Consider the following 72089-nt stretch of genomic DNA (forward strand, 5'->3'; position numbering starts at 1 on the left):
AAGGCAATGCCAAAGAATGCTCAAATTACTGCACAATTGCACTCATCTCACACGCTAGTAAAGTAACGCTCAAAATTGTCCAAGCCAGGCTTCAGCAATACGTGAACTGTGAACTTTCAGATGTTCAAGCTGGTTTTAGAAAAGGCAGAGGAACCACAGATCAAATTGCCAACATCCACTGGATTATGGAAACAGCAAGAGAGTTCCAGAAAAACATCTATTTCTGCTTTATTGACTATGCCAAAGCCTTTGACTGTGTGTGGATCACAATAACCTGTGGAAAATTCTAAAAAAGATGGAAATACCAGACCACCTAACCTGCCTCTTGAGAAACCTATATTCAGGTCAAGAAGCAACAGCTAGAACTGGACATGGAACAACAGACTGGTTCCAAATAGGAAAAGGAGTTCGTTAAGGCTGTATATTGTCACCCTGTTTGTTTAACTTATATGCAGAGTACATCATGAGAAACGCTGGACTGGAAGAAGCACAAGCTGGAATCAAGATTGCCAGGAGAAATATCAATAACCTCAGATATGCAGATGACACCACCCTTAGATATGCAGAAAGTGAAGAGGAACTAAAAAGCCTCTTGATGAAAGTGAGAGAGGAGAGTGAAAAAATTGGCTTAAAGCTCAACATCCAGAAAATGAAGATCATGGCATCTGGTCCCATCACTTCATGGGAAATAGATGGGGAAACGGTGGAAATAGTGTCAGATTTTATTTTCTTGGGCTCCAAGATCACTGCAAATGGTGATTGCTGCCATGAAATTAAAAGACGCTTACTCCTTGGAAGAAAAGTTATGACCAACCTGGGTAGCATATTGAAAAGCAGAGATGTTACTTTGCCAACAAAGGTCTGTGTAGTCAAGGCTATGGTTTTTCCAGTGGTCATGTATGGATGTGAGAGTTAGACTGTGAAGAAAGCTGAGCGCCAAAGAATTGATGCTTTTGAACTGTGGTGTTGGAGAAGACCCTTGAGAGTCCCTTGGACTTCAAGGAGATCCAACCAGTCCATTCTAAAGGAGATCAGTCGTGGGTGTTCATTGGAAGGACTGATGCTAAAGCTGAAACTCCAATACTTTGGCCACCTCATGCAAAGAGTTGACTCATTGGAAAAGACTCTGATGCTGGGAGGGATTGGGGGCAGGAGGAGAAGGGGACGACAGAGGATGAGATGCTGCATGGCATTACCGACTCTATGGACATGAGTTTGAGTGAACTCCGGAAGTTGGTGATGGACAGGGAGGCCTGGTGTGCTGTGATTCATGGGGTCGCAAAGAGTTGTACATGACTGAGTGACTGAACTGAACTGAACTGAACTGAATATTTAAATTGGTAGACTAGGGACTCCCTGGTGGTCCAGTGGTTAAGAATCTGCCTTGCAACGCAGGGAACACAGGTTTGATGTCTGGTTGAGGGACTGGGATCCTACCTGCTGTGGAGCAATTAAGCCTGGACACCGTAACTACTGAGCCTTCACTCTCTGGAACCTGTGGGCCACAACTAGAGAGCAAAAGATCCCACATGATGCAATAAAGATCCCGTGTGCAGCAACTAACACCGATGCAGCTAAATAACTAAATAAATATTTAAAAGAAATAAAGTGGTAGACTAAGTAAAACAAGTCACCCTCCCTATGTGGGTGGGCCTCATCCAACTGGTTGAACAAAAAGCCTGGATCTCACCCAAATAAGAGAAGGCCTTCAAACTGGGACACTGTTTTTTTCCTGTCTTTGGACTTGAACTGAAATATTGGCTCTTCCTGGGTCATGAGCCTGCAAGACTTTATACAGTAACCACACTATTGGCTCTCCCGGGTCTCTGGTATTGGATCTGGCTGAGAGTGTACCAGGAGTATTTGGTAAGTCTCAGAGCTGGTGATCAAGGCATGGCAGGAAGAGGCCTGGACTTGGACTCAGAGGAACCGTGTTCAAAGCTCTGCAGAGGCACTTGCTGCCTGGATAGACTCGGGTCATGCTACGCAGTCTCTCTGAGATGAGCCTCTGCCTTCTCATCTGTAAAATGAGCATAGCAACACCATTTTCAGGTTCATCCCAGGGATGCTGGGAGCATTAAACTAAATCACATTTCCTTAAGAGTGTTCTACTAAAAGCTGGTCTTGTAGAATGGGACTAGGTTAAAAAAAAAAATCTACTACCCTTTCAATCTGGGAAATACTGGGTTACACAATGTTAAACAATTCTTTTTTTCTGAATCTTCTAGAATCTATAGTGAGATCCTTAGCATTCTGTGCCTGCAAAATGAAGATACCAGGCAGTGCTAACCAAATGTATTTGAACACAGCACTCGTTTTCCAAAAGAATTACATGGGATTTGTGTTAAATAATGAATTAGATAGTTCAAGTACAAATCCCTGCCCATAGATCCTGGCAGACCACCCACATGTAATCAGTACACGTAGACTCTGAATCAGATCATTACACACCAGTCATGGCAGCAAGCCACAATGGGACAGGCCAGGACTGAAATCACAGATGGCCAGCATTTGGGTAACAGAGTAAGTCTTCTGCTGCTAAATGTGCCTGTCCTGTGGATAAATGAGGGGCCTATCACGTAATGCTATGATAGACTATATTATGAGGCCATTAGGCCAGACCACACTCCAGTAGGAAGGGAAGGAGGGTCACTCTTGAGAAGAGAGGCTAGTCTCATACCTTTCACCCAGTAAGAGCCAGGGAAATGGCATCCTGAAGGCAGTCCTTAGCCAAAAAAGGAGAGAATTGCTAGTCTTTTTTGGATCCCTCTGAAGCTCAACCTCATGGTCTCAACCATGAGCAAGTCAAGGAGGCATCCCCTGCAAGATATCCCAACCTAAAGGAACATGTTCCTTTTTTCTTGATATTCCTCTTTTTCTTGATATTTTTGTTTAAAAGAAATCTAGCCTTGGGGGATGGCAGTGAAGGAGCCTCCAGCTGTGCTGCAGGGACCTGAGATGAGTGCTCAGCTCCTGGATCAGGAGAGGCAGAGAACCATGTGAGGCCAGTGTGATCGCATCTAGTATGACACTGGGGTGAGTCCCTGGTTCACATCCCTGGTCCTTTTGATGCCAAAGGCTCAGCTTCTCAGTACACTGGTGACTGCTGAACCAAACCCTGGGGACAGAGTTTTGGGTGAAGCAGATAAGGATATCTTTATTGCTTTGCCAGGGAAAGGAGGTAGCAGCTGGCTAATGCCCTCAAAAATATGTGTCCCTGCTTGGGGAAGATAGTGAGAAGTTTTATAGTAATTGCTCAAAGAGGGCATGATCAGCTCATGGACATTCTTCTGATGGGTTAGTATTGAGACAAGTGGGAGTCAACATTATCAACCTTCAGATCCAACTGATCTGGAGTCTACATGCTTGTGGGCAGCACACCATAACTGTCTCACCTGGAGGGGCTTTCAGTATCTGTAAAATAGGTCAAAGATACTGTTGTGTATATTCATTGCTGGGTAAACAGAATCTTGTCCCAAGTCTGCTCTTGGCTGTTTGTTTACTTCTCCCTGGTCTCATATCCCCTCCTTTCCCTAATGAACAACTGCTTCAATCTGCCCATTGGAACTCAGGGAAAGTCATGGAGGATGAATGAAGGCTGTTTCCTATAATCAAGTGAATGGAGGACATAGCAAGGCTTTCTGCCCAGGAACCCCACAGGGCCCTGCATAGTATCACTTTCCTGGGGACTGACCTTGATTCCTAGAGGTAGACCCCAGTAGCCAAGTCTTTACTTGGAAACATGAACCAGAGCTAATTTTTTCAGAGGTGAATGCCTAAATGAAGCTAAGCTAATCAGATTGCTTCTCCAGGGAATATGGAGTTTTGAGTTAGGAGAAATAGACAGTGAGGGAGCCACAGAGTGTCCTAAATTGCAGGTCCAGGAACTCCTGAAGTTGAGATCTTCCTTACTTCTCACCCTCCTGGTGCTTTATTTTTAAACTTAGAACTTCCCAGTAAAATTTTCTTTTTACTTAAACTAGATAAAGTCCATTTCTTTCTCTTTCACCAAATAAGTCTTCATTAATACATGATGGCAGTAGTCATCCTTTGTGAAAGTGCCCCAAGGGCAAGGCAAAAGGTAGAGAATAAGAATGACAGCTGGTAAACTTGATAACCCTCCCATCTGTAGGTTTACCATACAATGCTGAGCTGGGAGGCTCACCTAACTGAAAAGGGGGCCTGCTTATCACTTGTGAGATTGGGTTATATCTCACAGCTCAGAGTCTTGGGAGATGGGATGAGGCAGGAGCCTTGATGGACAAGCAGATGAGCACCAAGCAAAACACAAGCCTCACACTGTGATCTCCCAGTCTTCCTCTCCACAGTGTCACACCCCTGGGGCCTCTGCTCAACTCCTGAGCTGCCAAGAAGAAAGGGCAGCAGTGAAATACGAAGTAGGTCAGGGGCCCACAGCCCTCATCCTGCACGTAGCAGCATGTGGGGGTGGAGGAAAGGGTGTTTGTTTGTCTGTTTCTTCATGGCAACTCACAAACCTACTCCAATACAGATAAAAATGAAATGCACGAAATCTTTCCTAACTTTCTGACTCAGAAATGTTACTAAATGTGTATATCAGATGGAGACAGAATCCCCAAATCCTACTTGTGTGTTAGTCGCTTAGTCATGTCCAACTCTTTGTGACCCCATAGACTGTAGCCCACCAGGCTCCTCTGTCCATGGGATTCTCCAGGCAAGAATACTGAAGTGGGTTGCCATTTCCTTCTCCAGGGGATCTTCCCGCCCCAGGGATTGAACCCAGGGCCTCCTGCATCCTACTTACCAGCCCCTAAACACTGTTTCCTACCTGTTGGACTAGGCTTCCAGGCAGAAAGATCTCCCACAGGTCACCGAAATGGGCTTTCCCTATTGCTCAGTATTTATTTTCTTTCTTTCTTTTTTAAAAAAGTTATTTATTTTGGCTGCACTGGGTCTTCACTGTTGCACTCAGTCTTCAGTTACAGCTCTTGGGTTTCTCTAGTTGTTGCATGAGGACTCTAGGGCATGCAGGCTCAGTAGTGGAGATACACTGACTTAGTTGTGGCATGTGGGATCTTAGCTCCCCATGGACCACTGGACCACCGAGGAAGTCCCAGTCTTTTCTAAAATAAGCTAACTGAAAATCCAGTGCATACTCACCTTTCCCATATCTCCTCAGCTTAAAGGAACCAAGCACACCTGGAGATGCTTGGTCAAAATTTATGATAGATTATTGATTAACTAACCCACTCCTATCCTCTCTCTAGTACCCTCTCCCATCCCTCTCCTCAGTTACCCCTGTGACAGGACATGACTGGGTGTCCCAGGATCAAAGACAAAGCTACAATTCCTATGGGGTGCCTACTTCTGATGGGCTGAGACCATGATTCAGAAAGAAGGGCATGGATAGATTGGCCTATCAATCGGGAATAAGAGAGAATTGGTCATGCATTCCGAAGTAGATCTATTGTCTGGTCCCAGTAAACACTGTCTGATTATACTGGTTTACTTAGCAGTTGGGGCTTCCCAGGTGGCACAGTGGTAAAGAATCCACCTGCCAATGAGGGAGATGTAGATTCAATCCCTGGGTCAGGAAGAGTTCCTGGAGTAGGAAATGGCAACCCACTTCAGTATCCTTGCCTGGAAAATTCCCTGAACAGAGGAGACTGGCAGGTGATAGTCCATGGGGTCACAAAGAGTCAGACATGATGGAGTACACACACACACACACACACAAACACACACACACACACAAAGGGGAAGGTAATTCTTAATGAACATTTCTAGGAGGGCCCCAGGTTTAGGTTTACCCGTATGTTTATCCCCTGACTTTAGCTGTGCTTAAAAACTGGTTGGAAGTGTGGGGGGTGTGAAGGTAGAGGGAATGAAGGCAAGTGTAGAACAGAGAGAATTCAGAGGTACAGTGTAAGGGTCAAAAGAATTTGTCACCAAACTTTGCAAAAGAAATAAAAATGTCTCCTTTCTTTGCTTTTTAATCCACCTTAACTGAGTGTGGGCTTCATATAAATTTATTTTCTTAACCTGTATTTGGAAAAATCATAGGTTGCTAGAAGAAGAAGGAAAACAAGTAAAAATAAATCATCCCCACCTCTTCATTCCCTGCCTATTGCATTTTCACGCTGAGGGGAAGATGGGGACAAAGCTATTAAATTATTCCAACTCCTACTTCAAAGCTCCTGTATCAGGACATGTCTTAGTCAATTTGGACTGCTACAACAAAATATCATAGACTGGGTGGTTTCAATACAAATATTTATTTCTTGTGGTTCTGGAGTCTACTACCAGGGTGCCAGTACGGGTGGGTTCTGGTGAAGACTTGCTTCCTCGTTTGTAGATGGCTGTCTTCTTGCAGAGAGTAGAGAGAGGAAGCAAACTCTGTAATGTCTCTTAGAAGGGCACTAATCCTACTCATGAGGGCTCCGCCCTCATGACCTAATACTCTCCCAAAGGCCCCACCTCCTAATACCATCATGTTAGACATGATGTTAGATTTCAGCATATGAATTTGGGAGGATACAAACATTCAGTTCATAGCAAAAGATGTCTGTGGCCTTGGCCTCAGGCTTCTTCATGTAAAGTCCTTGGAGTACTGCTTGACTGGCACATAACAAGTACTGTAGACTCATTTGAGTCTTGTAGTAGTATTTGCAGGGCTTCCCGGGGGGTAGAGAATCCACCTGCCAATACAGGAGATGCAAGAGATGTGGGTTCGATCCCTGGGTCAGGAAGATCCCTTGGAGTAGGAAATGGCAACCTACTCCAGTGTTCTTGCCTGGGAAATCCCATGAACAGAGGAGCATGGTGAGCTATAGCCTATGGGGTCACAAGAGTCGAACATGACTGAACACTCTTGCACAGTAGTATTTGCATTAGTGCTTATATCTTCAATGTAGAATTTTTGGTCCATAAACCAGTTAACCATAACCATAACCATAAACCACCTTCTCTCATGTCCTTGCCCTCAATATCATCCAGGGGCTTATGGCCTATAGATATTTATTCAGGATGTTTTGATTAAAATCATTGCTTCCAAAGAAGAGTTGGAAAGATTCACTTTTTAATGTAACTCTTGGAGAAGGAATTTAATCAAATTACTCTCAACTCTTTTTGTGTGTGGTTATTTACCTAAAGGATTTTTAAATTTTTATTTATTTTTAATTGAAGGATAATTACAATATTGTGTTGGTTTCTACCATGGATCAGCCATAGGTATATATATTTCCTCTACACTCAAATCTTAATGACGAGAGAAAGAAAAATGTGCAGGCAGTCGTCACTCCTGTCCTTTCTAACATTTCATCCATTTTCTGGCCTGATGGAGCTGACAAACCCCTATATTTCACTTTTCACTTCATCGATGCACTCACTCAACAGTCTTCCTGCTGATTCATTGATTTCAAAGTGAACTTGTCAACATTGTGCCTTACTGATTCAGGAACATTGGGTGGAAAAAGAAGGTAAGTGGTGGCCACACCGTGATGGGAGAAGAAAAAAAATGATTCATTTCTTGCTGTTCTCCTTTCAATGACATTTCCAGGACTGCAATGTGGCTAAAAGCTGAGGCAGCCTACATGTGGTCAAAGACATGTTTGTGTGCTTCGTTATTGCAGAGGATCACAGACCTCGACAGGAGAGGCCCTGTCCCATTTAGGACGAGCAGTTCGCAACAATCAGGGAGTAAATGCAAAACAATGGAAAAGGCAGCTGTTAATGAAGCAAATACAAAGCAAAGTTCAAGAGGGTTCTGCAATAGATTTCAAGCCTGAACTATCAAACTTTATTCACTCCCCATAAGTCTGGATTTCTTCAACCTGAAAATATAAATTAGGTCACTTTTCTATAATTTATAATGACTTCAAGCCTCCCTTTCCAGGGAACCCTCAAAGGTGTTGGTATTTTATGTGCTTTCCTAAATCAGTTGCTCTCTGCCTCCTCAGGCTCAGGTCATCAATCTCCTCTCTGCCCACAGGCCCCTTAGCCCACATGCCAGTTATCTTTCATCCTTCCAGGTGCCCTGCCCCGTGGTGAATGCTGCTTCATTGAGCCCTCAGGGCTGGGTTGGGGAGGGACAGGAAGAAAGGAACTTGTTTCATCCTAGCCCCCTGTTGTCAAGTGTTCAAGGCTGTTTCCTTTGCACAGGTGAGACCAAAGCTGTGATTTCTGACAAGACTTAGTTTAGGGAAGGGAATTATAACCTTGCTGGTCTATAAGCAATCCATGCACCAGAAGTCACAGCATCACCTGGGAATGTGCCAGCAATTCTGTATCTCAGGTCCAACCTCTGCCCTCTTAAAACACAATCTGCATCTTAACAAGCTCCTCGGGCAGTCCATTTGCATATCAAAGTTAGAGAAGTATGAATTTCAACATAGGAACTTTCATCTGCATGCCAGATATCTACCATTCACCTCTCCACCCTTTTCTCTTCCGAGATGCTGAACTCTACAGACCTCAACCACAGGGCTCCAGTGCTGTCTGGCTGCTGGTTCACTTTGGCTAATGAAAAGCCCCTAGCAGGAGATCAGAGGAAGGGGGACAAGGCCTGTTTCAGGCTGGCTGTCACCCTCTCCATTGCTAACTTGCCTTGAGGCTCAGACAAAGAAGTCTGGTTTGTTCTATCCAAGATCTTCTGTTGAGAATTCAATTTCCTTCCCCAGGAACTGCCTGCTTTCATGTACTATTAGTAGTGTGAATATCCACTCTTCTCAACCACTATTACGCTTTCTCCTTTAGTCCCAATGGGGTAATAATGCTAAAACATAGTGGTCCAACATTTGCACATTTTCCAGCATCCAGACGGTCTTCCCTGGTGGCTCAGCGGTAAAGAACCCCCCTGCAATGCAGGAGACTTGGGTTTGATCCCTGGGTAGAGAAGATCCCCTGGAGTAGGAAATGGAAACCCACTCCAGTATTCTTGCCTGGAAAATTCCATGGACAGAGGAGCCTGGCAGGCTATAGTCCACGGGGTCACAAAAGACTTGGACACGACTGAGCGACTAAGTGACGACAATAACAGCAGCATCCAGACATCTGCAGTCCTGTCCCAACTGATCAGTAAAAACTGTAGATCCTGCCCTTTGAGCAGTGTGTCCTCTAGCATGAGGGCTGGGTCTGCACGTCCTTCTAGTCAACGTATCCATCTTAACCCTCAATCTCCTGCAAAATTACTCAAATAAGAATAGATACTTTTCCTATTTTCCTAAAACACCACTATTTTTGAGAGCTGTAGAAGGGCCTCTGCTCTTGCCTATTTAAGATCCACTCTCCAAATCAGGAGCCAGAAGGCTCTTCCTAAACCATCCATCAGACCTCATTATCTTTCTGCATAAAAGCTTTACATGGATTTCGTTTGGACTGAAAACACAAACTATGGTGTGGCAGGTGAGTTTCCCCAGAAAGTAAACCCTGAGATGGAGGATGATGTACAGAATTATTTGGGTAGTACTCTCAGGATCAGCTCCGGTGAAGGATGTGAAGGAAGGAAGATTGGACAGAGAGAAACTAGGCTGCAATGAAACCACAACAGAAGCCTCAGTTGAGCAAGAGCCAGGAGGATGGTGCAGAGTGGCCTTTATTGAAGCAAACGGGGTTGAGCCTTTGTATTTCAGTGCCTACTCTTAGGAAGATAGCACAACCTTGGAGTTCCAGGCTCTCTTCAGCCAAGGGCAGCTGCTGAAACCCACACGCCCTAGAGCCCATTCTCTGTAACAAGAGAAGCCCGTGCATCGCAACTAGAAAAAACCCCACACAGTGAAGACTCAGCACGGCCAAAAATAAATAAATAAATTTAAAATGTCTACTAAAGATAAAGACTTTGTTGTTCTTCTTTATCCCTTTTCCCTAGAGCCTAGCATAGTGATGTAAACACAGTAGGTGCGTGAATGAGTGAATAAGCAGTGTATTCTAAATTTGAGTACTTTTTATACTTTTCTGCCTCTGGAGATATAGCTTTCTCTGACAGGAGTGCATTCACTGTTTTTCCTCCTAACAAATTTCTACATGGCTCAAATGTCAACCTTTCTGTAAAACATTGCACATCTACCCCTGTGACACTGCCCTCGTCCTTATCCTGTCACTCTAAGCTCTCTGTGTCCAGTTCTACACTAAGCAACGAGGAGGCCACAAGAATAGCACAAACTTTTATTGAACGGCTACTATGAGCCCAGTATTGTTCTATGTGAATGAAACAGACAAGATCTTTGCTTTTGTGAATTTATATTCTAGTTGGGGGAAATGGTCATAAACAAAATAAGTCAGTTATATACTATAGCACGAATGATAGAGGACACTACATATTATTACAAAAATTAAAGAGAGTCATTAGAAGAGAAGACCTTATTGAGACCTGGAAAGGTATAGCAAAGAGTTCTGTGGATATTTGAGTACAAGCTATTCTAAGCAAAGACCAAAAACAATGACCTTGTGGTCAGAGTTCACTTGGCTTCTCTAAGCAGCAGCAAGGAAGCCAGTGAATTAAGAACAATGTGAGTGAGTGGAAGTAGTAGAAGACATTTAAGAGGTAATAGGAGTCAGATTGATGGTGGGGTCGGGCAGGGAGTGGCTTGTAGGTCAAAATCAGGGAGATGGGAGCCATCAAAGGTCCTGACATGAGTTTTGGGAACAGGTTGTAGGGAGAGAGCAAGAGTGAAAGCTGGGGAACCTTTGGGGGCCACAGAAGTGACCCAGGTGAGAGATGATGGCAGCTTGGACATAAAGGCATCAGTGGAGGTGGTGAGAAATGGTCAGGCTCTGGATATATTTTGAAGACAGAGCTATCAAGGTCTGTTCTTGGACTGCACATGAGGTGAGCATGAGTCGACAATGATTCTTGGGTTTCTCATCTAAGTATGGTATGACCATTCCCTGAGATGGGTAAGATGGCAGGAAGGTTGATGAAGAGGAGAGGAGAAATCAGGACTGTGGTGAGTTTGAGATATCTAATAGGCATCCAAATAGAGATTTGAAGTTACCCACAAACTAGGAGGAAAACTTAGGGTTCAAATAAAGGAAACATTTTATTAAAAATGAGTTACTGTAGCAAATGATATGATAGATCAATAAAAGGCTTTACAATAAGTGATAAAAGCAGGAAGAATTCAGCTACAGTACCAAAACATGGATTTCATGGATATGTTCTTGGAAAATACTCAAATTCTAGACAACACATGGATTTTTCTTATGTTACATGATAGCTACAGTTGGAGATAACTCTGTGTAGGAAAAATAAAAGATCAGGCTTAATGATCTTTAGATTCTTTTTTTTTCTCCTTCTCTTTCTTTTTCCTCTTTCCTCTCTCTTTTTCTCCCTCTTCCTTTCCTCTTTCAATTCTCTGTCTCCTGTCAATTCCTTAAGCTTGTCAATGGCCACTCCATACATTCTCACTACTCATCAACTAACTTATGTTGAACTCTAGTCATATGACCTAATTAAAACAAAATATATGTATTTTAAACAATTTTTTCTCCTCCAAAATCAGATTTTCCCCTATCAGTGTGTGCTTGATGGGCTAATATCTTCTGCTTCTGTTAGGACCATACCTAACAGAAGCAGAAGATATTAAGAAGAGGTGGCATGAATACACAGAAGAACTGTACAAAAAAGATCTTCATGACCCAGATAATCATGATGGTGTGATCACTCACCTAGAGCCAGACATCCTGGAATGTGAAGTCAAGTGAGCCTTAGGAAGCATCACCACGAACAAAGCTAGTGGAGGTGATGGAATTCCAGTTGAGCTATTTCAAATCCTAAAAGATGATGCTGTGAAAGTGTTGCACTCAATATGCCAGCAAATTTGGAAAACTCATCAGTGGCCACGGGACTGGAAAAGGTCAGTTTTCATTCCAATCCCAAAGAAAGGAAATGGCAAAGAATGCTCAAACTACCACACAATTGCACTCATCTCACACGCTAGTAAAGTAATGCTCAAAATTCTCCAAGCCAGGCTTCAACAATACATGAACCATGAACTTCCAAATGTTCAAGCTGGTTTTAGAAAAGACAGAGGAACCAGAGATCAAATTGCCAACATCTGCTGGATCATGGAAAAAGCAAGAGAGTTCCATAAAAACATTTATTTCTGCTTTATTGACTATGCCAAAGCCTTTGACTGTGTGGATCACAATAAACTATAGAAAATTCTGAAAGAGATGGGAATACCAGACCACCTGACCTGCCTCTTGAGAAACCTGTATGCAGGTCAGCAAGCAACAGTTAGAACTGGACATGGAATAACAGACTGGTTCCAAATAGGAAAAGGAATACGTCAAGGTTGTATATTGTCACCCTGCTTATTTAACTTCTATGCAGAGTACATCATGAGAAACGCTGGGCTGGAGAAAGCACAAGCTGGAACCAAGATTGCTGGGAGAAATCTCAATAACCTCAGATATGCAAATGACACCACCCTTATGGCAGAAAGTGAAGAACTAAAGAGCCTCTTGATGAAAGTGAAAGAGGAGAGTGAAAAAGTTGGCTTAAAGCTCAATATTCAGAAAATGAGGATCATGGCATCCGGTCCCATCACTTCATGGCAAATAGATGGAGAAACAGTGGAAACAGTGGCTGACTTCATTTTTTGGGGCTCCAAAATTACTGCAGATGGTGACTGCAGCCATGAAATTAAAAGATGCTTACTCCTTGGAAGAAAAGTTATGACCAACCTAGGCAGCATTTTAAAAAGCAAAAACATTACTTTGCCAACAAAGATCTGTCTAGTCAAGGCTATGATTTTTCCAGTAGTCATGTATGGATGTAAGAGTTGGACTATAAAGAAAACTGAGTGCCAAAGAATTGATGCTTTTGAACTGTGATGTTGGAAAAGACTCTTGAGAGTCCCTTGGACTGCAAGGAGATCCAACCAGTCCATCCTAAAAGAAATCAGTCCTGAATATTCATTGGAAGGAGTGATGTTGAAGCTGAAACTCCAATGCTTTGGCCACCTGATGTGAAGAGCTGACTCATTGGAAAAGACCCTGATGCTGGGAAGGATTGAGGGCAGGAGGAGAAGGGGATGACAGAGGATGAGATGGTTGGATGGCATCACTGACTCAATGGGCATGAGTTTGAGTAAACTCCAGGAGTTGGTGATGGACAGGGAGGTCTGGCGTGCTGCATCCATAAGGTCTCAAAGAGTCAGATAGTAGCCTATCCCTTCTGCAGGGGATCTTCCTGACCCAGGAATTGAACAGGGGTCTCCTGCACTGCAGGTGGATTCTTTACCAGCCGAGCCACCAGAGAACCCCTGCTATCAGAGTTCTGTGAAAATAATTGGAAGAAATTAGTTAGTGCCACTTCACATTTTGAGGGGGAGGACCGGGAAGCAGAAGAGAGCATCTCACAATATACAGTTAATTAATAAAACTATTCGGAGTCTTAGAAAGACCACAGGCTGGTGTTTCCATCATGAAATAGGAAAATGGATATATTTGAAAGGACAACTGTATTATTCTTGCATATATTCACTGAGAGTTTTAAAAAAATGGTTTATAACTTTTCTAAAAGTTTTGGCAGTAAAAAAATCATTTCACATATTCTTTCATTGGTAGTAAATATACAACCAAGTTTATGTGGGCTTCCATTTTTAAATTACTGCTTATTAGAACCCACATTTGGTTCCAATCTCTTCCATTTAGAAAGATACAGTGTTTGGTTTGGCTCTTTTTTTTTTTTTTAAAGGAGTAGGCTTTATTAATCTAGCTCTCTAACACTAGAGGCTAAAATTCAACTGGATTATAACTAACTATATAAAGAGTGCTGCCGGCAAGCCACAAGGGGTTGGGGCCTGGCCACAGACATCCACCAAGATCAGCCTCCAAACACATAATTGGCAGGACTTTTGTCCTTTCATAGTGTTACAGAAGATAACAATGTGTTGTACAATTGATGTTATATTAAATTTGCTGAGTTACAGTACCATAAGCCTAAGTTTGTGTGTGGGTGTATGTATGAAAAAATATAGATCAAACACCATTTATACTTAGTACTACAAATGGGCTAACAATTTAACATTAACAATCTGAGATATATTGGCAAATGTAGCATATTTATTTATTCCTTTGATAAACATGTTTTCAAATACATAATTACTGAAGGCACACATCGATTTTCCTGAGTGGTAAGAATACCATACTGAAAAAACACACTTAGTGACTGCCCTTAGAAATTTTAGTTTACTGGGAAATATGGGCAATAAAAGAAGTAATTAAAATGAGGTGCCATGAATGTTACAAAAGGAGAAATTTGGGGAACAATAGAAGTACAGAGCACAGAAACAAAAAATTCCTGTTGGAGGAAGTGATATTTTTGGCTTCATCTCAGAAATTAACTAGTGAATGTGACGTGTATGTGTCATGGTGTGGTGGGTATTGAGATCTTCTTCACACCATATTTACTTATAATTTACTATGTCTCTTTTGGAAAACATATATTGCAATTTTTTTTTTTTTTTGGTGTTGCAATTCTTTTTCTTTTTTGGAAGGAGAAACAAGAGAAATCAATGATAAGCAATGATACTGCCAACGCCCAGTTCCGTCATTTACTGTATCTACACATTTCCCTACTGATAAAAAGACACAATCTATTCTGAGAAACCAACATCTCTCCTAGAGAGGTTAACCGAAGCAGCAAAAGCTGACAGGTACAAAATAAGTCAAATACTAGGTGTGACCAGATCCTTATCCTGGACAATGTTGTGATATGGAGATTTAATTTTACCCTGCAGTTTGATGGAACTTTCATGGCCAGAGTCAATTTCAAGTAAAATTATCTGTCTCAGCTTAATCTAAGTGAAAGGAAACATTTTAGAGATTTTTGTAATGAGCACTACCTTCCAGACAGGGAGTTGGCCCACCCCTGTGGCCTGCAGGCCAAATCCTCCTTGTTTTAGCTATTTAATCACACAAAGGATCCCTGAAGGCCCACTCAGATGAGCCCAGATGAGCTCAGGGAAAACAGAGGGAGAAGAGCGAGTCTGTCCTCGGCAGGCACAGGGCGGGTCACTTGGCTTAGATGAATCTACTGGGCTTTCACATCTCTCGACCACCCCCTGTGCTCTTAGATGTCATCATTTTACCCTCCTTCTCAGAGCTGCCTTGTAAAATTCATGGGAAACTTTCAGAAGCTACTGAAGAAGTAACAGGGTAAAAAAAGCACCATAGATGTGTTCACAGCAGCTGTGAAGTAGGTTCAATTTTTAACAGCTATTCTGAATTCTCTTCTTCACATGGAAATAAAATTGGTAAATTTAAGCACTAATCTGGACATAGGAAAAGAATATTAGACACTTACAAGCAGCAAAATCATTTATGAGAGTTCTAGGTACATTATCTTATTATGCACATAATAAAAAGATGAGTTTTAAGCAAACAATTTAGTGATAATAAAACCAATAATTCCATCTGTCACTGACAAATAAACCTATGGTTTAAAAGGCCAAAAGACTAATTAAAACAGAAAAGAAGAAAGAAGGAACTTCCCAGCAAGTTTACTGGCAAGATACACATGACTGAATTTTTTTTAAGTAGACACACATAGGTGTGGAAAGAAACTGCAGAGAGAAAGGATTAGGACAGTTCAGTTCAGTCGCTCAGTTGTGTCCAACTCTTCGCGACCCCATGGATCGCAGCATGCCAGGCCTCCCTGTTCATCACCAACTCCCAGAGTTCACTCAGACTCACGTCCATCGAGTCAGTGATGCCATCTAGCCATCTCATCCTCTGTCGTCCCCTTCTCCTCCTGCCCCCGATCCCTCCCAGCATCAGAGTCTTTTCCAATGAGTCAACTCTTCACATCAGGTGGCCAAAGTACTGGAGTTTCAGCTTCAGCATCATTCCCTCTAAAGAAATCCCAGGGCTGATCTTCAGAATGGACTGGTTGGAGAAGATCTCAAGAGTCTTCTCCAACACCACAGTTGAGAAGCATCAATTCTTCGGCGCTCAGCCTTCTTCACAGTCCAACTCTCACATCCATACATGACCACTGGAAAAACCATAGCCTTGACTAGACAGACCTTTGTTGGCAAAGTAATGTCTCTGCTTTTGAATATGCTATCTAGGTTGATCATAACTTTCCTTCCAAGGAGTAAGCATCTTTTAATTTCATGGCTGCAATCACCATCTGCAGTGATTTTGGAGCCCCAAAAAATAAAGTCTGACACTGTTTCCACTGCTTCCCCATCTATTTCCCATGAAGTGATGGGACCGGATGCCATGATTAGGACAAAGAACCTCAAATTTCTTTAGGATCCAATCCCTCTGGTTTAATTAAAAGAAAAGATACAGAGAAAATAGTGGGGAGATGTGAATTCTGTATAAAATTTTGGATTCCCATCCAATTTAAGAAATGTTTAGAGAAGATAAATTACATTGAGTGATGCAAAGATGAGGGAGAGAAGGAAGATGGTTTAATCAGAGAGAAGGAAGAAGGGAAAGAGTCCACAGAGAGAGAAGTCTGAGAAAAGCAGAGGAGGGGCAAGTGAGGTTCTTGCTGAGGGAGTGTGTGTGTGTGTGTGTGTGTGTGCTAGTTGCTCAGTTGTATCTGACCCTTTGTGACCCCATGGACTAGTCTGTCAGGTTCCTCTTTCCATGGAATTCTCTACTCAAGAATACTGGAGTGGGTTGCCATTTCCTTCTCCAAGGGATCTTGCTGACCCAGGGATCGAACCTGCGTCTCTTGTGTCACCTCTGGTGGCAGGCAGATTCTTTACCATGTGAGCCACAAGAGAAGCCCGAGGGAATGTTAACCAACAATTATTACCAAAGGACAGTTTTTTAAGCTAGAAAATAAAAAGAAGAAAAGTCCTGCTCAGTAATTCTCAGAGATAGCCTTTAAAAACAGCGAGGTGTTCTCATGGTTCCTCTCGTGGATTTGCACTGAACTACCCCATTTATACCAGCAGTTGCACACGGGGATCTGTTGTCCAAATATGACCGGCTCCGTGTATAATTTTTCTGCGTAGTGATTTTGTATTTGTATGTTTATGGGGGGATTTTTGTCAACATTTAAATTTTGGCACTATTTACATTTTTTCTTTTTTAATAACAGATTTCTAGTTTCTGTTGAAAAAATGGAAAAATCTGGCAGGACTGATATCATTTGCCCAATTTTCCCCGATCATCACCAGCCATGTCATTTATTTCTTTTGACTGCCTCTGCAGACATTTCAGCCTGTGCTCTCCTCATCTACGCTTGTACCAGCATCAGGCATTTTCAGGACCTATTCAGAAACAGAAGGGGCCCTAGAGAGCACAGGATGACTGACTCCGAGATCTCTTTCTTACTTTCTTATTACAGAAATTTAAAAATTCTGTCAGTGCAACTAGAGATTATTATACTAACTAAAGTAAGTCAGAAAGAGAAAGACAAATACTGTATGATATTAATTATATGTGGATCTAAAATATGATGCAAAGGAACCTACCTATGAGACGGAAACAGAATCACAGAAGTAGAGAACAGACTGGTAGTTGCCAAAGGGTAGGGGGTTGGAGGAAAGATGGAGCAGAAGGTTGGGATTTAGCAGATACAAGTTTTTTCTGTATAGAATGGATAAATAACAAGGTAGGTCCTATTGTATAGCACAGAGAACTATATTCAGTATCCTGTGATAAACCATAATGGAAAAGAATATTTTAAAAAGGATATATATATATATATATATATATATATAAAAAATGCATGCATTGCATGCATACTCAGTCACTTCAGTAGTGTCTGACTCTTTGCAGCCCCCTGGACTATAGCCCGCCAGGCTCCTCTGTCCATGGGATTCTCCAGGCCAGGATACTGGAATGGGTTGCCATACTGTCCTCCAGGGGATGTTCCCAACTCAGGAATCGAACCCACATCTCCTGCATTGGCAGATGGATTCTTTAGCATTGAGCTACCAGGGAAGCCTATATATATAACTGAATCACTTTACTGGACAGCAGAAATTAACACATTATAAATCAACTATATGTCAATAAAAATATCGATAAGAAAATAATTAAAAATTCTGTCAAAATTACTTATTTGCCTATCTATTTTCCTACTAGATTTAAAACTCCACCAGAAAAAACAAACTGTTAAAAAACCTCAACCAATGTTTGATCCATCATTTCCTTCCCAGCATTTAATATAAGCAGTAAGTGATTCAATGAATCTTGAAAGCCACAGACAATCCCACAATAACCAAGCACTGGACCAGAGGCCCAAAACAGCTCAGACCAACACCCATGGAAACTCATGACTCACCGGAATACAGTCCTTCTGCCTTACGGAAACTAACTGCTTCTGTTCCGACCCACTTGATATGCAAGTCGACAACTGGAAAGGAAAATGTGAGTTTGTCAGTATGGCAAGATACTTCTGAACCAAAAGCAAAACTCCAGGATAAGAGTGAGAGGCGATAAAATAAGCTATATATTCATAGTAGAGTCAAATTTTATGCACAGCAATATAAATGTTTCACAGGGGAGGGAGTTGGGGCAGGTGGAGAAAACGTAGTTTTCATTAATGTCTATAGTGATCTCCTATTGCCTTCAACCCCCTAGTCCTGCTGATTCAGTGGAATAAATCTGTTAATAAAAAGAATGTTTTAAGAAATTATTAAAACCTCAGTCTCTTGCAATCTAAAGCAAATGCATTTGTAATTAGTCCAAAGTTTGAACACGCTATTAGACCATTTCATTTTTCTCAAGCAGTCTTCCTTCCTCCTCCTCTGTCTCAGTGTAACATCCAGACATCATGTTGCTCAGGGTCTCTGGTCACACAGCTTTCCTCTCAATCACCAGGGAATGATGTTGATGATCTCATGCAAGGTAACTGCTCTGATCTGGCCCTGGCTACTCTGAATTGTGTTGCATTCTACATTGTGGCACTCCATATTCTTGCCTGGGAAATCCCATGGGCAGAGGAGCCTGGAGGGCTACAGTCCAGGGGTGTGGCAAAAAGTCAGACACGACTGAGCACAGCACCACCACTACGTTGTGGCTAATCTTACATATCCTTTGGTTAAGTAATGGTTTTGTACTGTGTTTCTATTCTGATGCTAACCACCGTAGTTAGCACTAGATTCTACAGAATTAAGGACACAGTCCCCAACAAGACTACCTTCAGTGAAGATGCCAGTCACAAGTGCAGGGATCCCCAGGACACCACAAGCCTGACCAGCTGGCTCAAATCCTGGGAGTTCCCAAGATCTCCACTCAGGTTTGATCATTTGCTAGAATGACTAACAGAACTCAGGAAAGTGCTATACTTACAACTACAGTTTTATTATACAGGCTATAAATCTGGACTGGCTAGATGAAGAGACACTTAACATGAGGTCTGGAAGGGTCCCAAAGGCAGAGCATCTGTGCCTTCTCTCCATGGAAACCAGAGTGTGTCATCCTAATCAGTAAGTTCCACCAAGCTTAAAACTACACTTATCAAACTCGTCTTTAAATTCCATCCTCCCCTCCCCGTCTGCAACATCCACAACCACACACTTTGAAACTGTAATAAAACACTAGGTTACAAGAGAAAAGGGCTTGAAGCATATAGACAATTTTCCTCCCCAAATTGTCTAATTTTGATAAAATTAGGAGATGTAATTCGTGCTGCAATTCATGGGGTCGCAAAGAGTCGGATACGACTGAGCAAGTGAACTGAACTGAACTGAATTCATTTACATATTAGGAAATTCATTTTACAAAACGGACCCTTGAATATATCAAGTACTGGATACCTCTGTTGAGGGGAATGATGAGACTTTTACTTTTATACTGCATATAAAACATGTTTCACTTTCTTGTATTTTTGTGTTTAAAATGTTTTAAACAGATAGAAAAATTAGTCAGTCAAAATACATTCTTCCTCTTGTTTTCGAACAAGGATGTAGTTTCAAGAGGGACATAACTGGGATAATGAGAAAAGAAAAGGGTCCCATCTAGTTGCCCCAGATCAGTGCCTCTGAGACATGAGACCCAGGTCACTCTTGCATCCATAGGTTAATACAGGGGGAACACAAGTCAGGTGTTGATGCCATCAGGATTCTGATGGATTGTTAGTAGGATCAGGATGCCTTCTGCCTTCTCCCCAGACTCACAGAGCTCCTATGGACTCCTGTCTCTGAAAGTTTTCAGTCCTTCCAAGTTCTGTTGCACAATTTCTCACTCAGTCATATTCATACAACCCCAGTTCATGTTCCAAGAATTTGTCTGTTGATTTGAGTGTTTGGTTCCATAGCATACATTTTGCCATAGATGCTGTATTATAAATGATGGTTAAATCCTCAAAACTGCCCACGAAAAGCTCTTTAAAGTTAATGTATTTGAAATATATACTACAGATAGTACCATATTAACTATGCTTAACCAGCATGTATAATAACCATGTTTATAGAGAGGAAAACATATTTCATTTTGCAACTAGAGATGCCAGGATTGTACCTGGAGAGAGGAGAATTGAGAGTAAGAGGAAATTGGTCAGGGGGGAAACCGAGGACTACATCACTTTATGGACATCAGAAGAAGTACCTGACCTGGCCATCTTTTGCCCTTAATCTGTTCATCTTTTATCCAGAAATGATAGTTTGACTTTACTTTGGAGAACTACCCCTATCCTTCTCCGTGTACGTGCTTTGGACGGTCTTACCTTCCCTATGACTCCAAGGTGGGGAATGCATGACCCAGGCAGTCCTGGCCACAATTTGCAGTTCAGCGATGGCCATGGTCTTTCTCTCCAGTTAGATCACGGACAACAGGAGGGCACATAGCATGACCTAAACACATTTGTATCTTCCAGGCGACATAGCACAGTGCGGAGTACTAACAACGCAGCCATGTCCAGGTAAGGAAGAGAAGGCAGCTGATCCGAGACCATATGTCAGGCTTTTTACATAGCCTACTGAAGTGTTATGTAACTTCCTGGAACAATAATTGTTGCCAATTAGTGTTTTACCGGAAACCTGTTATATTCTGGAAATAAAATCTAAATAATCATATTAATTTTAAAATATTTAAGTTTTTTAATAGGACTATGATAAGAAAAATATGTAATTCTCCTTAACAATTTATAGTGGTACATAGCTCACTTGCCATAAGAAGGAACAATAATAATGTCTGCTCTACCTGACTCACAGGTTAAAAATCCTCTCTTGAGAGTTTTAAAGATTAAAAGGGATACATTTTGTGAATGAACTATGCACTATACAGATAGTATTATTATTATTATCATTACTGTTATTATTATTGCCATCTCTTATCCATTCAAATCAATTAAGACATGAAAAACAAGTCAGGACTGATTGAAGCCATGTAAGCTACAAACTTCTCTATAATTTGAGGTAAATGAATAAATTAAACCATATCTCACACACACACACACACACAAACTCACACAACACCTGCCAAAGAATCTTAAATATGATTATTTCAGGATGAGATGGTTGGATGGCATCACCAACTCGATGGACATGAGTTTGAGCAAACTTTGGGAGCTGGTGATGGACAGGGAAGCCTGGTGTGCTGCAGTCCCATGGGGTCTCAGTCGGACATGACTGAGTGACTGAACTGAACTGAATATAAATAAAATAAGTGATAATTGTGTCCCTAGGGAAGTGATGAATTTTCTTATAATTCGGCAATGCTGCTGTTGCTGCTAAGTCGCTTCAGTCGTGTCCGACTCTGTGCGACCCCATAGACGGCAGCCCACCAGGCTCCTCTGTCCATGGGATTCTCCAGGCAAGAACACTGGAGTGGGTTGCCATTTCCTCCTCCAATGCATGAAAGTGAAAAGTCAAAGTGAAGTCGCTCAGTCGTGTCTGACTCCTAGCGACCCCATGGACTGCAGCCTACCAGGTTCCTCTGTCCATGGATTTTTCCAGGCAAGAGTACTGGAGTGGGGTGCCACTGTCTTCTCCAATTCGGCAATAGAACTCCTTAATAATAGGAATTTGCATTCATGTTGTTGGTTAACAGCTTTGCCTTAACACATGAAAGTATTCATCTCTATTCTAAACATCATTTTTTAGTAGTTGTTGTTTTTTGCCCAAATAATATATCTATTCTCTCAGATTGTTACCGGAGGATCTCTTTTAAAAACTGGCTGTGATTAGCTTGGCTTTGAGTTTGTACCGCAGGAGCCTCAGAGACCATACAGAAACCTTGATTTCCCTGGTACAAGTCTGTTCCTCATTATCTAAAATATATCCTTACTTGGAAACTACACCCACGTTCTTTCAAATATCATCCAGTCTGACACAGTATAATGATCTTCCCTATCTGAGGACACAGTAAGAGCAAGTGGCAGGAGAGGGAAAATGAATCAGTGACTTTTTGTCCCTGACTCTGCCCTGGGCATCCTGTCTCATTATCTGGGAGAAAGGGCAGAAGACTGCTTACCTCCCCATAGAGTACCTACCAACAGCTTAAAATATTCAGCCAGTGGTCTGAGCCTTACTTTCAGTGAGTTCTCAAAAAAACATGCGGCACTGGAGCACCTGAAGAACCAGCACGGTTAAACCATGGATGCTTTCAAACCAAGCATCTTGCTTTCATTTCCATTTGTTTAAAAAGTAAATCAATGAATAAATAATAAAAAGCTCCGGACAGAGCATTGTATAGCAAGGCATTTGTCAAAGAGCCAAAGAAATCTGGACATCATCAATTACACTGGAAAAGCATATTGTAATGCAGGATTAGGGCAATGAGGCCAGTACAAAACTCCAGCAGGGAAAGTCAGCATGAAATTCCACTCGTAAATTCAGCAGCAACTCTGACTATAACCAGTCCTTCAGCTATGAAATGAGAACCTCTTAGAAATCACTCTTCTTTTCATCTAGAGGCAACACGTGCTAAGTCCTTCAGTCGTGTCCGACTCTTTGTGACCCTATGGACCATAGTCCACCATGCTCCTCTGTCTAAGAGGCTTCTCCAGGCAAGAATACTGGAGTGGGTTGCCATTTCCTCCTCCAAGGGATCTTCCAGACCAATGGGTCGAATCCGTATCGCTTATGTCTCCTACACTGGCAGGCAGATTCTTTTTACCACTAGGGCCATCTGGGAACCCACCCAACTCTAATTCCAGATCTGCCCGACATGGACCAAGAAACTTGAGTAGAGCATTCCAGCAAGTGCCAAGGACAGTTCCCTACACATGGTGCACATTTGTGGCTAAATTTACATCTACCTCTCTGTTCCTAAGATTTCTTATTTAGAAAATCGCCCCATTAACACAGTAAATAACATTCCCATGCTTACACTGTGTACCACTACATCATTCTTCCTGGTTTAGAAACTATTCTCATATTCATACTCTCATGAAACATTCATATTAACTGTGGAACAAAGATGGAACAAGTGTTATTATCATGTCACAGACGAGATAAAGCTCAGGTTCATTAACTAGCAGTCACACAGCTATTAATAGTAGGTTGTGTAGCTATTTAACTCTTCATAGAGTTGTTGGATAACTTCCAAGAGAATGCACCTAAAATTACCCGGTAGGTAGGAAAGACCCCATAAGTAGTAGTTATATGGAGAGGTAGGACACAGTAATTAAATCATAGGTTTTGAGTTTTGTATCTAGGCTTCATCACTTATCAGTGTTGTGACATTAGGAAAGCTTCTAAACCTTCTCGAATTCATTTCCCTCACCTGTGAAACAGGAATAAGAACTGCTACCTCATTCAATTGTTGTGAAAAGTAGATGAAAAACCATAGACAAAGCACACAACACATAACTCAGATTCTCCAAGCATGTTATTACCTCTGTAAGTGATAAATGTGAAAATAAAACAAGATAACTTACATGATGATAGAACAAAGTCATGACTGAAAACACTTTGAAGGAAAAATGCAAAGCAAAGAGAATGGATGAGAAAAAGAAGCAGACTGACTGAAAGTAAAAATCATTACTTCATTATAATAACTTACTAATTATTTTTGCTATTGAAAATCCATAGTATCATGAACCTAGCCCACTTCACATGAGATAATATAATGGGGAAACAATTGCAAAGGACATGAGAGTGGAGACAAAGAGTTGAGGAGACAGGAAACATACTTCAATTCTTAAAATGCCTTAGTCTTAGAATCATCTAAAGTTATTACAACTCTATATAAGGAAATTTAGCAAGAGGCAAAGACAAGAGAGAAGTTAAAAACACAAGGTTACCAAAGTGTGAGGGAGCAATTTGAGGAGTTGGGAAGAAAATGTTGACAATAAATTAAAGCCTTAAAGGAAGGAGATTTACCAAGCAGATTATGCTGATCCATCAAAAACAAGGCGTTACATCCACCACCTCCTTTTACTCTCAGGATCACTATCACTTATTAAAAGTGAGTTGGACATCTTTTACTGTGCAGCTATCTTTGTAGAAAGGTCTTCTCATTCTTTCTTTCCAGGAGAAGGTCAGATCTGTCTCATGGATTTCTGTACAAGAGATGCTGAGCAGCCTCTGCCTCCTCCTCAAACTTCAAAATGGCCGTTGAGGACTTTTTCAGACTCCATCCAGGTGGGCAAGATGGTTTTGAGAGGCCAGGGTCATTTTTAAGAACCACAACTCCACTAGTAGCATTATGATGCTTATTTCTCTCCAAGGCCTTTCTGGCACCTGAAGGAATTTTTCATATTAATTTTCTAATGATCTATCTTGGAAAGAGACAGTAGTAGGCTTCCTCTTTTGTACCGTTTCCTTCAAAAAAATGCCAGATAGTTTTAATGTATTAGCATTTCAATAAAACTAATCCTTTCTTTATAATAAATTATAATGATCTTGTAAAAGGCAGCATTGAGATATATATATATATATATATATCTTCAGTTCAGTTCAGTTCAGTCATTCAGTTGTGTCCGACTCTTTGCAACCCCATGAATCGCAGCACGCCAGACCTCCCTGTCCATCACCATCTCCCGGAGTTCACTCAAACTTATGTCCATCGAGTCGGTGATGCCATCCAGACATCTCATCCTCTGTCGTCCCCTTCTCCTAATGCCCCCAATCCCTCCCAGCATCAGAGTCTTTTCCAACGAGTCAACTCTTCGCATCAGGTGGCCAAAGTACTGGAGTTTCAGCTTTAGCATCATTCCTTCCAAAGAAATCCCAGGGCTGATCTCCTTCAGAATGGGCTGGTTGGATCTCCTTGCAGTCCAAGGGACTCTCAAGAGTCTTCTCCAACACCACAGTTCAAAACCATCAATTCTTTGGTGCTCAGCTTTCTTCACAGTCCAACTCTCACATCCATACATGACCACAGGAAAAACCATAGCCTTGACTAGACGAACCTTTGTTGGCAAAGTAATGTCTCTGCTTTTGAATATGCTATCTAGGTTGGTCATAACTTTTCTTCCAAGGAGTAAGCGTCTTTTAATTCCATGGCTGCAATCACCATCTACAGTGATTTTGGAGCTCCAAAAAATAAAGTCTGACACTGTTTCTACTGTTTCCCCATCTATTTTCCATGAAGTGATGGGACCAGATGCCATGATCTTCGTTTTCTGAATGCTGAGCTTTAAGCCAACTTTTTCACTCTCCTCTTTCACTTTCATCATGCACATATATGTGTATGCTACTGCTGCTGCTGCTAAGTCACTTCAGTCGTGTCCAACTCTGTGCGACCCCATAGATAGCAGCCCACCAGGCTCTCCCATCCCTGGGATTCTCCAGGCAAGAACACTGGAGTGGGTTGCCATTTCCTTCTCCAACGCATGAAAGTGAAAAGTGAAAGTGAAGTTGCTCTGTCGTGTCCGACTGTTTGCAACCCCATGGACTGCAGCCTACCAGGCTCCTCAGTCCATGGGATATTCCAGGCAAGAGTACTGGAGTAGGGTGCCATCGTCTTCTCCAATATATGTGTATATGTGTGTGTATTTGCATTATACTCATGTTCATTATACAAAAAATACAAGCCAAATATAAAAAATAAAACAGAATTAATTGGTTGATTCCCTGACTAATGTGTGTGTGCTCAGTTGTGTCCAACTCTTTGTGACTGCATGGACTGTAGCTCTCCAGGCTCCTCTGTCCATGGAATTCTCTAGGCAAGAACACTGGAGTGGGTTGCCATTTCCTCCTCTAGGGGACCCAGAAATTGAACCTACATCTCCTACATCTCCTGCATTGGCAGGCAGAGGTACAACATAGATATTATGCCTGAAATTAAATTAAATGGCATCTGAGTTTTCAAAGTCAAGGCAAGGGGCCCGTAAGGGTACTTGCCAAAGGGGGTCTGTGAACACTATCTGACTTGGGCAGTCAATGCCATGACTTCAAGTTCTGCTAAAGGGGTCCCTACAATAGCCCCCTAAAGAAGGAAGTGTCCTTAACAGTGGCTGATGTACAAATTTCCATGTCTATAATTTGTAAATCTTCCCACTTGACGGCAACTTGCTGGGCTAAGATAGATACTTCACCAAGATCAGCCAATGTCTAAAATGATTCATAGCCTCTGTGAACTGAAGATGGAAATAGGTGTTCAGCTGAGGAATCAGAAAGGTAAACACAACAAAGCTGAGTTATATTAATGACAAACCATAATCCATGAATCATCCCACGTGGCTGGACAGAAAAATGGCGATTCTTTGAGTTTCTTTATCATCATGAGATTTGGCTGTTACTATGGTTTCTGGTCTTCCCTCAGAGCCTAGTAATTCCATTTCTCATGCATTTAAGAGGCCATATGGCCAAGATTTCTTATTTACATGTGTATCCTCTAACCACTTAGGCCTATTCCTTGGAAAGAAAAAAGCATAGTGAGCACAATGATTCTAAGAGTCTCCTCTTTTTTTTCTCATGGAAACTTTTAATTAGAAAACCTTGACTCTCTCAACACTCAACTAATCCTGCCACAATGACTCTCTGCCCAAACCATGGGTGTTTACCCTGGACTGCCTTCTATTCATCTGTATGCCTTGTCTCCCAAATCAATTATGAGTTTTTGGAGGAGAAAGAACTCTGTCTGGATCTGGTATAAAGTTGACCAGTCATTTTCAAAATGGTCTGGACTAAAGATTGCACTTCATCAACACTTTCTTCAGTGGGTAAGCAAACACCCTCTTCCTCCAGGGATAAAAATGACGCAAGCGTGTTCTATTTCTTATCTTTTTGCTTTTTTTAAATTAATCTCTCCCAGCAAGCCTACATTCCCAAACCATTTGCACAATATATTCAGTATGTTTAAGGGATCAGAAAGCTTCCTAGTCCACTTAGGGGTATGATGACTGAGACTTGTTCCTGTATACTTCTAGTATATTTTTTTTAAAATCTTATCTTTTTATCTTATGTCTTTGAAAATCTACATTTCTCATGTAGATCTTAAACATGACACATCATCACAGATACTATATTTGAGCATTTTGGTCAAAATTCTCTTTGCTTTTTACCCCATGATTTGTATAACCTCAAATAACTGTGGAATCTGTCATACACTTGTTCCTGCAGGAGAGATAAAAGCCAGTGAAAGCAAACCTCACAGTGACCTCACAGGAATTCAGGGCTCCCCAGCACTCAGCATTCACAAGCTCACTAAGTATATCTCAGCTTGACTTCCAGGTGCAAAACAGCAGATCCAGCTCAGCATTATAAGTCAATTGTTTGTTCACAATATTCACACCTTCCTTGCACAACCAGTATGTGCCAGGTGCTTTCTAGCAACACTATTCCTCCATAAAGAGCACTGGCAGGAATAAAACATTCAAAGCAGATAATACTAGGTTTATAAAATAAATTGCAGCAAAGTACAGGCTAGAAATGGGGCTGTACCTATTTTTTTCCCACTATAACTGTTTATTAAAATATCCTGTTTACAATCAATACTAAAAACAGATTGAGGAAAAGAATTGATACATGTACATGTATAACTGAATCACTTTGCTGTATACCTGAAACTAACACAACACTATTAATTAATTATACACCAATAAAAAATTAAAAAAAATTTTTAATGCTGAAGATTAAGAAAGATTGAATCCTAATGAAAGGTAATGTAAATATGTGTAGATATATGCTTTATGAGGTTGATTTTTATGTAAGATTGTATAAAAGCTGTGACTTGGATTTAGAGGTGGGTACTTTGCACCATAAAATACTTTTTGATCAATGTAACCCCACTTCTCACTTCTGGTAAGTCAGGGGTCTGACTAGAGTCTTCTCTGAACTTAGAGTTTTTTGGGTTTGTTTGTTTGTTTGTTTGCAGAAAGGATACAAGTTTCTCTAGTCACTCTTACCTCATGCACAGCCACTAGCATTATCCAAGAAAACACTGACATTTTATGGTGCTAAGCACCTTGGTCAGTATCCCCACTCCTCTCTTCAACTTTTTACTTTCTTTCCTAACCCCATTCTCCAACCTCCATCTCCATCTTCCCACTCAGCAAAATAATTCTACTTGCGTCTTTTTTCCATAAGGATGTGTTTCTCTTATACTTGCATTCTCCTACTGCTTAACGAATCAACTGCAGCTGGCCTTATCAAAAAACATAAGCCACACGCTACACATCAGAATGGTTTAACACAGTGTCAGATTCTGACCTGCGTTTAGCTTTGGCTCTGTAAACTTACCCTCGATGCCAAATGTCACGTTTGACGTAGAAGCAAGTGCTATGCTGTTTAGATGTTCCTGACAGCATCTAAATCCATTACTTCATTGAGATATTTTGCTCAATGTCTTCTTCCTTCTATGGATGAATTAATTGTGCCCAACACTGGCCATCCTCACTCCAGAGCCCAGCCAGCTATGACAACCCAGTCAACAACTCTGGGATTGAGTCCCCCTCCCTCTTGATTTATGGAGGTTCAGACAATCTGTACCAGCAAGAAAAGAAAGTTGCATTGAAGGGAAAGACGACCAGGGTAGATTTTACTCTTTTACTTACGGTAGCTTGACTCATAGGAAAGTGATGTTTTGTCAGTCAAACATGGTCAAACAACAATTTTGTGATTCAGTGCAATGCATAAAACAATGCACTCACAGTTCAACAAAGTCACAAACACTATCGTACTCCACGAGAGTGAAAATGAAAGGGGTCTTAAAAGATCAATGCCTGCTGTTATACATTAAACCCCACAAGTATGGAAATGCTCTTTAAAAGTGTATATGCTTGAAGGCTTAGCCTTCAATGCTTTTATTTTTAAATACTGAACAAGAGTGACAGAACCCCTGCTCCTCATCGGAGGAAATGAAAGCACCACACCCAGACAAGCAAGATGGATGGAAAAACATGAGAATGAAGAACACTTTTCTTATTTTGCTCCAGGATCCAAAGGACTGATTCAAGAGGGTGCTTCACTGCGGTTGATAACTCATCCAAACACGAACCTCAGAGGGGGCACCACCCTCCCACAGGGTATGGGAGGAGAGACTGGCCCAGAGAGGTATGACTAATGCAAGGTCATCCAGGAGTCCGCAGGCTGAACATGTCGTGAACCTCAACGCTACCAATGTCTGGCCTTTGCTTCACCAGGAGCTTCACTTCCTCTTTAAAAGACATCACCAAGGAATACAAAACCAAAGGCCTTCAGTGCCCCAGCCAACCCATTTAAGGAAGAAACACAGACACTCCTTTCAGCAGATCTACTCCTTTGAGAAATCCAGACATTTGATGGGCAATAATACATCTTTCAATTTTTTCCTTCCAAGGTCATCTTCAACTTCATATTCCCCAGAGTTTGCAATGTAAGAGTCTCTCCTATAAAACAACATATGCCTGTAAGCATATACACTAAGTATCTGAGTTCTATCTCAAATATAAGAATCAAGCAAAACTTAAAGCTCAAATATCTGTGGTGAATTAAGGGTACAGTTAAAAAGTTATTCCAATAAATGAAACTTTATTTAGACTATCCAGGGAAAATGCTACTATAAGGTTGTAATTATTATAGCACTGTATACTTTGGTCCCATTATTTCCAGACTTTTGCCCCAAAATATGGGTTTTAAATCAAAATGATATTCAGATTCTTTGAAAAAGAAATTCAGCTTAAATGATGGGCATGCTACACAGATACTGTGTGTGCATATCTGGAAAACATACATGCAAACTGGCCCCCAGAGCTGGGGCTCTATCCTAACAAACTTTTGAAGTTATTTAAATAGCTTACTTCAAATCCATTTAAAAAGAAAAACAAAATGGGAACATAGAGTTATCATCTAACCAAATCTCTCACCTCTAAATAAATAGAACAAAAGGATAACATGCATAATTGAAACCCACAGGCTCCCAAATCTTATTTAAGGCACCACTTTTCATATTAATTTTTACCATACTTTGACCAGAACCCCTAAAAATAAGAACCATATGTTCAAATTCTCCTTCTCCACATTTCAAACTTTATTCCACTTAACAAATATTTATTGAGCACCTAGACGATGCACATCACAGGGCTAAATGCTGATGGAAACATAAAAATAAAAGAGGGAATCATCCGCTTCCAGGAAAATAATATCCCAAAGAGAGAAAAATCACGAGACCATTAAGTCAGTTTCTCACCGTGTGCTCCTAACAACACACACTCCTTGATTTAACAGTCTTTATATGAAAAACCAGTTCCACAGCCAAATAGATTTGAGAACTGCAACACTGAGCAAAGTTAAATAATTTTTTGTAGCACCTTTCAGAAGCTTGACTGGGCACATATGAATTATGAAGCTGTAAGACAGGGAGTCTGTAGGACTTCCTGTGTAGCTTGATCATGGGGCCGGTTTTATGTGCATCACCTTCCACCAGGAACATTTGGGGAGACATTGGGCTAAGTGATTCATGGCTTATTGTCTGTTCACTTCACTTGGGAAGTCTAGAGGACAAAGACCAGGTGCAGTGTTTGGAGATCTCCCAGGGGAGAGTGAATCCTGAGCTGGACTCTGAGAGAATAGAATTTGGAAAAATAAAAGAGGAAAGGAAAGGAAGGGAAGGAAAGATAGAGATTTCTTAGAAGAGAACACATGAGTCCCACAAAGTCTAGAGCATGAATGAGCATGGCACATTTAGACGTCGACAGAGAGAATGGACTTCCTGGAGAGAAGGGCTCATGGGAAGGAATGAGGAATGGCAGCATAAGAATATAAAGGCTGAATGAATGAATCTGGTGTTAGCTAATTTTTCCAATTCTCCCAACAACCCTGAAAGATAGGCATTATTCCTGTGGTCATTTTACAGATCAGGAAACTGACTTAAGGAGAGTAAGATACTTCCCTAAGGTCTCATAGCCAGTAAATAGCCAAGCTGTATTTGATCCCAAGTGCATCTGATCAGTGGAGAAGGCAATGGCACCCCACTCCAGTACTCTTGCCTGGAGAATCCCATGGACAGAGGAGCCTGGTAGGCTACAGTCCACGGGGTCGCTAAGAGTTTAACATGACTGAGAAACTTCACTTTCACTTTTCACTTTCATGCACTGGAGAAGGAAATGGCAACCCACTCCAGTATTCTTCCCTGGAGAATCCCAGGGGCAGGGGAGCCTGGTGGGCTGCCATCTATGGGGTCACACAGAGTCGGACACGACTGACGCGACTTAGCAGCAGCAGCAGCATCTGATCAGAAAAACAGTGGAAATCAGTTGGATAGGACTTCAAAAGCCAAAATGGGATGGAGGTGTATTTTCGTATTAGAGACATTAGAGGTTTCCAAGTACCGCAGATTTCTCAGAAGGGAATTGGCATGAAGCTGGTGTTTTAGAAAGATAAGCTTAACAATGGTGCCCAGGATGGATTAGAGGAGGAAGGAAATCGAATCTGGGATGCCATGTGGAGGTTGTTTCAGTGACTCAACAAAAAGCTGGAGGAGCCTGAGGCAGTGGAAGTGAAGTGAGAGGACCAGTTGCTTGCGAGTGTAGTTTGGCCATTCAGAGTGGGAGAGGGAGAAGGAGCCACATTTGGTGGCTAATTGAATGTAGGTGTCAAAGGAGAGGAAGGAATCTAAAATGATTCTCCCCCTTTCTTGATTCTCTTCACCCCCAAATGAAGGTTTAAACACTGAACAATTGGAAGGATCCCTGAGACAGAAAAAGAATTCTGATATTTGATGGAGCTACACGATAGGAAGTGGGGCTGGGTTATCACAGAGGAACCACATACACAGGTGCATATATGTGTTTCCTTAAACAGCGACTATTAAAAACCAGGACTACTATCCTTCAGAAGTTTTAAACTTTTGAGAGAAAGAGAGACTCTAGCAGGATAGACATTAGAGTCTTATGTAATGTAATCATATACACAATTGTATACATCTCACCCCTTTGGCAAAAGAGAGTCATAAGTTCCACCCACATTCCAGAGGAGGGGAACACATAAGAGTATAAGCCCAGGAGCTTGGAATTATGGATGCTACCTTAGGAATCTGCCTGCCACAATCCTTAGCCAATTTGGACTATTTTTGCCTGTTTTTGAATTTATGTATTTGGGATCATACACCATGTATTTGTTGTGTCTATTTCACTTTTTCTTCTCTTTTTTGTTTAGATGCATACCTACTTTTCTCAAATGATTTACTGTTTTTTAAGATTTATCTGTGTTTTGTATGTGGTTATGATTTACTCATTTTTATTTCTGTGTAATAAAAATGAGTACTTTGGCTACCTCATGCGAAGAATTGACTCGTTGGAAAAGACCCTGGTGCTGGGAGGGATTGGGGGCAGGAGGAGAAGGGGATGACAGAGAATGAGATGGCCGGATGGCATCACTGACTCTATGGACGTGAGTTGAGTGACTCCGGAAGTTGGTGATGGACAGGGAGGCCTGGCGTGCTGCAATTCATCGGGTCACAAAGAGTTGGACATGACTGAGTGACTGAACTGAACTGAACTGATGATTTACTCATTTTTATTTCTGTGTAATAGTCTATTTAATGAAAACCAATAAATTACTTTTTCATCCTAAAAAAAAAAAAAGACGTTCCAAACTTTCCTTTAAAGGGACAGTCTTTATTCTCAAACTTGGTTGAGAATCACTTATTTCAAAGTCAAAGGGAGAGTATCCAGAGGTCTAGTTCTAAACTGAGGGACCTTGAGCAAGTTCCTTCAACCTTTTCAACTCCAGTCTCTCATCTCCAAAATGGAAATGATGACTTAAGAAGAGCATTCAAGGCAGTAAATCCTATAATTCTCATAATCAGGACCAAATGACAGGTCTTTGGCTAGAGTTAAATGTCTTTGGGATGAGCTGTTTTCTGGTGCTTCCCACCTCTCTTTTCCAGAGGACCTAGCATATGTGAAAACTTTCATAGTCCTGAGACACAAATCCAGTCTTTATTCTGAGTGGCCTCTGAGCCACACACGTGAAGTGACCAGTAAGAGTTAGATTGTGACCAACAGCTACACTTCCTTCTAACACAAAACGAGTTTTACCAAGTATTCCAGACATCTACTAGATGAACCAGTCTCTACAGAGAAGCCACACCTGTTGCTTTCTTATGGATATATGAATGAACTGAGACCCAACACACAGTAAGCGCCTAAATCTCAATTACAATGCCTCCATCCCACTTGTTTATTAGTTAAAAAAATAAATAAATAAACTTGTCCATGAATGTGTAATGATTGCACTAAAGGCATGTAAATTTTTCATGAAATGGTCAGACAACCATTGAAAACCTCGGTTCAAGTCACATTAATTTCTTTTACTGAGTTCACCTGTCTCCTCGTAAGAGAAACATAAGCCCTTGCTTTTTGATTGGCTACAAACAGAACCTTTTGAGAGTCCCAGTGTGGAGCTAATTTCTATCTCTAGGATCCTACCAGCATTTCCAAAATTCTTCATCAGTTTATACCTTCACAAGCCCTTTCAAACAAAAGGTAAAAATGAGATCAAGAAAGCTATAACATGACTACAAAAGGTGAGAAACCTTGCCTGGGGAACCCACAGATTGTGCACAGAATGAGGACTGCCAGAATTATTGAGATGGACACATCTTTCTTGCTGTTTCCTTACATGAGCCCAGCTAGGTGCTGCTTTATGTCAATAGCATGGGTCAACTCCCACAGGCGTCTGCTCACATGGAAAACAGATAATGTACAGACCACATGAGCACTGCTTCACACTGTTTTCTCCCTGGAAATGAGAATGGGACTATGGCCAAGTTGGGGGCTCAATGGAAAGAATGAAAAAGCCCATTTTCTGAAACAGTCAAGGAGACTGGGGTCTGTCAAAATGGAATCCATCACTAACACTCAGTGATGGCATGCACTTTCTTTTGGAGTAAGGATGAAGCTGGAAGGATCCCAGAATCTAAAGTTGGTTTTGCCCAGAACAGATCCCAAGACAACGATTTGAGTGCGAGTAGATAAAAGAGATCCTTGGAAACACGGGAAGGAAAATGGGAAAGTAAGCAAGGGGAAAAAAATAATACAGAGGGAAGACGCTGTGTGTAGCTGAGGCTTAATCCCCCTGGGTACCACTAGGATACAGGATGGACTGCATCCCAGAGTTGTCCCACTGAAGGGTGAGGACACAGGAATATTTATCCTCCACCTCCTTCTTGTCACTGATGAGGACTACTACAGGCACAGTAATTCCCTGGCAAGTCCTGATTGCCCTCACATAAGCCAAGAGAAAGTTCTCAAGCAGGATCACTGTGCCTGCAGGGAACATTTGCTTCCTCAAGCACTGAAAAGACAAGCGCCAAACAGACACAGCGGGGGCTCCGAAAATGTTTGCTAAAGTGTGTTGAAGAACTTTTAGGTATAATTGAAAACCAATAGGAGAGCGTTGAAGAGGTGGCGCACAGAGGATTTTTAGGGCAGTGAAAATATTCTGTAGGATAATATTATAATAGTGGATTTTACATGTTATTATACATTTATTCGGAGAAGGCAATGGCACCCCACTCCAGTACTATTGCCTGGAAAATCCAGGGGACGGAGGAGCCTGGTGAGCTGCTGTCTATGGGGTCACACAGAGTCGGACACGACTGAAGCGACTTAGCAGCAGCAGCAGCAGCAGCAGCATACATTTATTCAGACACATAGAATGTGTAATACCAAGAGTGAACCTTAAGGCGGACTATGGACTTATAGGTGATTACCATGTGTCAATGTAGATTCAATAATTATCACAGAAGTACCTCTGTAATAGGGGATGAACAGGAGAAGCTATGCTCGTGCTGTGGGCTTCCCCGGTGGCTCAGACGGTAGACAACCTGCCTGCAATGCGGGAGACTCGGGTTCACATCTCTGGGTTGGGAAGATCCCCTGGAGAAGGAAATGGCAACTCACTCCAGTATTCTTGCCTGGAAAATCCCATGGATGGAGGAGCCTGGCAGGCTACAGTCCACAGGGTCGCAAAGAGTTGGACACAACTGAGCGACTTAAAAAAAAAATGCATGTGCTGTACTTGATACCTCTGCATCCTCTTCCAGTTGTACTGTGAGCCTAAAACTTCTCTTAAAAAAATAAAATCTATAAACTAACAAACAAAAACTAATGAGAAGTTTGTGATTCCTTTAAATGTCATCCAGCTCCAGTTAGGATCACCTAATGGAGGGGCATTCTCTTAAAAATATGATGGCTGGGAACAGGGCTGAAACCAGCTGGGTGTGGTTACTGTGTTCCATCCTGTCTGCCTCTACACTTGATTCCTATAGTAGCTGTTTAAAGTGCTTTCCTCCTTCCAGGCCCACCTGCCTCCCACTCTCCCCCCAACACACATGTGCCAAGCCAAGCAAGTGAACACTAGGTTAATAAAGTACATTCCCTTAAATACTTAATTAAATGCAATACAATCATTGTACTCTTAAAATCTTTTGTGAAAGTGAATCTACAAAGCAGAAACAATCCTTTGTCATATCTTACACCCCAATCTGGATGCCACAAATTGTGACCATGCAGTGAAACAATTTCTAGAATATATTGTTAAGATAGAAAAAAAACAAACAAACAAAACATAAGCAAACAACAACAAAAAACAAGATACAGACCAGGGTGGAATGTAAGCTGCTGTTTGTGTGAAAGAGGGGGAAGGAGAGAGAGAGAGAAATGGACATATGAATGTATATGTCTAGACAGAATATCTCCAAAAGGGTCCACAAGAAACTAGATACAGTGACTGTCTTTGGGAGGGAGATTTTTCATCATTTGCCATTGCATATTATTTGAATTCTTATCATGTGCATGCTTTATTGTTATCTTCAACTTGTATGAGATAGATAAACAGACATTTAAGATGTGAGGTAAAGGAATAACGATAAATATTGTTCCAGTTTCTAGCCTGCACCTTCTGCTCCATCCAGACTTACCTCTGCTGCTGCTGCTGCTGCTGCTAAGTCACTTCAGTCGTGTCCAACTCTGTGCGATCCCATAGACGGCAGCCTGCCTTCAAATGAGCAATATCTAGTACAAATATTTTAAGTCTGTGAGTCTAATAAGTGCTTTCCTCGTCGTGGCTGCTTCTTCATAGTATGTGCAGCTCAAGTGTCACTTGCTGTAAGAAATTTCCCCCTCATAAACCCAGACCAATAGGACCACCCACCCACAACACCAAATCCTACAGCCTTCCTTTATTTCACAGCAAGCACGTTTGATCTGTAGTAAAGAAGTTGCCTTATCAAGGACAGAGTTTGCCAGTCCAAGCAACTTTCAGCTAAACCAGGGAATTCTCAAGCAGTGAGGACCTTCTTAGTATCTTCCAGGTGTCAAAAGCTAACTCTAGACAACATACTACAAAGAGAGGATTGGCACAGGACAGGAGGTAAAGTGGGAAAGACCCCTGGTCTAGACAAGAGAAAAAATGCTGGTGACTCAAAGAAACGGCCCAGAAGTCACCCTCCATTAAGTACCCGCCTCAACTAAGGCATCTTCCAATTTCTGCCCTGGCTGGCCCTCACTGTTCAATCTTTTTCTTCACTTTTTCCATACTTCACATACTGGTGGTGTTACTTCTTTAAAATTCAAAGTCTTAGGATCCCAAATATTCTGCCTTTTGTTTCACTATTAGTGAACATACTTGCTTTTTTTATATAAAAGCAAATCTCAAGCTCAAAGTTCCTTCCTATAGATATAATTATTTTCCCTTCTCAATTACAACAGGCTATTGTTTCCCCTAGCTGGTTTTACAGGATAAAATTGGAATATAATTGAGAGCATTAGTCACAAATCAAAATTTATTTCCATCAAGTTTCATACTATCTAAACATGTCTAGTTTTTCTCTCTCTCTCTTTTCTCTCTCTGCTTTTAAGTTTTCGTTTTGTCCAAATGAAGCAGTTGGTGGCTCAGAAGCTGTTTCATGCTCAATATAAAGTTTACCTCTGTCTAAGTCTTTACTTTTCTGGCCTTGGTACTGGATTCACAGTTTCCGTAGAAAGAAAGCTATCCAACTACTTTTGGAAGAACAATGCCTTTTGGTAATCTACCAGAATGATTCCATGTTAAAGTTATTACAGCTTTTCAGATATCCAACTCCTTACACATGATAGAGTGGAAAATTAAATAGAAATGTCCCTAGCTTGCCAAAGGCACTCTGTGCACCGTTATAATCATGAAAATAAGATGCCCATTTTAACTTTTGTTGTTTTTGTTTAGCTGCTCAGTCATGTTCAACTCTTCTGCGACTTAATAAACTGTAGCTCGACAGGCTCCTCTGTGCCTGGGATTTCCCAGGCAAGAATACTGGAGTGCGTTGCCATTTCCTTCTCCCTGGGATCTTCCTGACCCAGGGACTGAACCTGCATTTCCTGCATTGTAGGCAAATTCTTTACCACTGAGCCACTTAGGAAGCCACTCATTGAACACATATTGCCAACCGATTCAGTAGTTTTAAAATCTCTTTTGACTTTTCAGTCATCGTCTATCATTTTAGAGCAACACCCATTGTTTACAAAGATTGACGCTTGAGACTTGTTAGGTTAAAATAAGTAATTTCTGGAATCTAAACAAGAAAATTTTCCAGGGCAACAGAAACAATATAAAATCACTTCTCAGTAATTTCCTTCTTCATCCTGTCAGTGATATTCTGTATAACATCTTCTTCCTTTGTACTATTAATTGAATAACTAGAGATGGGGAATTTTCTCAAGTAATAAAAATAAGAGAACTACAGCCTGGGGAAGTGGGGAAGGGCAGGGGATGTAACTGTCCCTGAAAGCACCGCATTTGGCCAAGTAAACCATCAGTAGTGCTTATTGAATCTAGCACAATGACAAGAAGGTAGAAAAGAACAACATGAGACATTGAATTGAAAAATTAAGAAATAACCACTGCTGAAAAGAACCTAATTGAACATAAGCATGCTCCCTTTCTGTTCTGGTTTCAAAAGTCTTTGAGCAGAAATAGGGTCCTAATCCTTTATAGATGATGCTGAGTCCCCATCCCTCAGATCAGTCTGCAATCTCTTCTGGCCAGCAATGGGAGCTGGATGCAAGGCAGAGATAGAATGGCCAATGAGAGGTAATAATGTAGTTGGTGGTAGGATAATGGGACAAAATAGGATGCAGAGAAACTTAGGAGAAGACAAAGGCCTTTGGTTTCCAATTAAAAGATACTCTAGAATCCATGGTCCATTTGGATAAAAATACCCAGTTACTTCACGGCAAATAGATGGGGAAACAGTGAAAACAGTGGCTGACTTTTTTTTTCTGGGCTCCAAAATCACTGCAGATGGTGACTGCAGCCATGAAATTAACAGATGCTTACTCCTTGGAAGGAAAGTTATGACCAACCTAGACAGCATGTTAAAAAGCAGAGACATTACTTTGTCAAAAAGGGTCCATCTAGTTAAGGCTATGGTTTTTCCAGTAGTCATGTATGGATGCGAGAGTTGGACTACAAAGAAAGCTGAGCCCTGAAGAATTGATGCTTTTGAACTGTGGTATTGAAGACTCTTGTGAGTCCCTCGGACTGCAAAGAGATCCAACCAGTCCATCCTAGGGGAGATCAGTCTTGGGTGTTCACTGGAAGGACTGATGTTGAACCTGAAACTCCAATATTTTGGCCACCTGATGTGAAGAGCTGACTCATTGGAAAAGACCTTGACATGGGGAAAGATTGAAGGCAGGAGGAGAAGGGGACAACAGAGGATGAGATGGTTGGATGGCATCACCCACTCAATGGACATGAGTTTGGGTAAACTCCGGGAGTTGGTGATGGACAGGGAGGCCTGGCGTGCTGTGGTTTATGGGGTCGCAAAGAGTCGGACACGACTGAGTGACTGAACTGACTCATAAATATTTTTTAAAAATGAAATAAACAAAAATTCTGCATTTTCCACCATTCCTTGATCCCAGACCTAGAGAAGAATAAGTAAGGTCTCCAAATAAGGGCTGAGACTGGGTAGATGAGTGGACACTTAGAGCTCAAGTCTTTCCTTCAGACTCCGGAGAGTTGTAGCCATCCCTGACATATCCTTTGAGTCCTTAGAACAATAAAAACAATAACAAAAATAAAATAGGGAGGGAGGGGATATATGTATACTTATAGCTGATTCCAATAAGTCAATTCTTCGCATGAGGTGGCCAAAGTATTGGAGTTTCAGCCTCAGCATCAGTCCTTCCAATGAACACCCAGGACTGGTCTCCTTTAGGATGGACTGGCTGGATCTCCTTGCAGTCCAAGGGACTCTCAAGAGTCTTCTCCAACACCACAGTTCAAAACCATCAATTCTTTGGCACTCAGCTTTCTTCACAGTCCAACTCTCACATCTATACATGACTACTGGAAAAACCATAGCCTTGACTAGACGGACTTTTGTTGGCAAAGTAATATCTCTGCTTTTGAATATGCTATCTAGGTTGGTCATAACTTTCCTTCCAAGGAGTAAGCATCTTTTAATTTCATGGCTGAAATCACCATCTGCAGTGATTTTGGAGCCCAAAAAAATAAAGTCTGAGAAGGGGATGGTAGAGGATGAGATGGCTGAATGACATCACCGACTCAATGCGCATGAGTCTGGGTGAACTCCGGGAGTTGGTGATGGACAGGGAGGCCTGGCGTGCTGCAATTCATGGGGTCACAAAGAGTCGGACACGACTGAGCAACTGAAGTGAACTGAACTGATGATGATTCATACTGTTGTACAGCAGAAACTAATGCAACATAGTAAAGCAATTATATTCCAATTTTTTTTAAATACATAAATAAATAACAACACATGTACTGAGCATATGTTATGTGCCAGGCACTGCAACAACTACTTCACACGTAAATGCCTATTGAATCCTCCCAACTAGAACTAGGACCTCACTTTATAGATAAGAGCACTAAGATTCAGAGAGGCTCAGCAATTTGCCCAAGGTTATGTTTGTACAGCTACTAAGTGATGAAAGCAGGATTCAAACACAAGCTGGGAGATTTCAGATCGCACTTGACCTTTAATGGCCCCTCCCCACTTCCCGAGACGGGTCACTTGGATTATTGCATTTGACCCCCAAAATATATCTACAGAAGCTCCTCCCCAGGGATAACCAAGCGTCTGTTAGATTTACAAGTGCTCTGAACATCACAGGGAGGGGTCCTCTGAGGAGGGCCCTGGATGATATGGCTTGAGGCAGAGCTGGTGTTCTAACTACTCAGTCACTAGCCGGATGGTCAGTGGGAAAGCACTCTCATGTAGACCTGCAACACTGTCTCGTGATGAAGACTGGAAGGTCACTGGGGAGGCCACAGGTTTAGAGCATCTTTTAGGCACTCAAACAGTGCCCCTCGGTGCAGGGGCACTAACCAGGCTGCAGACCCACCTTAGGACAACGCTCTAGAATCAGGCCTCAGGCTTTACTTAGGCAACAGGGATCTCTGATCCAGGAAACTTCTTTCTGATACTGGGGTCTCCTCCCATATGTTCTCTGTTCCTTAAGACCGTATCCCTGTTGGGAAGACTCTTCGTTGGAAAGAGACTAGGTTCCCACTACCCTTGAGCAAAAGCATTTGCAATCCTGCATACCTGCTAGAATACCTGGAGACCTTGGTGTTTAAAACCAGAGGGCCCTATTACCTGCCTCTGGATGGAAAGAGAAGCATTTTCATTCTCAAGGCAAGTGAAGGGTACTAGGAGACAAGAAATGAAAGAAAGAGGATTCATATTGAAAGCATAACCATTGCTTAGATTACCTCTCCAATACTCTGACTTTAAACTGATAAGAGCAAGATGAGAACCAAACCTCATCTTCCCATAGTCTGCGGGCATCTCTGTGCTCTCATAGCCCACCTGGCCACCTCCTTCCCAGCATGTACCCCAGGGCACTAGGCCACTAGTGGCCTGTCCGCCACTGTACTGCACAGGAACTGGAGAAAAGTGGACGCTCAGTAAATGTTGTGGAACAAGTGAATGAACAGGCAAGCACGCACATATCACAGAGAAAGAGCAGGAGAATTTCACTTAAATGCCTCACCTGTTGCCTAGAGTTGTTCCTTTCATGCTTGTGCTGCATCTTCCACTGGATTCCACACCTTCCTCACAAACGTGTAGTCATCAATCCATTCATCCATCCATCCACTGAATAAAAGTTTTGAGTTGCACACCGCTGTGCTAGGCACGGGGAAACAATGGGCAAGGTTTCCGTAGCAAGCTTTCCCCCTCTATTTTTCACCGTCAAAAGAGAAAAACAAAAAAAAAACAATACAGGAAGAAGCTAAATAATGTATTTAACTGTCAGAGGGAACACAAGAGATACACTCAAGACAGAAAGAAATGTCTTTCAAAGGTGATTAGAAAGACATGACACACACACACACACACACACACACACACACACAAGTCCAAGGAAAGATCAGGGAAAGCAGAGAGGTGTCTGGTAGCCCCTTAGCGGTGAGAAAAACCAAGTTCTCCAACCATTCTTATATGGCTGAGGGGAAAGAAAGGCGACCTGGCTTGCTTGCAGACTCTGAGGAAGTCCAGCTGTTCTCTGGGACAGTAGAATGCCTGCCTCGGGAGCAGAACTGAGCTTTGCAGACCAATTAATAAAACATGCACAGCTAGAGAATAAACACAAAGCTCAAGAATGCCCTGCTGTGTACTTTGTGGTCAGGGCAGTACTGCTGCTCTTCTAAGAAAGCTATCATCTGAAGCTGCTGACTCGTGTTCCTAAACTCTGTAAAAGCCATCCATGTTGTACTGCTCTTCTAAAAAAAAAGCCATCTGTCCTTCTTGTGGAGGCTTGATTTTAATTTCCTGATAAAATGTTTAATGATACTCAAAGAGATTCTTTATAGAAGACTGGGACCTGAAGAACAATTGCTTTTATGACATTCCACTTTTTTTTTTTTAATAAGCTTTGGCTGATCCATGCATCCGCTGTATACTCCCATCCCTCCAAATCAACCTTCCAAGTTTCAAGCAAAATCGTTCCTTCTAATCCTCTTATCTTAACACTTAACTTAAAAGGAATGAATGCCAACTGGATGGCTCTAAGAGAACTGTTTGTTCCAAAATTCTCATAGTGGGATTCTGAACTGATGAAAAGAACAACAGTGAATGGTGTGTAAGACTGAACACGTGGGATATTTCAGAATGTTCTTCTGGTGTCTAGGTGTAGTGTTAACGTGGTGTGGATCTTGATCCTTAAGTCTTAAGTAAGCCACCTGTCCATGAAAGAGGTCCCTGAAAACTCCTCCCAGAGAAAAGAAATAGTGGATACTTTGACTGTTAAATGGTTGATTAACCCTGGATATTCACTGAAGGATGGATGCTGAAGCTGAAGCTCCAATACTTTGGCGAGCTGATTCATTGAAAAAGACCCTGATGCTGGGAAAGACTGAAGGCAAAAGGAGAAGAGGGAAGCAGAGGATGAGATGATTAGATCGCATCACCAATTCAATAGGCATGAGTTTGAATAACCTCCAGGAGATAGTGAAGGACAGAAGAGCCTAGAGTGCTACAGTCCATGGGGCCACAGAGTCAGACATGACTTAATGACTGAACAACAAAAAACTTTTTCTGTATTAATTAAGACCCATGTGAAAAATAACTGATAATAATAACTAGCATGTGCCTGTGTGTGTGTTAGTTGCTCAGTCATGTCTGACTCTGTGACTCCATGGACTGTAACCCATCAGGCTCCTCTGTCCATGGGATTTTCTGGGCCAGAATACTGGATTGGGTTGCCATTACCTTCTCCAGGAGATCTTCCTGACCCAAGGATCAAATCCATGTCTCCTGTGTCTCCTGCATTGCAGGCAGATTCTTTAACCCCATAGGGGACTTTGTGCCTACAGTAAGAAGCTAAATGAATTGAATTTTTCTCCTTCTCCTTTCTTAATAGCTAGATTATTTAGTGTAGGTCACAAAATCTCCATGGGAAAGTTAAACTACATTAGGTTCCCTTGGAACACATTTGAAAAGCATCCAAGGATTTAAAAATTGGGAAATTCAACCTAAAATCCCAACCCCAAAATTGGGAAATTCAACCTAGATTTCTGACTTAGATTTAAAAATCTAAAACCCTAGGCCAAGCATTCCCACAGGGGATCCTAATCAGCAAAGGACACATATTCCTAAGTTGTCTATCATCCCCATCACTCCCTGTGGCCTCCACCTGCAACACTTTTCTCGATCATGAGAATTTCCAGGTCTCTATAGTCATTTGAATTAAACCTCTTAGTCTATGGAGCTAAACTCCATTCCAGTGTTGACATTTTAAAACTCTACTGGGTATTTAAAAACATAATATGTATGACTAGCAGAAGACACACAAATATTCACTAGTAACCCAGAAATGTAGTGGAGAAACAGGCCAGTATTATAAAAAAGTATAGAAAGGCATTTGTTAAGCACAGTTTGCCTAACAACTTAGTAACTCAGCCTAGAATTGCCCAAGATACATTTGTTCAACTTTAATGATAATGTTTGCCTTAAGATTTTCCTTTTAAAAAAATTTTCAGAGTTGGGGAGAATGTTTTATTTGACTACTACTCTGTTATAAAACTTAACATTCCTGAAATAAAACTGAATATATAGAAGGCACAGTGAAAGCTAAAGATTTATATTATGTGACTCTTTAACTAGTATGAACTGGAGACAACCGGCTCTAGCTCAATGGCTTTAAAATAAATACAATGGATGTAGAATGAGAGAAATGGGGCAAGTTAAGAGAATACAGTGTTCAGAGTCACAGGCAAAGTATGTCTGAGTCTCCAAAGACATTTAACCCACACCAAAAACCACACCAAAACCCAAACTAATTCTAATTTGAGAGGGTAGTGCTTCCCCTACCCATTCCTCTCTTTCACCTTATTTTCTGTATATTAAGTTTCTGTTCCAACCTTTATTTAGAAATGTAGCAATCAACATACATTAGTATATAGTATAGATACCATATAGTGTGTGTGTGCGTGTGTATATATATACTAGGGCTTCCCTGATAGCTCTGTTGGTAAAGAGTCTGCCTGCAATGCAGGAGACCCCAGTTCAAGTCTGGGTCAAGAAGATCCGCTGGAGAAGGGATAGGCTACCCACTCCAGTATTCTTGGGCTTCCCTTGTGGCTCAGCTGGTAAAGAACCTGCCTGCAATGTGGGAAACCTGGGTTTGATCCCTGGATTGGGAAGATCCCCTGGAGAAGGGAAAGGCTACCCACTCCAGTATTCTGGCGTGGAGAATTCCATGGGCTGTATAGTCCACGGGGTTGCAAAGAGTAGGACATGACTGAGCAACTTTCGCTTTCACTTTCACATATGCATATGATTTAAAAATATATCTTTTTCTTATGCTACTGTGGCAAGCTCTGTAATCTAGCTATCCAATATTCATTCTCCCCACTCCTCCTTGCTAAAAGTACCTCTGTTTTGTTTGGTATACCTTCCCCAGAAAAGATGACTTTTAATCAAAAGTATTTCTTAAGTTTCCAGCTTCCCTTGCAGACAGGGGTGACCATGTCATGACTAGCAAGTTATGCAGGGAAGTCTGCTGGGGACCTTCTGGGAAATGTTTTATTTTTTCACTTAGGGAAGATGTGGTTGGCACCACATTTCTAATTCTTCTATTTCTAGGCATCCACAGTTGCTGATCAAACCACCTCAAACATAGTGATAGAAAACAACCATCACTTTATTATGCTCAAAATTAATTCTGTGGGTCAGGAATTTATACAGAACATGGTGTGGATGGCTTATCTTTCCTCCATGAAGTCAGGGTCTTTATCTGGGGATATTTCGAAGGGCCAGGGGCTGGAATCATCTGGAGGCTTCTTCACTTCTTCTCTGCCACCTGGGCTGGGGTGACTCAAAGGCTGGGCTCAGTTGGTACTGAGCCATTGACCATTGACCATTATAGGTCAATCGAAGCACCTATAATGGACTTTCTGTATAGCTTGGGCCTCTCACAGCATGGAATTTGAATTTGGAAAAGGAGAATTCCAAGAATGCCAAAAGGAACATCCAGATAGTAAGTGTTCCATGAGAACGAGGCAGAAGCTACATGACATTGAAGATATACCCTCAAAAGTTACATAATGCCACTTCTACCATACTCTACTGGTTGAAGCAGTCACAAACCCCCTCGAGGTTGGGGGGCGGGGAGCATGGAACCCCTGCTTGAATGGGAGACGCATCAAAAGACTTGAGGCTACATTTTAAAACCATTATACTTGTCAATTTTCTCTTTTGAATAGAGGACTTCGTGCCTGGAACTGAAGCAGCTATCTTGCAATCCTGAAGGAAAAGCCAAGAAAATCAGAGACACACACCCTTTGGAAATGTTGCGCTAACAATCCAATCGGAAAACTGTCACCTCCAGCCTTTTGATAATGTAAGAAAAATTAACTCCTATTTGTTTAAGCCATTTTTAGGTTTTTGTTACTTGCAGGCAAAAACCTTTCTAATCAATACACTACCTCTCCCAGAGATAGACTCAGAATGGTATTAATAGATGTGGATTTAGAGCAAGCATGGGTATAGAGTTAAGAAAGCTATATGGAGGTGTTTTGGTCTTTGATTATTATTTTCAAGTTTTCATCTGTTCTGGCTAAGCCTCAGAGTAAAGCATATTTTAATTAGTTGACATAAATTTTGTATATAAAACCGACATGAAAAATGCTTTATCCTTAAAAATTGGGGGAGCACTTAATGACTGCAAAGCATTGTACAGTCTTTATCCCCACAATTTGAATAGGTGGTTTACACTGTTATTCCCAGTCAGGGTCAACCCTCCACAGTGTCGGAAATGGAGATGTTAATCTCTTCCAGAAATTATACCCATAGAAAACAAAGCCTGTTAGAGAGGCAGCAGGGATTCTGAAAGAATGAAGAAAAGTCAAGCATCCTTCCAAATGGAAACTCGAGAAAAGGCATCTTTTCCCTACAGTGGGACTCATCTCTGCTCCGTTGTCTAGATAAGGAAACAGGAATAGAGAGTCCCCTACACACCCAGTCCCTCTAAGAATTATGTCCTGAGCTCACCAATCTGAGTTTGCAGTAGCCTCTTAGGTTGAGAACCTTGCTTCTGACAATGCACGCTCATTTCATGTGGAAATGAAGTTCAGGAAAGTAAATGAGTTTATCTTTCAGACAGCAGCTGTCCCAAGATCAGGCTCCCAGCACTAGATTCTAAGCCTAGGTAGACTCACATCAACAGTTACTCTAGAGGTTAATGAAGCTCTAATATATGCCATCTGCCTTTGAAACACACCGAAGGCTTTGAGCTTGGTGGTCACAACAATAGAAAATGCAGGAACTGTCCTCAGAGAGGCTTCTGCTTCCCATCAGATCCTGAAATTCATGATCCCCACAGACATGTCAGTGTGTGCTCAGACCTCACACCACACCATCCTCCTGGGGGAAGTTTCCCACATTGAATCAGTGAAAGCGCTGCTTGCAGGTCGTGCCACATCCACAGAGAGGCTCAGCTTTGAGCACATGGACTCTGTCTCAGCAGCCCTCCTTCCCAGCATGCAGCAGGACTGGCAGCTGGCATGTGAGAGACCTCCGGAACGGATCCGCCCAGAAAGCCCTCCTTCCCAGACTCCACAACAAACTACAGCATCCCTTATCAGCCCAAAGGCTAGAGCTGGGATCTTGTATCCCATGGGCTCACTGCAGGCCCTAAAAGACCTTCAAAATTCCTCGGCTCAGGCTCCTAAACGCCCCCCCCCAACCAACAATTCTGTGTAATTCTTTGGACTCTGTAAACCCTAGGGCTGGTGTCCTGGGCATTCTAACAAAATAGTATGACCCTAATATAAGGCAGAGTCTTGATTTTTGAAAATAAATAGGGAAGCACAATTGCAGTGTTTCCAAAGCTTCCAATTTTCTCAAATTTTCCATTTGTATGGTATGCGTTAAGCCCATCCTTAGTGACCCCAGCTAGTCATTATCATTACTAACAACAAAATATAGCAGATGTTTATTTGGATAATGAAGCTGACTCAGTAGTCTAGAGGGAACACTCTTACAGAGGAAGGAGAAGCAATCAGCACTGTGCATGTGATCAGCATTTGGCCCTGAATGGGGCAGAACTGAGATTCACTGGGGGAATTGTACATGCCCCCATTCTAAGGTGATGCTGAGTGTGTGTGTCTGTGTGTGTTCACTTATGTGCATAGGTAAACACTTGTCATCTGTTCCCTTAAAAGAAATGGACTCTCTTATCTTGTGAGGCATTCTGTTTTGCTGCTTTTCTAATAACACATAAACCTTTCTTATTCTGAGAAAGTCAAGACATCTAACAGACGTTATTTCAGCAGCCCATGTAAGAGCCTAGCAAAGTTCGCATGCTGCTGCTACTGCTGCCGCTGCTAAGTCGCTTCAGTCGTGTCCGACTCTGTGAGACCCCATAGACGGCAGCCCACCAGGCTCCCCCGTCCCTGGGATTCTCCAGGCAAGAACACTGGAGTGGGTTGCCATTTCCTTCTCTAATGCGTGAAAGTGAAGTCCCTCAGTCGTGTCCACTCTTAGCGACCCCATGGACTGTAGCCCACTAGGCTCCTCCATCCATGGGATTTTCCAGGCAAGAGTACTGGAGTGGAGTATTATTAATTCCAGAATCAGTGTCCCGTTGCAGGCCCCCAAAGAGTTCTTGAATGATAACCAAAGCAGCCTCACTAATTCAAAGTTCATGCTTAGACTTGAAGGTGAAAAGTTCAAGGAAGGTGGTTTCTTTCTTTCTAATTCCTGCCATCTGGTCTGAATTTGACTCCAGAGAGAAGCAGGCAGGCAGGTGACAGCTTAGAGCATGGCTGGTCTTTACAAATGCCACCCAACCCTCTTCTGCATAATTGGTACCTTAATTTGCATATATATGCATAAATTATACATCCATCAGAATCTTTTCTGTGCCCATTTAGGATTAAAATAAATTTTCTATTTTTACAGTGTCAATTCTAGGTGACTTTTTCTTTTTATAAAGTTGTGTTGCCTATGCCGTCTCTCAGATTTTTATCAGACATCTCTCTAGTAGGGCTCCCCCATAGCAACTGCTCTGTCCATGGCAAAGTCATTCATTCAATAAATATGTGTTGCATACATGAATGAAGCCAAGATCTTGGCTCTTGACCCTAGTTGTTGGTCCTGAGTCAACATCTGAAGGCTTTCTTGGGCTGGAGGGCATCTGAAAGCTTCGCAAGATGTGAGGAGCACAACAAAGGTGGGAACTGCTCACCAAGTGGCCACAGGGAAGACAGCAACTGCGGTGACCCCACGGCACATCTGATGTCCCTGAGCCAGAGGAAGGGAGCATGGTGTGAGGCTTCTTATGCAATTCCTTTCCATGTGCTGGAGCACTTTGAGCTCATTGTCTGTGTGTCTGTCTCCTCCTTTAGGGCCGAGATGGAAGAGTTTGGGAGTGATAAGTGGGATCAAGACAAGGTTGGAATTTGCCCACTGAGAGACAGGCTCCTCCTCCAGTTTTCAGGGGGTCTTGCTGGCAGTCGCTCATGTTGACACTCTGCTCTTTTCTCTGATAACACTGCTTTCTCCTCAGCTTTCTGAAGGCTTCTAGAGAAAAGCAAATCTCCTCAGGCCCACTCTCCCACATGAAAATGAGACTTTGCGTGGTTAGGGAGCTCTTTCTTTCTCCTACGCCTTTGTTGGACATCCTGGCATGGAGCTCACACAGCCCTGTGCTTTCCTAACCTGAACATATAGCAGCACCTTTTGGAGAAGCTCTGCCCTCAGAGAGTTAGATTAAATAGGTCTGGAGTACATTCCAAGAATCCAAACATAGATGTTTCAAAGCACCTCCAGGTGATATTGAAAGGCAGTAGAGCTGAGAACCCCTAACTCAGTTTGCCCAGGAAGGAAATTTGGTTCAGAGAGATGTGATCTATGGAAAGCCATGCCCTGGAACCAGAACTCTTTCTTGTTTCAAAAGAGGTTTCTGGGGTTGCAGTTAAGAGAAATGTGTGTCTGTCTTTAAGGTGATGACATATGGGGTAAAGTGGAGAATGAAGTCTTTCTGAGGTCAGAAGCATGGTCTACTGAGCTTCTACAGAATCTGAAACTGAAGGAGGAAACAGACAGAACAGGCTCCACCTTGAAAGCAGGACTCCATCTTGGGCCGGACTGTGGACTTTGAGCTATATGCCCAGTATCTATGGAAACGACATACCAACTGGAAAACCAGGCCCCGCGGATGGAAGAACCCCAGGGCTCATACCTAGACTCTCTATTGCCTAAAAGAATACCCTAATTATCTGTGTAACCAAATAGAATCATAAATTTTATTGTGCTTATTGGGGTATGACCACAGACATATTGATAATTGTCCACTGTTAACTACCTAGGCTTAAGTCATATGAATCACGGGTTAACTTTGATTGTATCTTTTTCTTCCTTTGTTCAGACTTGTTTCAGGGAATTTGAGGAGGTGGGTTTGGGCACATACACTTAGGGTATATAGGGTTTTCACAAAAACTGGTCGGGGTCCTTGGCTAAGAGGAGACTCTGCCTTGGGCCCGCCGGTGTAATAAACTGCACTCCACTATCTGCATTGTTCTTCTGAGTGGGTTTGTTTCCCGGAACATGTGGCTACAACAAAACTAGGCGCTACCAGCAAAGCCTGTTAAAGAAATGAATCCGCTTTGTGACGCAACACCCTGTTCAAGAGCCGTAACCCAGCGCTCCAACCAGGTCTTAGCTTCTCAGCTCAGGTTTCTAGTAGTGTCCGGAGGTAGTATAGGGGAATAAGAAATGAACACTCCTTAATATTAATCTTTCAAGACTTCAAAGGGTTCTTTAGACACTTGACCAGAAGTCACGGGCCCTGAGTCCAAAAGTCATTGGGATCGAAATTTGGCCAAATAGCAGTTTGAACAGCAGTTTGACCTCCTTGAGGCATCTTCTGGGGTCCCTGGGTCATTTTGCAGCCAAAGAATATTAGAGCTTTCATCTAAGACCCTTGGAAATTCTCTCAAAGCTCAAGACATTTTCAGAATACAAGACTGCAATGGTCAAATGAGTCTTCCTGGTTCTCCCTAAATTTGTTTTCCTGAGACTGAAAGCTACCAGAAATATAGTTCCAAAGTCTATGCTACTAAAAAAGTGCATTTTATCTAAAGGCAATTGGGGCATCATGACTGCACCATGCCTGGGCAAATGATGCCCCCGCCTAGACAAATGTGCGGGCTGTATTTACACTGCATGGCTTCCTTTACATTATGCAACATCCGGGTTTTATGTGCTTCCCAACCTAACTCCCACAAAACTACAACTGAGCACCCATTGTACACACAATGCTTTGAATGTGTTGTATCATCTCATCCACACAGACATCTCTTAAGGTAGGTGTCACCATCCTTTACAGATGATGAACCACCCCTGCCCCTGCCCCCAGATCACTCCCAAAGCAGCAGTGCCAGGATTTAAACTCATATCTGTCCAACTTCAAAGGATCTGACCTTCCCTAATTATGCAATCTCTGCCCAAAAAGGAAAAAAGCTGGGCAACTCTCCTCTGCTCTAGAATAACTGACCTAGCCTTGTGTTTGAAAATATAAGCTGATATTTTTTAAGTCCTTATGATAACAATTCCATTTTGAGCCAACTTGACCACACCATTCTCTATCTCTTTCCATGCTCTCATCTATCTATCTCTGTCTCTCTCTCTTTCCAGCTTTCTATGTCCATACCTTTTCCTTCAGCCTGCTCTTTCCCATTCTAAAATAGCTAGCCTTACTTTACTTCTTTTCCCTTAAAAAAGTGCATTTCCACACCTCAAACTGTTTCTAAGCTAAAAACACAATTTACTTTCCTTGCATACAGGGTTGCAAGAAAAATTTGCAAATACTATTTGTTAATATTACCATTTCTAATGGAGCTTCCCTGGTGGCTAGACAGTAAAGAATCCACCTGCAACACAGAAGATCCAGGAAATACATGTTCAATCCCTGGGTCAGGAAGATCCGCTAGAAAAGGAAATGGCAACCCACTCCAGTATTTTTGTGTGGAAAATCCCATGGACAGAGGAGCCTGGCAGACTACAGTCTATGGGGTCGAAAAGAGCCAGATACATCTAATTAGTTTTAATTACTTTAAAATTCTTAACCCTTAAAAACTTCAATTCCTTTTGAAAATTAAGAAGTAAACTGTTTAAAGAAGCAAACTGTTATGACAACGTTCTTAGATTTGCAAATTTGTGAATACATTTCATAACCTTTAGAAACATATACTCTCTCATGGTTCAATTTTTCTTTTTTGGTAATAAGCTAAAAGAGAATAAACCTCTGTTTAAAAACTAATGTTTCTGTATTTTATTTGGAAATAATCTAGATATTAAATAAATTTCCATTATTTACTCTTACTTTCAAAGAAAGAAAATACAAGCTGAGCCTCAAATCATAACAGATCCCCCAGAAATAGGGGAAAGGCAGAGTGTATTTCCCGAATTCCCAAGAACTTTGAGGGCTGCCCTGGGACCACAGGCAGCTTTTGCCAGGCAGCTTAAAGATGCACATTTCCAGGAAGAGAGTTCCTTAGTTAAAACCTGCTGTTTTGAATTTCCACAGCTAGGGCTTTGCCTAACTTCCTACAGCAGATGGGTTTCAAGAATTCATCTTGTAGTGGCTTTTGCCATACATTGACATGAATCAGCCATGGGTGTACATGCGTTCCCCATCCTGAACCCCCCTCCCACCGCCCTCCCCATCCCATCCCTCTGGGTTGTCCCAGTGCACCGGCTTTGAGTGCCCTGTTTCATGTACCAAACTTGGACTGGTGATCTATTTCACATATGGTAATATACATGTTTCAATGCTACACAATACTGTAAATAATTAGCCTCCAAGTAAAATAAATAAATTAATAATTTAAAAAAAAAGAATTCATCTTACAAGGCCTGGAAGCTAGGAGCAGACTTGCCTGCTTAAGATGGCTCAGACCGGTTTTGTTTGTTTGGTTTTGAGTCTTTTTTGGTTGTTTTTCTGATTCTGAGGGATGCAAAGCCACAGTGAAACATTTAGTTGTCTTCCAAATAATGTTCTTGCTACAGATTTAAAACATTTGCACGGTAATCATATGTCTTCAGTGTCAGAGAGGGAGTCATTGAACTTCTCATGGAGATATTTCTACACTTATTACCAGTCCACATGCCAACAGGGGCCAGGAATGATTTGTTTTCTCCTGATTTTCTTCCAAACAATTCAAAATTTTATATACCAGCAGAGAGCTTTGAATGGGGTAAGACATCCTCCACGATTGTGTTGAATGAATAAGAGAATGCAAGTCGGGTTGTTCTAAAGTTGAGAACATAAGACCCTCTGGGTAATGGACACTGACCTATGTCAACTGAAAAAAGTGCATGACCTAAAGGCTGAGGCTTATGATTTATTCAGTGAAGTTGCTGAGGACTTAAACCCAGAAGATAGCCTTTCAGACAGCTCTGAGGAACTGACTGAAGAGATAAGGGAGAAGCCAGGATACACAGAGGTTTTTGCAACAAAGACCAGGTAGTTAGAACATAAAAAGATTACAATTAAAGAAAAACTGACATCTCAAGTTATGAATTTAGCTCTTTTCTATATTTGGTGGTTTTGGTTGCTAAGTCATGTCCAACTCTTGCAACCCCATGGACTATAGCCTGCCAGGCTCCTCTCTCCATGGAATTCTCCAGGCAAGAATACTGGAGTGGGTTGCCATTTCCTTCTCCAGGGGATCTTCCCAACCCAAGAATTGAACCCAGGTCTCCTGCATTGCAGGCCGATGATTTATTAACCGAGCTATGAGGGAAGCCCATGATGCAAGAGTCTGAGCTCATTAGAATCATTCCTTTAACGTGGACCTTAAACGTTCAGGGCCAATATCCTGCTTTTCTCAGGGTGTACATTCAGTTGCTGTTGTTGTTGTTGTTTAGTCGCTAAGTCCTGTCCAACTCTTTGTGACCCCATGGACTCCAGCACGTCAGGCTCCTCTGTCCTTTACTACCTCACGGAGGTTGCTCAAATTCATGTCCATTGAGTCGATGATGTTATTTAACCATCTTATCCTCAGCTGCCCCCTTCTCCTTTTGTCTTCAATCTTCACCAGCATCAAGGTCTTTTCCAAAGAATCAACTGTTCACATCACGTGGCCAAACTGTTGGAGCTTCAGACCATTGACACATTCAGGGGCAGCTGCAAAGCCTGATGCCTTGATGGCTGCAACATCCTTTGTTAACTGATAGAGCAGATATTTTTCATCCACACCTATCGAAGGCCCTAAAGCTTGTTGCACTCAGCACCTTCCCGGCAGAAACTCAGTAAACCTTCACCACAACCCTATAAAGTAACAGAATACTTATTACAAATGAGAAAGCTCATGCAGAATGGGCGTAAGCAACGTGCCCTGGTTCTCACAGTTGGCAAGAAGCAGGAGCCAATCCATGCAATCATTCCTACTCAGCCCATCACTTGCTTCCACCCCAAGGCCGTGAGTAGCTGATCTCATCAGGAATGAGATTTTGGTTTTCGGCTTGCTATCAATTAACTGCACTGCAGACTCAGCAACAGATTCTCCGAGAAAAGTGCTATCACCCCAGAGCAATATGAGTCCTGGCAACTCTGGGATGATTTCTGAGTAATGAAGACTCTCAGCACTGTGCTGGTTTCACTCGCCCACAACAGTGCCAAGCAGATCAGAGGAGGTGGTGACAGATGTGAAACCCAGGGCTTTCTGTTTTACCCCAAACTCTCCTGAAAGACAGATACGTGCTAATCAGCTCCCAGCCTCTCAAGACTTCCTGTTTCCTTTGGTGCCTCTCACATCTGCTGGATTAAGTTTATGGTTCACTGAAAAACAAAGCTAAAGAATTAAGGGTGAGACCACCACAGTGCTCTTTTTTCTCACTATCTAAGGTAATTCCTAGATAAGGCTCTTCCACAGCCTGTTTACAGGGATCCATGCTAAGAGACTCTCCCTGTGAGTTGGGAGAAGTCTCAAGAGAATAACATAAACCATTAGTTAAAATAAAAAAATTGTGACCAAAATGTCACATTTCCACCAGCAGTCACTAACCTCTGTACTTTTTACCATACCCCATATTCCATTCTTCTCCAGGATAAATGATTCACTTGTTAATGTGCTGCTGCTGCTAAGTCGCTTCAGTCGTGTCCGACTCTGTACAACCCCATAGACGGCAGCCCACCAGGCTCCCCCATCCCTGGGATTCTCCAGGCAAGAACACTGGAGTGGGTTGCCATTTCCTTGTCCAATGCAGGAAAGTGAAGAATGAAAGTGAAGTCGCTCAGTCATCTCTGACTCTTAGCGACCCCATGGACTGCAGCCTACCAGGCTCCTGCCTCCAACGGATTTTCCAGGCAAGAGTACTGGAGTGGGGTGCCATTGCCTTCTCCATGTTAATGTGCACTGAAACCCAAACTGAGGTGAAATGAGATGATTTAGCACCTTCTTTCCTTATGTTTATAAGAGCTACTTTTATTATTAAATTCAAACATTTAATTACAAGCAAGACATTAAAAAATTACAATGAAGAGATATGAAACAGTTCTTGGTGAAATTTCTTTTGGGACCCATAATCCTTCATCTTTTGAAATGTATTCTTTGTTGTACTATTTCTGGTCTTTTTGAGCCAAATTAGGCATTTATTTTAGACGAAAACTCTTCTCAGTTATGTTAGTAGGAATCAGTACATAAAATAGAAAACTATATTGAATATCAATATCAGCACTGGAATTTATAAAATGTGAAAAAGAAAACATGTCTATATGGCAGAAGGTGAAGGTTCTATCCTTGGGTCAGGAAGATCCCCTGGAGAAGGAAATAGCAACTCACTCCAGTGTTCTTGGCTGGGAAATTCTACACACAGAGAAACCTGATGGGCTATAGTCCATAGGGTCACAAAAGAGTTGGACATGACTTAGGGACAAAAAAACAAGCAACAAAATGGCTGGTATTATACTTTTTTTTTCCTTCTAATTTTATGGAGATAATTGACATATAGCACTGTGTAAGTTAAAGATACACAACATAACGATTTGACTTAGGTATTATAGTATATGTTACAGCCTTTTTGCTCATTTCCATGGCATTATGAGGGGCTTCCCAGGTGACTCAGTGGTAAAGAACCTGCCTTCCAATGCAGGAGATACAGAAAACATGGGCTTGATCCCTGGGTCAGGAAGATCCCCTGAAGTAGGAAATGGCAACTCACTCCAGCATTTCCATTTGCCTGGAAACTCATTTCCAGTTGCCTGGAAAATTCCATGGACAACTGAGCCACTCAGCAGAGCAGGACACGGTCTGGCACTATTACAGCCCCAGGTGAGCCATATAAGGTCAAAAACACCCCCTTCCCAATACGTAGGAGGAATCAATGATGGAAAACTCAAAGAATGAGGAAGAAGGTGGTCTTCTCCACCTCCCCACTTTCCCTTTGATTATAAAAATCTAGCCCACTAAGTTCTTGGGGCAGTACTCCCTTGCCTGCTCCCTTGGGTCTCTCACAAGAGTCCTATACAAATAAACTCTCTCCTTACCTCTCTGCCGCTTCCTGAATTCTTCCTGTGCTGAGACAGAAGAACCCGTGCTCTCCTAAGTCCCAAAACTCATTCTGTGGTTTTGTTTTTACCTTTATCCACTTCCCCTTTCACCACCTCTTATCTCTGGAAACCACAAATCTGATCTCTTTATCTACGAGTTTGTCTGTTTGTTTTTGAAGCATAATTGTCATAAAACATTGATAGAGAACATAGTGATTCAATATTTCTATACATTTCAAAATAATCATTATGCTAAATCTAGTTACCTATGTTACCATACAAAAGTATCAGCTTATTATTCACGACATTCCTTTTGTAATTGAAAGTTTTACCTCTTGATCTCCCTCACTTATTTCTCTCATCCTCCTCTCTGGTGACCACCTGTTTGTTCTCTGTATCTTTGTTTCTGTTTTGTTATATCTGTACATTTGTTTTGTTTTTTAGATTCCACATATAAATGAAATCATGTGGTATCTGTCTTTCTCTGTCTGACATTTCATTTGTATAATACCCTGTAATTTCATCCATGTAGTAACAAATGGCAAAATTTCATTATATTTTATGCTGAGCAGTATTCCATTGTGTGTATATCCCACATCTTCTCTATCCATTCATCTATTGATAGGCACTTAAGTTCCTTTTACAGCTTTCCTATTGTAAATAGTGCTGCAGGAGTACATACATCTTTTTCTTTCCTTTTTTATTGAAGTATAGTTGATTTACAATATTAATTTCAGGTGTACAATATAGAGATTCATTATTTTATAGGTTACACTTCATTTAAACTTATCACAAAATAATGGCTATATTTCTTGGTGCTGTACAATATATCCTTGTTACTTATTTAATTTATACATAATAGTTTGATTTCTTAATCTCCTACTCCTATCTTGCCCCTCCTCCCTTCTTTCTCCACACTGGTAACCACTAGTTTGTTCTCTATATCTTCATCTGTTTTTGCTTTGTTATATTCATTCATTTTATTTTTTAGATTCCACAAATAAGTGATAACAGAGTATTTGCATTTCTCTGTCTGACATTTCACTGAGCATAATATCCTCATGTAATATTTATTTATCCATGTAATATTTTGTACTTAGTGTTGTCACTTTCTCCATATAAATGCTCAGGAGTAGAATTGCTGGATTATATGATAGTTCAGTTCAGTCGCTCAGTCCTGTCCGACTTTTTGTAACCCCATGAACCGCAGCAGACCAGGCCTCCCTGTCCATCATCAACTCCCGGAGTTTACCCAAACTCATGTCCATTTAGTCGGTGATGCCATCCCACCATCTCATCCTCTGTCGTCCCCTTCTCCTCCTGCCTTCAATCTTTTCTGGCATCAGGGTCTTTTCAAATGAGTCAGTTCTTCCCATCAGGTGGCCAAAGTACTGGAGTTTGAGCTTTAGCAGTCCTTCCAATGAACACCCAGGACTGATCTCCTTTAGAATGGACTGGCTGGATCTCCTTGTAGTCCAAGGGACTCTCAAGAGTCTTCTCCAACACCACAGTTCAAAAGCATCAATTCTTCGGCACTCAGCTTTCTTCATAGTCCAACTCTCACATTCATACAAGACCACTAGAAAAACCATAGCCTTGACTAGATGGACCTTTGTTGGGAAAGTAACGTCTCTGATTTTGAATATGCTATCTAGGTTGGTCATAACTTTCCTTCCAAGGAGTAAGCGTCTTTTAATTTCATGGCCGCAGTCACCATCTGCAGTGATTTTGGAGCCCAGAAAAATAAAGTCTGACACTGTTTCCCCATCTATTTGCCATGAAGTGATGGGACCAGATGCCATGATCTTCATTTTCTGAATGTTGAGCTTTAAGCCAACTTTTTCACTCTCCTCTTTCACTTTCATCAAGAGGCTTTTTAGTTCCTCTTCACTTTCTGCCATAAGGGTGGTGTCATCTGCATATCTGAGGTTATTGAGATTTCTCCCAGCAATCTTGATTCCAGCTTGTGCGTCTTCCAGCCCAGCATTTCTCATGATGTATTCTGCATATAAGTTAAATAAGCTGGGTAACAATATACAGCCTTGATGTACTCCTTTTCCTATTTGGAACCAGTCTGTTGTTCCATGGCCTGTTCTAGCTGTTGCTTCCTGACCTGCATACAGGTTTCTCAAGAGGCAGGTCAGGTGGTTGGTATTCCCATCTCTTTGAGAATTTTCCACAGTTTATTGTAATCCACACAGTCAAAGGCTTTGGCATAGTCAATAAAGCAGAAATAGATGTTTTTCTGGAACTCTCTTGCTTTTTCCATGATCCAGCAGATGTTGGCAATTTGATTTCTGGTTCCTCTGCCTTTTCTAAAACCAGCTTGAACATCTGGAAGTTCACGGTTCACATATTGCTGAAGCCTGGCTTGGAGAATTTTAAGCATTACTTTACTAGCATGTGAGATGAGTGTAATTGTGCAGTAGTTTGAGCATTCTTTGGCATTGCCTTTCTTTGGGATTGGAATGAAAACTGACCTTTTCCAATCCTGTGGCCACTGCTGAGTTTTCCAAATTTGCTGGCAGATTGAGTGCAGCACTTTCACAGCGTCATCTTTCAGGATTTGAAATAGCTCAACTGGAGTTCCGTCACCTCCACTAGCTTTGTTCGTGGTGATGCTTCCTAAGGCCCACTTGACTTCACATTCCAGGCTCTAGGTGAGTGATCACACCATCATGATTATCTGGGTCGTGAAGATCTTTTTTGTACAGTTCTTCTGTGTATTCTTGCCATCTCTTCTTAATATCTTCTGCTTCTGTTAGGTCCATACCATTTCTGTCCTTTATTGTGACCATCTTTGCATGAAATATTCCCTTGGTATCTCTAATTATCTTGAAGAGATCTCTAGTCTTTCCCATTCTGTTGTTTTCCTCTATTTCTTTGCATTGATCGCTGAGGAAGGCTTTCTTATCTCTCCTTGCTATTCTTGGGAACTCTGCATTCAAATGGGTTTATCTTTCCTTTTCTCCTTTGCTTTTTGCTTCCCTTCTTTTCAAAGCTATTTGTAAGGCTTCCCCAGACAGCCATTTTGCTTTTTTGCATTTCTTCTTCTTGGGGATGGTCTTGATTCCTGTCTCCTATACAATGTCACAAACCTCCATCCATAGTTCATCAGACACTCTATCAGATCTAGTCCCTTAAATCTATTTCTCACTTCCACTGTATAGTCATAAGGGATTTGATTTAGGTCATACCTGAATGGTCTAGTGGTTTTCTCCACTTTCTTCAATTTCAGTCTGAATTTGGCAATAAGGAGTTCATGATCTGAGCCACAGTCAGCTCCCAGTCTTGTTTTTGCTGACTGTATAGAGCTTCTCCATCTTTGGCTGCAAAGAATATAATCAATCTGATTTCGGTGTCGACCATTTGCTGATGTCCATATATAGAGTCTTCTCTTGTGTTGTTGGAAGAGGGTGTATGCTATGACCAGTGTATTCTCTTGACAGCACTCTATTAGCCTTTGCCCTGCTTCATTCCGTACTCCAAGGCCAAATTTGCGTGTTACTCCAGGTGTTTCTTGACTTCCTACTTTTGCATTCCAGTCCCCTATAATGAAAAGGACATCTTTTTTGGGTGTTAGTTCTAAAAGGTCTTGTAGGTCTTCATAGACCTGTTCAGCTTCGTCAGCGTTACTGGTCGGGTCATAGACTTGGATTTCCGTGATATTGAATGGTTTGCCTTGGAAATGAACAGAGATCATTCTGTCATTTTTGAGATTGCATCCAAGTACTGTATTTTGGACTCCTTTGTTGACCATGATGGCTACTGCATTTCTTCTAAGGGATTCCTGCCCACAGTAGTAGATATAATGGTCATCTGAATTAAATTCACCCATTCCAGTCTATCTTAGTTCACTCATTCCTAGAATGTCGATATTCATTCTTGTCATCTCTTGTTTGACCACTTCCAATTTGCCTTGATTCATGGACCTAACTTTCCAGATTCCTATGCAGTATTGCTCTTTATAGCATCGAACCCTGCTTCCATCACCAGTCCCATTCACAGCTGGGTGTTGTTTTTGCTTTGGCTCCATCCCTTCATTCTTTCTGGAGTTATTTCTCCCCTGATCTCCAGTAGCATACTGGGCACCTACCAACCTGGGGAGTTTATCTTTCAGTGTTCTATCTTTTTGCCCTTTCATACTGTTCATGGGGTTCTCAAGGCAAGAATACTGAAGTGGTTTGCCATTCCGTTCTCCAGTGGACCACATTCTGTCAGACCTCACCACCATGACTTGGCCGTCGGCATGGCTTAGTTTCATTGAGTTAGACACGGCTGTGATCCGTGTGATCAGATTGGCTAGTTGTCTGTGACTGTAGTTTCAGTCTGTCTGCCCTCTGATCCCCTCTCTCAGTGCCTACCATCTTACTTGGGCTTCTCTTACCTTGGACGTGGGGTCTCTAACAGTATCAATTCAGTTCAGTTCAGTTCAGTCACTTAGTCATGTCCAACTCTTTGCGACCCCATGAATCGCAGCACGCCAGGCCTCCCTGTCCATCACCAACTCCTGGAGTTTACTCAAACTCATGTCCATCGAGTCGGTGATGCCATCCAGCCATCTCACCCTCTGCTGTCTCCTTCTCCTCCTGCCCCCAATCCCTCCCAGCATCAGGGTCTTTTCCAATGAGTCAATTCTTCGCATGAGGTTGCCAAAGTATTGGAGTTTCAGCTTTAGCATCAGTCCTTCCAATGAACATCCAGGGCTGATCTCCTTTAGAATGGACTGGCTGGATCTCCGTGTAGTCCAAAGGACTCTCAAGAGTCTTCTCCAACACCACAGTTCAAAAGCATCAATTCTTTGGCTCTCAGCTCTCTTCACAGTCCAACTCTCACATCCATACACGACCACTGGAAAAACCATAGTCTTGATTAGACAGACCTTTGTTGGCAAAGTAATGTCTCTGCTTTTGAATATGCTGTCTAGGTTGATCATAACTTTCCTTCCAAGGAGTAAGCGTCTTTCAATTTCATGGCAGCAATCACCATCTGCAGTGATTTTGGAGCCCCAAAAAATAAAGTCTGACACTCTCCACTATTTCCCCATATAATAGTATATGATAGTACTATTTTTACCTTTCTGAGAATTCTCCATACTGTTTTCCACAGTCTGACAGCATATACACTTCCACCAATACTGCATGAGGGTTCCCTTGTCTCCACATCCTCACCAACACTTGTTATTTGTTGTCTTTTTGAAAATAGCCATTCTGACAGGTGTGAGGTGATCTCTCATTGTGATTTTGATTTGCATTTCCTTGATGATTAGTGATGCTGAGCATCTTTTCATGTGTCCATTGGCCATATGCATATCTTCTGTTGGAAAATGTCTATTCAAGTCCTCTGCCCATTTTTTGACATTATTTGTATGAGGTTTTTTGTGTGGTTTTTTTTTTTTGCATGTTTTGTATATTAACTTCTCAGTCAATATATCACTTGAAAATACTTTCTCTCATTGAGTAGGTTGTCTTTTTGTTTTGTTGATAGTTTACTTCACTGTGCAAAAGCTTTTTGGTTTAATGTGCTCCCATTTATTTATCTTTGCCTTGTTTTCTCTTCCTTGGAAGACATATCCAAAAATCTACTGTTAAAGTCAGAATCAAGAGCACACTTCCCCTGTTTCCTTCAAGAAAGTTTATAGTTTCAGGTCTTACTATTATTGTGTTACTGTCAATTTCTCCCTCTGTTGCTATTTACTTAATGTATTTAGGTTCTCTTATGTTAGGTGCATATATATTTACAGTTGTTTTATTTTCTTGGATTAATTATTATGTAATGTCCTTCTTCGGAGAAGGCAATGGCACCTCACTCCAGTACTCTTGCCTGGAAAATCCCATGGACGGAGGAGCCTGGTAGACTGTAGTTCATGGGGTCGCTAAGAGTCGGACATGACTAAGCGACTTCACTTTCACTTTTCACTTTCCTGCATTGGAGAAGGAAATGGCAACCCACTCCAGTGTTCTTGCCTGGAGAATCCCAGGGACGGGGGAGCCTGGTGGGCTGCCGTCTATGGGATCGCACAGAGTCGGACACAACTGAAGTGACTTAGCAGCAGTAGCAGCAATGTCCTTCTTTGTCTCTTGTTAGTCTTTGTTTTGAAGTCTATTTTTTCTGTTGTAAGTATTACTGCCCTGGCTTTTTTGTTTACATTTGCATGGCACACATTTTCCTTTCCTTGTTTTCAGTCTTTGTACCTATAAAACTGAAATGAATCTCTTGTAGACAATTTATATATGGGTCTTATTTTTTTATCCATTCAGTAAGCATTTAGCTCATTTAGATTTAAAGCAATTAGTGCTAGATATGCACTTACTGCCATTTTGTTCATTGTTTTCTGGGTTGTTTTGTAGTTCTTTTTTGCTCCTTTCTTCTTTCAATCATCTCCTTTGTGATTTGATGACTACCTTTTGTGTTATGTTTGGATTCCTTTCTTTTTTATGTGTGTATCTACAATATTAATAGATCTTTGGTTTGTGGTTCCATGAGGTTTATATAATATTTCCCCAGTGACTCAGTGGTAAAGAATCCACTTGCCAATGCAAGAGACCTGTGTTTGATTCCTGGGTTGCGAAGATCCCCTGGAGAAGGAAAATGACAACCCACTCCAGTATTCTTGCCTGAAGAATTCCATGGACAGAGGAGCCTGATGGGCTACAGTTCATGGAGTCGCAAAGAGTTAGACATGACTTAGAGACTAAAGAACAACAAATATATACATGTGTGTCTGTGTATGCATGACTATTTTAAGTTGCTAATCTCTTAAATTCAAATACATTTTAACAACCCTGAATTTTTACTCACCTCCCCAAGTTTAATGCTTTTAACGTCATAATTTATACATTTTGGGTTTGTATACCTCTTAACTATTTATTGTAGATACAGATAGTTTTACTACTTTTGTCTTTTCACCTTCCTACTAGTTTTATAAGTGGTTGATCTACTACTACCTTTACCAGTGAAACTTTATGTGCCTTATGAATTCACAAAGGCAACCGAAAGAAGACCAGCTCATAAACATATATGTATAGTCTCATCTCTTTCTGTGGAAACCAAAAGACCTCTGATTAGTGGAGACTGTGACTTGGGCATTGATTGAGTATCAAGGGAGTTCAGAATGAGAGCTCTCTCCCTTCATGTCAGTGATTCGGCTCAACTCCAAACCACACCCAGGAAACCTAAGCCACACCATCGTAGTCTGTGTCTACAAGAAAATCTCCAAACCTGTTTTTGGTGTCACCTAGCACACATCTCCAAAGATTCTATTACATTCCTTAGAACACTGTTTGATATATTATTTTGATATGACACAATACACACATCAGAATCCCACAGCTTATAATGTAATAATGTACTTCATCAAAGCAAAGAGGACAAGGAAGTGGATAGAGCTAGTTGAAACTAGAAGTTCTTACAAGTTAGGAACTTCTTAAATGCTTAATCAATAGGAGGTAAGTTTTCCCCTCAATATTTACTTCCTTTTAATGAAGACTGTGTACCTGTATATTAGGTCAGTGCACTCACTGTTACACGGATAAGGGTACAAGTTCAAGTTACGCTCAGAAAGTTAACACTATACTGCTGCTGCTGCTAGAGGCTGCTCCAAACCTCTTTTTAACTTAGCCTTGTCCTTGAGCCTTACCTTTAGCCTGCCTAACCCATCTTTAGCAATCAGCTAAAGTTAGCTTATCAGCTAAGAATCAGCTAAGTTAGTTTATCTGATCAAATTCCTCATCCTCCAGCCTTGACCTCCAGCCATGAAATTAAAAGACGCTGGCTCCTTAGAAGAAAAGCTATGACCAACCTCGACAGCATAGTAAAAAGCAGAGACATTACTTTGTCAACAAAGGTCCATCTAGTCAAAGCTATGGATTTTCCAGTGGTCATGTACAGATATGAGAGTTGGACTATAAAGAAAGCTGAGTGCAGAAGAATTGATGCTTTTGAACTGTGGTGTTGGAGAAAACTCTTGAGAGTCCCTTGGACTGCAAGGAGATCCAACCAGTCAAGAAAGAAAATCAGTCCTGAATATTCATTGGAAGGATTGATGCTGAAACTGAAACTCCAATACTTTGGCCATCTGATGCAAAAAACTGACTCATTGGAAAAGAGCCTGATGCTGGGAAAGATCGAAGGTAGGAGAAGAATGGGACAACAGAGGATGAGACGGTTGGATGGCATCACTGACTCAATGGACATGAGTTTGAGTGGACTCCAGGAGTTGCTGATGGACAGGGAGGCCTGGTGTGCTGCAGTCCATGGGGTCACAAAGAGTCAGACATGACTGAGTGACTGAACTGAACTGAACAGCCTTGACATCTTACCACTGACCTGCTTTAGCAAGAATACCCCTGCCATTGATGTCTCTCCTTAGTAATTTTCCATCCACTGGCCCACCCCATGCTGATCATTGACTACAAGTCCCCAGCTGTCTTTTCTGTGTCTAGAGTTGAGCCCAATCTCTCTCTTCTATTGAGATAGTCTTGACATCTATGGCAGCAGTCTTGTAAAAATTCTTCCTTACTATTTTAGCAAGTGTCAGACTAGTTTTTTTTCATTAACAATAGTCAGGCTGTGTTATTTGTCATTATAAACCAAAGCATTTACAATCTCCTCTGAGTTTTACAGTTCAGTTTCAGCCACAGGTATTAAAATATGATCTGCTGTTGGGAACCAAAAGGCTACAAAGCCCTTACTGCAGTTGCACTTAATCCTTTCTCCTTTCCCCGCTCTCTTCCCCACCCTCCCCCCAACCCCTTTGTGGAACAAGAAAAGCTGTGACTTACTTAAAACTGCTGTTAGCATGAAAACATTCCAGAGGAGTAGGGCTGGATGCATGGGGAGAGGGCAGCAGCTCGACTTCAGACCATAAAAAGGTAAGTGGGGACTTCGTTTGCCAATATGGGAAGATAATGCTGGTGAATGGGTGGTGCCAGGAAGGTATCACCAGGATAAGGTTTTATGGGTCATTGGAAAGAAAAGTGGGCTAACAGCATCCTTTTTGAGGTGATAGAAGCAGAGTAGAAGAAAGCCTGAAAGACAATAAAGAGAAAAAAAAAATGTTAAGGAAAAAAGCTAAAAGTAGTAGGAGGGGAAGTGGGAGCTTTGAGAATCAGGGTAATTTCCTGGCAGAACTCTAGCAAATGCCTGTGCAAAACCACAGTAATCTGATGATGCTGTCATCCTCGTCTTTTCCTGAAGCCAAAAGGCTGCTCCCCAGGCTTAGGGAAGAGGGAAACTGAAGGCATTGATTTGCCTGTTCAGTAGCTTAAACACATACAAATCAGCCTGAGTTAGTTATTCCAGCTTATTTTGTGGGCTGTTGCTCAGGCACTTGAGTATCACCAGTGGTGGGATATTGGGTAATTTGTTGCAGAATAGTATTCCACTGGTAGTAAATGTAAAGATATCTTTCACAAATTTTCTCTTCCTTTTGCCTTTTAAGTGCATATAGTTGTTAGACCACACATTTGACAGCTGATACAAAGTGTCAGACATGGCTAAAGTGAATTAGCACACACACACAGAGGACCCATAAAACAAAGGCAGCTTTCCTCTGTTCATTCTATGCCTAAAACAGAAACTTCTTCCATGCCAGTTTCCAAGAGCTCTACAAACCCTGCTGACAATTTGGATCCTTGGCTTAAAACAATGTTGAGAGTTGCCTTTGACTTTCTTCTGCGCTAAATATGTGATTCCTGAACAAAACGAAGGTCAGCACTGTGGACTCTGATGAAGACACATGTCATGAGATGTGAGAGTATAAGCAGATCACTGTTCAGTCCGTGCCTTCTCTTTCTTTCATTGTCTTTTAAGATTTATTGAGTATATTAATATACAAAAATTGCAGAAACTTAGTGTACACATTTTGATAGGGATATATGGATGTACTCATGGCAGCATCGGGGCTTTCCCAGTGGTGCAGTGATAAAGAACCTGCCTGCCAACGCAGGAGACGTTAGGAGACATGAGTTTAATCCCTGGGTCGCAAAGATCCCCTGGAGAAAGAAATGGAACCCACTCCAGTATTCTTGCCTGGAGAATCCCACAGACAGAGTCCATGGGTGGGCTACAGTCCATGGGCTCGCAGAGTCGGATGTAACTGAGGACACATCCAATGCGTGACAGCATTACCACAATTAAGGTAATAAACTCGTCCCGCACTTCCAGGTAATTTATTTTGTCCTCTTGCTCTTATTCATGGTAAGAATACTTGGCATGAATTCTACCTTCTTAATAAAATTTTTTAATTGATAGTTGATTAAAAATGCTATATTAATTTCAGATCTACAACACAGTGAGTTGGTATTTTCATAGATTATATACTCAATATAAAGTTATTGTAAAATATTGGCTATATTCCACTGTTCTCTGAAAGGAACTAGTCATCAGAGCAGTGAAGATCACAGCATTGGCCTTTCCATGCAGAGAAGCCCACTGGGCTGGGGGTCTATTGTTTATATCTGTAGATCCACTCCGCACTTTTCCCCCATTCTGTTCCCTGGGAGGCTGCACTCTGGCTAACATCACTCTAGCTCACTTGTCCTCTATCTTCCATTAGATTTGGCCAATGAGAGGGACTGGCAAGAAATCAAAGAGTGAGAGGATGAGTACTTTCAAAAGTGAATTTCCTCCCACACAGCCTCTTCCACCCTCCCTCCTTTCCTCCAAGGATCAGCTTGCAGTGACTGCAGTCTTTAATACAACACCACTGTTTCTGTCCTCTTTTGTGTGGACCATCTGATTCCTGCTAGAACCTTGACCACTGTACACACATCTTCATTCACTGTTGGGATTTTATACCTATCTCAATTTTTCAATGCATATTTCCAACTTGAAATTTTTTTCACATTTATGAACACTTTTAGACTACACTGGTAAAAAGTAGCTATAAGCTCCACTTCCCCAGTGGCCACATGAAGAGTTCTGAGGACCCATTCCCCAGAGAAACAATCATAACTGATGGAAAATATTTTCTAAAAATATTTACATCTCAAGAAATTGCCCTAAGGCCATATAGAACATTAAAAAAAAAAGTTTATTCAAGACAGTCTACTAAATTGGGAGAACAGTAAGTCTGTGGCACTTGAACCTACTAATCCCCACTACCCTCAAGCTCATGTGGAGGGAAGCTCCAATCTGTATGAGACTCCCAGAAAGTAAGGCTCCCTCTCCGCCTACCTCCCAGTTAAGGGATGTGGTATCTCACTGGAGGTGCAGGGCACCAGCATTGCTTCCCCGATGGCTCAGTGGGTAAAGAATCTGCCTGCCACGCAGGAGACACAGGAGACGTGGGTTCAATCCCTGGGTTGGGAGGATCCCATGGAGAAGGAAATGGCAACCTACTCCAGGATTCTTGTCTGGAAAACCCCATGGACAGAGGAGCCTGGCAGGCTACAGGCCAAAGGGTTGCAAAGAGTCGGACACACGGCAACTTCAGATTGGAAAGGCTAAATTCCTGGTGACTGTGGTTGAGAGGCTGAGGTTCCCCATCTTCTGCTCAGTCTCGTCTAAAAGGACCTCTGTACAAGATATAGCAAATCAGTACTAGGGATCCGGTTATTATCCCCTCCAGCTCACTTTTCAGATAGAGGCTCCACATCCAGAGAATTAAGTCAAGAAGTGCAGAGGCTCCTACCCCCTGCCCAGCACCCAAAGCAGTGGCTCAGAGGTTTTTGCTCAGGAGGAAAGACAATCCATAAGAAAGGGCTCCAAAACTCTCCCTAGAAGAACTGACTTTATTGTAAACAGAGTGTGGGGGAGTTCACACCTAAGGGTGCTCTCCAAAAGATGAACATTTTGGTGGTGAATAATTAAAAGGGGACTCTGTAAGAATAAAAAACTGAACCACAGGCAAAATAGTTAACAAGAGAAAGCCAGGGAAACAGCCAAGAAGGGCACTGCAGGAGTCAGAAAAAACCTCAAAGATTGACCTCAAAAACTACTCCTACCTGAATTTAATTGGAGGAGACTATGGAGCAAGTTATACACCAGGCATTGTCAAAAGCAATAGAGAAATCAGCCAGCAATTGATGAAGCCTAACTTCTTGGTATAGTATCAAATAAGGCAGATAGCTTAATAGAGAAGTCAATGAAAGAAAAATGTCAAGTAAACTAGCAGACGTAAGTCCAATTGTAATAATAATAACATGCAATATGAATTTACTAAATAACAAAATAAAAAGGCAGAGATTGTCAAACTGAATAAAAAACCAAGACCCAACAATATGCTATGGATACAAAAACAAGATCCAGCTATATGCTGTCCACAGGAGATATAATTAAATTCAAAGATACAAGTAGGTTAAAAGATAGAAAATATTATATCATATAAACTGCAACTATATGAAAGCTGGAGTAGCTACCCAAATAGCAGACAAAATGGACTTTAAAATAACAACAAAAAAATGTTGCTAGATATAATGAAGGATATATTATAATGATTAAAATGTCAGTCTCTCAAGAAGATATAATTTTAAATACATTTACACCTAAAAACCAAAACTCAAAAAAAAAAAAAGAAGCAAAAACTGACAGAATTGAAGGGAGAAATAGACAGTTCTACAACTATAGTTGGAGACTTGACTTACTCCACTTTTAATAATGAATAGGATGACTAGACTGAAATGAATAAATAGACTGAACAACACCATAAACCAACAAGACTTAACAATCATCCATAAAATAGTCCAATCAACTACAGCAAAATATACTTCTTCATAAGTACACATGGACATTCTCTAGTATAGACTTTATGCTAAGCCATAAAACATCAGTTTAAAAGAATTACAATAATAAGCATTTTCTAACCAAAATGGAGTGAAATTGGAAATTAATTTTTAAAAGTTGGGGAAATTTACAGATATGTGAAAGTTAAATGACACAATGCTAAGTAGCCAATGGATCAAAGAAGAAACTACAAGGAAATTAGAAAATATTTTGAGATGAGTGAAAATGAAGATATAACATATCAAAACATATGGGATGCAGCTAAAACTGTGTTTAGAAGAAATTTTTATAGTTTTATAGTTCTAAAATCTTTTTTTAATAGATCTAAAATCTCTAGATCTATAAGAGCTAGAACTATAAAACTCTTAAAACAAACACAGGCATAAATCTTTGTGACACTGGATTAGCAATAGTTGCTTAGTTATGGTATCAAAAGCACAAGGAAAAATAGAAAGCTTGGAGATCATCAAAATTAATTTTTGTAGTGACAAGGACATCATTTAGAAAATTAAAAATATAACCTATAGAATGGGAGAAAATATTTGCAAATCATATATCTTATACTTGAATTAAGAATAAGGTAAAGAACTATTTTAGCTTGATGATAAAAAGACAATCTAATTAAAAATGAGCAAAAGATGTAAATAGAGAGCTCTCCAAAGTAGATATACGAATGAGTAATAAGTACATAAAATGATGCTCAAAATTATTAGCCATCAGAGAAATGCAAATTGAAACCACACCTACTAAGATAGCTATACGGTAATTTTTTTAAAAAAACAGGTAGGTATTGGTGAGTATGTGGAGAAATTGGATCCTTCATACATTGCTATTAGGAATATAAGTTTGTATAGCCACTATAGAAAACAACATGACTCAGCAATTACATTCCTAAGTCTATATCCAGAACCCGGGTCTTCCGCGTTGTAGACAGACGCTTTACCGTCTGAGCCACCAGGGAAGTCCAATTAAAAATGAGCAAAAGATGTAAATAGAGAGCTCTCCAAAGTAGATATATGAATGACTAATAAGCACATAAAATGATGCTCAACATTATTAGCCATCAGTTCAGTTCAGTTCAGTCGCTCAGTTGTGTCCAACTCTTTGAGACTCCATGAATCACAGGACGCCAGGCCTCCCTGTCCATCACCAACTTCTGGAGTTCATTCAAACTCATGTCCATGGAGTGGGTGATGCCATCCAGCCATCTGCTATAAGGAACTTTTTTTAAAAAACAGGTAGGTATTGGTGAGTATGTGGAGAAATTGGATCCTTCATACATTGCTGTTGGGAATATAAATTTGTACAGCCACTATAGAAAACAATATGACTCAGCAATTACACTCCTAAGTCTATATCCAGGAGAAGTGAGAACATACATTCACTCAAACAACATACATTTGAATGTTCATAGCAGTATTATTCCTAAAACCCACGAAGTGGAAACAGCCCAAATATCCATCAATTGATGAGTAAATAAATCAGCTATAGAAAGGAATGAAGTACTGATACATGTTACAATATGGATAAACCTTGAAAACATTACACTAACTTTAAAAAGCCATTTACAGAAGACCACATGTTATATGATTCCACTTAGAGGATCTATCCAGGCAATACCTAGGCATAGAGGCAAAACATTTTTGTCTCTTTAAAGAGACAAAAAGTTGATCAGTTGTTGCCTAAAGCTGGAAAGAGGGAAAATGAGAAGTGACTGCTAATAGATATGGGGCTTCTTTGGGGGCAAATAAAGAGATCTTGTAAAATTGACTGTGGGATATTTGTACAACTCTGTAACTAAACACACAAAAAAATGAACTGTACACTTTAAGTGTACTTTGTAAGGTATGCAAACTGTATCTCAATAAAACTAGGGGGAGAGTGATTACAATTTCTTTTTCTGGCCTTGGAAAGCAAGCCCAAGCCCAAGTCAAAGTGTTAGATCCTCATTCGTGTCCAACTCTTTGCAACACCATGGACTGTAGCCCAACAGGCTCCTCTGTCCATGGGATTTTCCAGGCAAGAATACTGGAATGGGTAGCCATTCCTTTCTCCAGGGGATGTTCCCAAACAGGGATAGAACCCCAGTCTCCTGTACTGCAGATTCTTTATCATCTGAGCCACCAGGGAACTAACCATTAATAAAACCAGCATTTCTTCCCGTTCACATTCACACTCTTCACTTCACTCAAACCAAAATTCTGCTGCGTGAAAAGTCTAGGCAGGATTGTGTAATGGCTGAGAGCCAGCTCCCTGTGTTGGAATCTTGATTTAATCACTCACCCGGTGTGGGATGTTGGAAAAGTTCCTTAATCTCTCTGTGCCTCACTCTCCTTAGCTATAAAATGAAAATAATAATAAATTCTAGTTCAAAATGTTTTTAGAGAATTTTATAATATAATACCTATCAAGCTTTTAGAACAGTGCTTGCTGCTGCTAAATTACTTCAGTAGTGTCCAACTCTGTGCGACCCCATAGACAGCAGCCCACCAGGCTCCCCCATCCCTGGGATTCTCCAGGCAAGAACACTGGAGTGGGTTGCCATTTCCTTCTCCAATGCATGAACGTGAAAAGGGAAAGTGAAGTCGCTCAGTCGTGTCCAACTCTCAGCGACCCCATGGACTGCAGTGCTTAGCACATAATAAATGTTATACAAGTATTGCTTTATTATTAACCCATTTCCCCTTCCTAACATGACCTTGAGTTTCCCTCACCAGGAAGATAAACTAGTCATCATATTCCATCCCCTTGTCCACAGTGATTGGCCCAGAAGCAGGTACATGAGTTAATCAGGCCAGTCAGGACCAATGAGACTCGATTCTCAGGCCTCGGCTGAGCTGATGGGATAGCAGACTCCCTCCTTTCAACTGGCAACAAAACAAGAAAGTCTTTAGACCCCAGAAGTTCTGGCAGTCTTTAGAGGATCACAGGGGTGAACCCACAGGAAGAAGCAGGCACAGAGGTAACAGTTTAAACATCAGTTTCTCTTGGAAGCTTGTCCCCACTATTGCTACACACAGACCGGATTAAGTGTTACTGCTTCACCATCCCATAATAACCACTAGGGGGTTCCCAGATGGCTCAGTGATAAAGAACCCACCCACCAATGCAGGAAATGCAAGAGATGTGAGTTCAATCCCTGGGTCAGGATGACTCCCTGAAGAAAGAAATGCAACCCAATCCAATATTCTTGCCTGGAAAATTCCATGGACAGAGAAGCCTGGCAGGCTATAGTCCATGAGTCACAAAAAATCAGACAGGACTGAGTGACTGAACATACACACACACAAACACACAATAACCGCTAGAGGCCCTAACCCTAATGTTAGGCACACAGTTTGTCCAAGGCGAAAAAAATAAAATAAAAGTGTTAGTTGCTCAGTTGTGTCTGACTCTTTGGGGCCCTATGGACTATAGCCCACCAGGTTCCTCTGTCCATGAATTCTCCAGGCAAGAATACTGGAGTGGGTAGCCATTCCCTTCTCCAAGGCATCTTCCTGACCCAGGGATCAAACCTGGGTCTCCCACATTGAGGGCAGATTCTTTACCATCTGAGCCACCAGGAAAGACCTTTGTCCAAAGTGAT

Source organism: Bos indicus x Bos taurus, chromosome 2 (assembly GCF_003369695.1).
Source record: "Bos indicus x Bos taurus breed Angus x Brahman F1 hybrid chromosome 2, Bos_hybrid_MaternalHap_v2.0, whole genome shotgun sequence".
Taxonomy (NCBI): domain Eukaryota; kingdom Metazoa; phylum Chordata; class Mammalia; order Artiodactyla; family Bovidae; genus Bos; species Bos indicus x Bos taurus.